Genomic DNA, 72,089 nt, shown 5'->3' with positions numbered 1-72,089 from the left:
ACATAAAAAAGTGTAACAAGAGGAAACTTATAATTGAAAATATAAACTAATGAGTAAATCAATTTTCAAACAATTATAAAAACAAAGATTTACAGAAATTTCATTATCTGAACTAATAACCATTTCAAATAACAATTAACATGCATAAACAAACCATAAAAGGATTAAGAAACTTAGAGAATATTCAATTTTTCATTTTTTGGAGCTCAGAATCAATTGAGATAATGAATAATTACAGAGATGAACATACATCATTTGATAATATCAATTTAGAATTTTTTTTATTGCAGCACTATTCACCATAATATGCTTAAAACCTCAATTACCCGATGAAATTAAATTGAACTAACTAATACTCATAAAATACGCCTATAAAATATATGTATTTTTAAATAAAAAAACATAACCTAGATCATTTTTAAATAGAGAGTTGTTGAATTATCTACCAAATATAACATAATATACAGTCGCACGCATCGCGTGCATATAGTGCTAGTGTTGCATAAAATGGTCTATGGCAACAGTTTTTGATCACTTGTTGACAAACTTAAAAACTGTTGCTATAGAAATTTTAAGGCAACACTTTTTTATAAAGTACAATTATAGCAACACTTTTTATAGAAGAGAAAAAAAAATTTAAAAATTTATATATGTAATGTTTTGGTTTTTCATAAGCGCTAAACTTCCCCAAAAATTTAAAACCTTTCTTTTCATTTCTACTAAGCGGAAAACTTCTGCCTAATATTTTAACCTCTTTTTTTTTGGGTAATTAATCTCAATTCTAGAATCTACACTCAACTTACTCTAAAAAATTAACAAGCCTTTCAAAAAATAAAGGGAAATTTCCTCAAGTACCCCTGAGATTTGGTGTAATTCCCAAATTACCCCCCACATTTGGGGAATTCCTCAAAGCTCAAAATACCCTTACTATGGATGGAAAGCTAACGCCGTTAGGTTTTCCTCTCCTTCTCCCCAATTTTCTTTTTCTCTCTCCATCCATCATCCTCCATTGATGAACATGGAAGCTTTCTCTCTCCTCCCACCCCCTCAAAGCCCTAACCACCCAACCCCCACCACCTCCCTTCCCCCCACCCCGCGTCGCGCTCAGTCGCAACCTCTGCCTCGGCCGCCGCCGCTCGCCGGAGCTTCGCCGGCCACTAGTATCCTCGTACTCTCTCTCCTTCGTCGCACTCTCTCTCTCGCTCCTCTCCTTCGTCGATTTGAACGGGTTGGGGTGGGGGCAGCGGGGGAAGACCACGAGTGAGGCGAGAGAGAGTTGCGAGCTCCGACGAACGGCAAGCGAGCAGCAGCGGTGGTCTCCGACGGTGTGGCGTGCGCGGGTCGCTGGTGGTGTTGTACGTACAACAGCTCGACGAAAGAGAGGAGCGAGAGAGAGTGCGACGAAGGAGAGAGAGTACGAGGATGCTGGTGGCCGGCGAAGCTCCGGCGAGCGGCGGCCGAGGCAAGGGCTGCGAGAAAATTAGGGAAAGTTTGGAGGATGGTGGGGGATGGTGGGAGGAGAGAGAAAGCTTGGAGATTCATCCATGGAGGAGGGTGGGAGGAAGGAGAGAAACTGAAGAAAGAGAGAGAAAAAAAGTTAACGGCGTTAGGGTTCCGTCAAGAGTAAGGGTATTTTAGACCCAAACACAAACCTCGGGGGTATCTGAGGAATTCCCCAAATGTGAGGGGTAATTTGGAAATTACGTCAAACCTCAGGGGTACCTGAGGAAATTTTCCAAAAATAAAACTAAACTGAACTGAATTGAATTGAACTGAATAGTGATATGTAAGAGTAAAAGTGTTGTCTAGAGCTGAACTGAACTGAAAATAAGCCGGGGAGAACAGACCCTAAATTGAAAAAAAAAAACTGTAAAATAGCAAATCCTCACTATTCAACGCAACTCTTCTTCTCTCGCTGTTCAATTCGCATCTCAATTATCTTCTCGACAATTCGAAACTCTTCTTCTCAACAATTCGCATCTCAACTTCTCGACTATTCGCTTCTCCTTCTCAAAGGTATGTCCACAATTTCAAAATATTTGCTATGGAGTTTCTTTGATTTTTTTTCTTCTTTTTTGCTAATAGAATTGCAAATCCAATTTCTACATGCTGGAAAATTTCAAGTACCATTTTGTCGAATAATTATGATAATAATTGAATTTTGACATGATAATAGTTGTCAAAGGGCTATTGCAACATTATAGGGACTCTAACAACACTTTCTTGCCGTTGACATACCCCTATTTTCTTGTAGTGTTAGGCCCAAACCTGCAAATGATATAAACTCAATAAAATTGGTACCAATAGAGTTGAAAATTATTATAATCTGAACAACTTTACTCTTTTTATTACCACGAAGAGTACCAATTAAACTAAATTTAAACCAATTTGATAATAAGTAATCGAAAAGAAAATAGTTACTTGTGTAAATATATAATGGACTCTAACTGTATGTGATTGGGGCTTTCAACAAATATTATGCATGTAATTCTTTAGTTTGGAAAGCATTTGCAATGCCTTCCAAATTCAAGGTCTGGTGGAGGAAGATACGGTCAATTTTCTTTTTTCATTCAAATAAGTAAATAATTTTCCATGGATGTTCACACTTGAAACTATCAAGAGGTGCAGGATGATGATGAAAGAGTGTTGTTGGGCCGAATACAAAGCAATGCTACAATCTTCGTTGATATGTTGTGACTTACAATCACAAATATAACCTGCTTAGGGGTTTTTCAGATAAACCCACTCCAACGTCTAAATCAAATTTTTGTTCTAAGTTTGATGAACGGTAGTCTTTTGGGAGTGCTTGGATGGATTGTATTTACATACCTTGCATGAAACTGGCATAAAGGTATTCATAACCAAGAAGGTCAACCAAGGCGGAGTTGGGCTGCCTTCAATAGGTCAGATTTCTTCTTATTACGCTTGGCCTTTTCCTTGGCCTAAGAGAGGTAAACCTTCTCCCTAGGGGACTTTTGAGGTTGAGGTAGGACGATAGTGACTTTTCACAATTTGGCCTAGGTTCATTTCTAAGCCCAACAATGAATATTGGTACGATTTAGAGTAGTTTCTTACTTTATTATGCAATTTTTTTTAAAAAAAACTGAGTTTTAAATTTTAACTTATTTTACCGGACAAATTTGCAATTTATGATGCACTTGCTGATGAAGAAATACATGCTAAGAATAATTGTTGGCCTATAGGTATTAGTGGTGGTACATGCTTTTAAAATATAAAAAATTCAAACGAACTTCAGGACTAAATTATATGCTCAATCTGTATTGTCTTTTATGATGCAATACCTAACTTCGACCATTGTATTAAAAAAAATTGCTTTATTTGTTGATTTTGTTATTTTTATGGTTGTTTAATATTCTTATTGAAACTATTAAGTATAAAGGAAAGCTTTTAAATGATACTTTTATTATATTTTTAAAAGCTAAAAAGTTAAACTTTTGGTTAGTGTAATTGTAACACCCAAGAACACGCAGTAGAAATTTCTAGTGTATTTTTTCATAAACTAATATTTCTAGTTAAATATTTGCATCGCATGTGGCGTGTCATGCTGGCCAAAAATCAGCAATTATGGAGTGGAGGATGAAGAGTTTTGGTGCTCATTAAGCTAACCTTTGGATCTCTTGTAACCCTCATTTAATCCCTCATTAACACTCTCTTAAACCCTTTATTTTTCCTTGCCAATAAAGTTTGATTTTTAATCAGAGAAATTCAGCATCATTCTTCATTTAACCCACGTCATTTTTAAGGAGAAGAGAGAAATAAAAGAGAAGAGAGAAGAGGAAGAGAAAAGTTCATTTCGGTTTTTCTTGTCATACCTTCACGAAATTGATCGTATCCGGAGATCAAATGTTAGACCGTTCTAAAATTTTGATAGTATGTTGAGGACATCTTGTTATTCACTTTGACTGGATCGATTTTGAATCCGAGCTTTCTGTTAGCCAGAAATCATGGTCGAAATAGAACAGTACGAAATGAGATTTTTCAAAGTTCAAGAATAAGGCTTGGGCCACACACACACATATTTTTGAATCTTTTTAGACTCAATTTTCCTCCCAACGTTCCAGGTAGCTAGTAGTTATCTTAGAACGCTAGAGATTAGAGTAATTTCGGTAGATTAATTCGTTAGAAAATTATTCTAATTATATTTTTACATGAATTATTGAATAAAAACTATGAGAACGTTCATTATATGTAATATGAGTATATTATGTGAAGCAAGATAATTTTTGCTTGAATTTTTCTATTTAAATAATTAAATTGGTTATTTGTGTGTTTATGGATTAATTATAAAATAATTTTTGTATGATTTTGATAATTATCAAAATTATTTTACTGAGGAATATTATGTGTGTAGTGTTTTTTTATGTCTTAAAATAAATTTTTCTCACTTTTTTTATGTTTAATTAATTAAATTCTTGTTTTTTTGCATTTTTGTGATTGTTAGTAAATAATTCATGAATATTATAATATAAGGCCGAAAAATTTATTTATTTACATAATCAGTTGTACCGTGAGTTTATTCATGTTTTGTGAAAATTTGATAATTTTTTTCGCATTTATTTCTAATTTTACGTATTTTATTTGCTTTATTGAGTAATCTGGAAATTACTGTCAAAAGTTACTTTTGAGGTCCGAAAAATAAAAATAATATTATTACTATGGAAGTAAAGCTATGAAGGTATCATGTTAATTTTTTTTAAGAATTTAGGGTTTGGTTTTAATTGTTAATTAATTTTTGTTGTGGTTTTTGCTAAAGAATTAAGTTTATTCATTTAATTAACTTGAGAATAATAATCTGGTTAAAATGATTCTTTTCATATTATTTTGATGGTTGATGGTTATTTTGTTATTTTCATGATTATTTGTCATTCTTTTTATGTTTGGTTATTGTAACAAATGGTTAATTATATACGTTTTAATTGAGTTAATGAGATTCCGGTTAATTTAAGAATATTCATTTAGTGGCGCCAGATGTAACAAGATGCGTCATATGCAAGGGGGTCTGTGCATTAGACACACAAGATGGTGTGGAGCGCAAGCTCCTGCACTGAGCACATGATATTCTGTCCTGATGTGTTGTGCGTATTATGTTGTGGTATTATTCGAACGAATTCAAATGTATGCATAACGTTTATGTTTGCTGGTGATTATTATTGTTTGAGAATTAATTTTGTTTAATAATATTTAGTGTTGTAGAACTCTTCACATGTCATCACTTGTGCTTAAAATGTGTACAAAGGTATTTGTTGTTTCAAGTGATCATTGTAAAGCTTATGAGTTATTTCTTTGAGAAAGCGTGGAGTAATTTTGAAGAGATATTGATATCTACTCGTGAATTGCGGGTATAAGACCGTGTGACATCCCTTTTAATGAATATTATTGAGATGAATGATACCTTTATGTTGTTTATGATTTTTATCTGAGAAAAGAACCTCTGGTGGGATAGACATAGTCCCCGGTGAAGAACATGTCAACCACCTAGGTTGCGATCTAGGGTTAAACCTGGGTTAATTGTTGTCGTCCGAGATGACGGGGGTATTAGGGGTGTTCATGGGTGGTTAACCGTCCCGAAATAATATTTCGGTTCGAAAATCGAAAGTTTCGGTTCACTCTTTTGGCGACCCGTTACCATTTAGACCGGTTACCGCTTAAGTGGTTAACCGTTTTTTCAATACGTTTTTTCGGTTAACCATTAACCATTATTTAAGTTATACTATTATGTTTTACTTAATATACTATATATTCTTAATTTTTTGTGCATATATCTAATATTATATATACTCCAATATAAAATGTATTATAAAGTGGATAATGAATTCATTGTAAAATATAACTAACACTAATAATTCACTTCATTTCCTAATTATATTGTTCATATATAAGTACTAGAGTTTCCAACTAATTACATACTCGCCTAATTGTTATAACTTAGCAACAAATATTAGAATTAATATAATTGTTTGAAAATGTTTTACAACAATTAAATAGAGAAAATAAATCGGTATTTCGGTTAAAATCCAAAGGTTAATCGTACTCTGGCAACTTTATGTAAGGCAGAGTTTGGTTTTTTGGGGGTGATAGTGGAAAAGTTGACAGATAAGTCACCCATACTACCACTTTACAGAACCGTACATGAGATTTTCACCTCATACGACTGTGTTAAGTATCCTGCCTGTGGAGTACATTCCCAAGAATGAAACTCAAAGGAATTGACGCGGGGCGCACAAGCGGTGGAGCATGTGGTTCATTTCGATGCAAAGCAAAGAACCTTAAGACCACAATAGATCTATGATAAAATCATTTATTTATAACGGAATGGTATACAAAGTCAACAGATCTCAATGCATATAATCAAATTTATGGCTACATAAACCGTTGAGGGTAGTTCTAGATCTCGTTCAAAACCTACTACCGTAGGGGATTTATTGAAACCGTTGAATTCGGAATATGGTAAAGTAGCTCTCCTGGGTGGGGAACTACTCTTTTGATGGGAGTTGCAATGGGTTAACTGTTCGATTACGATAAATTGGATCGAATTTTGCAGTTTTTTCTTCTACAATACCTTGACGTCACATGAGCGTAAAAGGGGTTCAAGAATCAGTTTTCTTTTTATAAGTGCTAAAATCACTTATTTTGGCTTTTTGACCCCATACCATGAAAATGGCTGCATGCGCAGCAACACCAACTATGAGAAATCCACCAATCCACATGTGATGTGTAAACGATGAAAGTTGGGTACCATAGTCAGTAGCTTGATATGGATAAGGGGGTATCGAATACATATGGTGAGCTACAACAATGGATGCTGCATTCGGGAAGGATGATACGCTTCCGAAAAGGAATCTATTGATTCTCTCCAAATTGGTAAAGGAAATGGATCTTTTGAATAGAAAACAAATGGAAGTGTTTTTTGACAAACAATATTTCTTTTTCTTTTTCATCTTTTGCATTTATTTGTAAATTGAAAGAACAGATAAAAACAATATATGATTCAACCTCGGACCCATTTGAATGTAGCAGACAACAACGGGGATCGAGAATTGATGTGTATTCGAATCATAGGAGCTAGCAATCGTTGATATGCTCGTATTGGTGATGTTATTGTTGCTGTGATCAAAGAAGCAATACTCAATACGCCACATTTCACTCAAAGGGTTGAAGGGAGATAGTGCATCAAGCTGTTCGCAAGGGCCAACTTGATCCTTGGACTAGCCATCCTTTAGAAAGTATTGTTAAAAGATCATCAATTCCTAATGAAAATGGATGTAGCACTGGCTTGCTGGAAACCCAAAGTCTTTGGTCGATTTCAATTATTCTAAGGTTTGATTACCTATAAAAAAACTTTTTGAATTCCCGATAAAAAGGGATTTTGCTAACAAAAAGGCTTTTAACGCCTCCCAATACCCCTTTTTTCCAAATATTTTTATTAACATGCTTTTTGTAAATTGAAGTATGTTTCTTTTAAACTGCCATTTAAAATTGAATTGATTATTCATTGTTATGTTCACTCAAAAATCGTAAGTGTAACCATACAGTTTAACTATTAATTTTATCGGTTCGGTAACCGTACCGTTAAAACTTTTTTTTATCGTTATGGTAATGATAAGAGGTTTTTAGTATGTCGTTAAGACACCAAAAATCACTTTGCAAAAAATGTTTATAAAACCTAACAAGCAATTACTAAGAACGTAGCAAAGGCAAGTCAAAGGTCGATTCACAGGGAAAATGGGACTAATTAAAATCTATCAAGTCTAAATTACTTAATTGAAGGGTTTTTTTGGGGGGGGGGGTTAAAAGAATCGGTAACAACTATGACTAGCTAATAACAAGGACTAACAAATAACACGAGTTAAAATATCAAATAGGAAGACACTAGAGTTAAGGTTACTAGTATGAATAAGAATGGACAATGATAGTTAATGCGATTGTGAAGCAAAGAAGATGATTATGCAAGGTTTGATTTCCTCTAAAATACTCGAGTCCTCTTCGAATGTCCTCAAGAATAATCGCTTAATCAATCAACTAAATCTTCTATCGAATGGTCTTTAGTCAATTGATTAACAGATTCAATGTATTCGGAAAACCCCTAATAAGGATCCCCTTAATTTCTACCCAATATCTTGGCCTAGAAATTAAGTTGATTCTTGGGGATGATAAAAGAGTTCAAAATTCGATTTAAGAACATTTGAATCCAAAATACCAAAGCATAAATGTGATCAATATCTATCCTAAGGTCTCAAAACACCAAGATCAATGCATAAACTTCTTTAAAACATCACAATCACATCAACAAAACATTTAAACCCTAATCCATACTTTCACCCTAACCCTAGATAAGAAACTACTCACTAATCATGGAATCTAAGCAATTAAATATGAAATCTATGACTAATCCAACGCTAAACATGATTAAGAGACAATTAAAACTAATAGAAATAACAATTATGAGACTATAAGAATGTAGAACTAATAATAACGAAGAACAAGAACAACCACCAAAAGATGAAATAAAAACTTAAACTTTAAATTGAATCGAATAAAAAGTACATTTTACTGTTGTAAGAAATCACAAACTAAGATAAATGAATCTCAAATCTAGCAACAAACTTGAAGTTTTTCTCTTTAATGCAAACCCTAGAATAACTCTCTAAACTAGAATAATAACCTAAGTTAAAACTAAAACAAAATTATCGTTTTTTAATGAAGGCTTGAATTTTTCTTTTCCGGAAACGAAGGGTGCGGGCGCACCTCAACCTTCTGCCTCAAAACCATAAACTCTCCTCAAATTGTGCGGGCGCACCATTGTGAGGGTACAGGTGCACCATGCCTTGCTGTTTTTTGTCTATGAATCCACTGCTGGTGCGGGCGCACCAATGTGTGCGGGCGCCTCAAGCTCAATGCAGGAGCACATCAAGCTCCCTCGGTCTCTCTAGCTCATCCCTTAAGTCATATCTCCCAGTTCTCGGCCCCAAAAAGGGTCATACCTGCAATGAAAACACGAAAAAACATGGTGAAATTAAGCATATGTACTAGAAATTTGATCAAAATTGATTGAAAATCTAGGAAAATGTCACTATGATCAATCAATGATCAAGTGAAGAAGTAGAAAGGGAAATGAGGAGAAAATAGGGGAGAAAACAGAATAAAGAGGACTAAACCAAACCAAAAGGAGGTCATAAAGCGCGTTAGAAACGCACTTATTAGGTAACCACCCATTTAGACCGGTTTTTTGGTATTTTGGTACGGTTTTTCGATTTTGGTTTTTTATGAACACCCCTAGGGAGTGTTGCATGTACTACCCGGCCTGCATTGGGAGTTTGACCATTCTTAGACACAGGCAGCGGGAAACATAAGCCCATAGTCTGACTTGGAAGTTGCGATTTGACAAACCTTAGGAAGTGGGTTGTGATCCACTAGCCATTAGTAGAATAATTGCTTATTGTTGCGGTGATATTGATGCGGTTTTACCCATACGCAGCAATGTATCACTTAAAAAGAAAAGGAAAAATATAAAATAACCATATTGTTGCGGTTTCGGCTGAAAATCACAGCAATATGGTTGCAATGAAATTTTTTTTGATTTTTTTTTTGACTATTTGACCAAACATATTGCTGCAGATCAGGCAAAAACTGCAATAATATATAAAATAATATAAAAATATTATTTTAATATATTGTTGCGGTTCTTTCCAGAAACCGCAAAAATATGTTTGCGCCTGATCTAAGAAAAACACGGGTTTCTTTTTTTGCGTTTACTGTTTCTCTCTTTACTCGCTCTCTCTCTCTCCACTCTCACACTTACTCTTTCTACTCTCACACTCTCTCACTCCCTCACTCTCTTACACTTTCTGGCGAAAAGATTTAAGTTTCCGGCAAAAAGGTTCATGTTTCCGGCGATAAGGGTTTCAAATTTGGGTTTGGTTTTGCGTAAAATGCTTAGTATATATAAAGTATATATATGATTAGTTATAAGATTTGAGGATTAAAAAATAATATTATGATGATTTTGCTTAAGTTTTTGTATTCCCTAAAATGTTATACGGGATTGTTTTTGCTTAAGTTATTGTAATGTTTTTGCAATACTTTATTTCAAGTGATATGCAATGCCTTCATATTGATAGACTTACCAATGGGAGCGGAAGGAAAATCTAAGGAATGGTTTGGTACTTGTTGTCTGGTGATAACTTGAAATCGCTTGAATGCGATTGCTGTTGGTGATGACTTGGAATCGCTTGAATGCGATTGTTTTTATGTCTCTGAATTCCGCTAGCTGACACAAGGAGCGGAAGTTAAAGATTAGAACGCCTATGATAACGTAAGTTGATCGGTTTGATATATTTTAAATGAATTGAAATTATATAATACAACAAATAAAGTGTAAATCATTTGATATTGTGTTATGTAGTGCTTTTAGGAGGTTTCGGTTGAGCGACAACAAAGTTCGTCGGGACAAGCTTCTTTGGAAGCGTGTGGAGGTATAATAGACTTATTTTATTCAATTAAAAGCCTATGTTATTCTCATTATACGATAAATTTCCTCATTTTCTTAAAACTTTTGATAAAGTACCCACAACAACAAGGAGGCACGGAGTGCGGTTATTTTGTCATGCAACATTTTTGACGTACTCACTTTATTTCTGGTTCAGAGGATTTCGATTAAGTAAGTTTTTGTTCACTTATAATTCATTTAATATTTTATATATTTAACTATTTGAGGCTAACTTTGATGAATTATTTTCAGGTTTGATCCTTATACAGAAGATCAAATCAATGAGGTGAAAAATAAGTGGGCAAGTTACTTTATTGATAATTGCATTGCATAAGTTAGTAAATGTTAATTTTTTGTTTCTCTATATTTACAACGAAGATAATTTAGTGCAACTTGTACCAACCAACATTATCGTATTGACTTGGATTTCATGATAATGAGAATGAATTTTACGCGCTATAACTCTTATAAATAAGTGATGTAACTCTAATGAAAAAGTGATGTAAAAAAAAAGAATATTAGAGAAAAATAAAACTAAAAAAAAAAAAATCGGGATCAAAATTTTTTAGGGGGGTATAACTCTAATGAACAAGTTTATTGAACTTGGAATTTGGATAGTGTATGTTGGAGAAAATTGGTTCTTAGACAATGATGGATGTTGGATATTGGATGAATTTTGGATAGATGTTGGTTGTTGGGTGAGTTTTGGACGATGGATGTTGGTTGTTGCATATAATATTGTACAGGTTAATTCCGAATTATGGGTTTATCCAATTTATAAATGGAGCTCTACCGAAATTTATGCAGAAAATATTATTGCAGTTGTTGCATTCTGCTTACTGCATGAGGAGGTTGGATGGATCATACGTGCATAAAAATATTTATAAAAAAAAAAATTCAGTAATTGTTGCGGTTTTCTACTACAAACCGCAGCAATATGACAACGTATTGTTGCGGTTTCTAGAAAAAACCGCAACAATATGATTATTTTTTATTAAAAAATACAACATATTGCTGCGGTTTGCGCCAGAAACCGCAACAATATGTTGTATTTTTCTAATAAAGAATAACCATATTGCTGCAATTTTCGCTAGAAACCGCAACAATACGTTGTAATATTGCTGCGGTTAAAAACCGCGGCAATAGTTTAATTACCTACTGTTGCGCCCTTAATTGCTGCGCGGCCAAAATCGTCGCAATAAGCCACTTAATAAACGCAACAATAAGCATTTATTCTACTAGTGTGACGTTCGATTTCTAACTCAAAACTTGCGTTATCTATATCTTTATTTTCATTTAAGTATTATTGAGATGATTTATTTATTAATTAAATTTACTTGTTATTAACTATTCATTTGTGTTACTTGTAAAGATGTTGTTGCATGATGAATATTATAGTTGACCTGATCTTCTTTATTCCTTTCTTATTAATCTATATCTGAAATATATTGTGATTTATTTTTTCAAGGAGAACTGCTAGTTACTCCCCACTGATTGTGGATGTTTGTTGATATATTTTGCAGGTATTTATGAGGCGTGATTATTTTAGTTTATTTTATTTAGGATAGCAAGACAGTTTAATCAATTATCGTTTTAGGTATTCTAATTTTGGATTTTGAGATTGTTCTGCCTTTTTATGGATATTTTGGGATATTTCATTTGGGTTTTATTTTCTTTAGTTTATATAATTTAACCATTATTTAGAGCGACATTTCCATCAGACGATATTTTCGCTATCATCATTTCTTTAGTAAAATGATCTATTTTGTTTAAATATCAAAAAAAAAGATGAAGAGAGAGAAAGTTAGAGAGAGAAAGAGAAAGAGTAAGCGAAAAAGGCGAAAAAAAAAGCCCCTTAGGTTTTCTCCAGAAACCCTAGATTTTCAGCCAAATTCTCTGCAAATTGTGTCCTTTAAAGTTAATTTTTGCAATTCCAGCACAATTTCTCAAAGTAAATCCTTCTCTTGTCGAATCAGTTGTACTAAGAAGGAGGCGTGTGGTTTATCATGTCTAGTGATTCAGTTTAGGGCTTCTAAAGTAAGTAAGCTTAATTTCGATAATTCATCTCTTCCCTATATCCATAGGGCTAGTTCTCAATTAAAGCTATGGTTTCTAGCTACTAATGATGTTATCCAGGCTGGAATTCTGATTGCTTTTCTGATTTGGCTTAATTTAGGGTTTCTCTTTAGAATTGGGGCTGTTTATTGGGTGTGGTTTTTCAGTGCATTTATTGTTTGGCAGAGGAGTGGAGAGTTTTGTGAGATTAGGGTGTCCTTTAAGGTGTTGTCATTCATTGCAATTGGTGGTGTTCTCATAAATCTTCTTGATTTTTGGCGTGCTGTTCATCAAGATATCAGAAGTTTACTTCAGTGTGGCAATTTCGCATTTATGGTGATGGTAAGTGACTTAAGTTCGTTTGTTGAGAGGCTGTTAACTAATGATGCTTCCGGTATTTACTACTATATAAACCCTTCGATGGTAAGTAAATTACTCGTATCTCTCCCTCATCTCTTTCTTTCTTGCTGGTTTTCTTGGTTTCTCTTCATTTGGTGTTACAAAGTTCACTTCAATTTTTTTACTTTTGCATTGGCTATGAACTTTAAGGCAGCAATGCTTGAGCCTGGGGACTCGAAGGCAAATGAGACTCAGTCTCAGGAGTCATTTCGAGGCCCTGAGTCTTTTCCTCCTGTTAAAGATGTTCTTAATTCTAGTCTGAGTGATGATGCTGCTCCTGATCCCCCATTTGATGCTGCCTATCCTGAGCCAGTTGTAGTTGATGAACTGGCTCAGGTACAAGAAGATATCAAAGAACTGTCTAAGTCTTGTCTAATAGGTAAGATGTTGGGTGAGCCATTAGATGCGCGCACTATTATCTCTCGTTCTAAGTCTGAGTGGAAGTTTGTTAAAGGTGACATTGATTTCTTAGAAATGGGTAATCATTGGATCTTGTTAAAATTTGCTAACCCTAATGATTTGGCTATGGTATGGTCTGAGAGACCTTGGCATGTCCAAGGTGATCTCTTTGTGCTTCAGGCTTGGAGGCCTAATTTTGATCCTTTCCTTGAAGAGATTAAATGGGTTGATTTGTGGGTCCGCATTCCTAGGTTTCCTACGGAATTGCTTAACTATGAATCTCTAGCTAATCTGTTTGCTTCTAACAATGTGGGTGTGTTAGTGAAGTTGGAATCTAATTCTTTGTTAAGGAACAAGATAAGATTTGCTAGAGCTTGTATTAGAGTAGATATTACTGAACCTTTGCTTGAGTTTGCTGAATTAACTCGTGCTGGTGGAAAAAAGTGTGGCTATGTAATTTGGTATGAGGATTTCAGTGCTGGTTGTTCATTTTGTGGTTTAGAAGATCATTCTATAGATGTTTGTTCTTTGTTGCATGCCCCAAAGAAAGAGGTTACTGTTTCTCTATTGAAAAGCCCTAAACAAAAGAATCTTGTTGAAGTCCTTTCTCTGGCAAATAGGCAAGTTCACCTTGCTACCAGGGCTGTGGAAGCCAATGTGGTACAAGCTAAGCCTAAGTCAGTGCATAGGCATACTAGAGCTTCTGCTTATGTTAAGTCTGGTGGGTTCAGTTCTTCTGGTCATAATTTTGTTAAGAAAAAGGAAGTTGGAGTTGTCTTTAAAGAATCTGTTACTATGAATGTTGCTTCTGCTACTCCCTCTATGCATGGGAAAGGGAAAGGTAAGGCTTTAGTGTTTGCCTCTGCTCCTCAGTATGGTTGCTTGAGTGATTCTGATGATGATACTGATCATGAGGTTCTCCCTCCTATATTACCTTCTTCTGACGCTTTTCAAGCAGCTTTAATAAATGTCTCCTCTAAGGATGCTGGTGAGGGTGTAGGATGTGGCTTTGCTCCATCTTTGGGCACTGATATTGAGCTGTCTCCTGTCCCTCTCCAAACTGTTTACCCAGGTGAGTTCTTTCATGGTAACCAATTTGGTCCTCTGGTCCACTTGGCTGAGCAACAATATGGGAGTTATTCCATTTTTGAATCTGATGTGGAAAATGATACCATGATCCTTCATGATGATGATAAGGCTTGTGAAGCATTTCCCGTTAATCATGAGTCTTCATTTCATTCTATTGACTCAGCTAGCTCAATAGTGAGGCATATCAGTGCCTTGGGTGTCGAGCAGGACCCTCCTATGGAACCCACCTCTCTTTCTAGTGCTGCTAAGAGAAGGAAAGGTAATAGTGAGGATGACTCAGCCTCTTCAGGTCTGAAGAGATCCAAAGCATGATTGTTTTATGGTAAATGATAAAATGTTTTTTGGGATGTCAGTAAGTAGAAAGGGTTGTTTTTGCTTGAATGTTTGGTTTAGAAGGGGGACTGCTATTCAAAAATCATTAGACTTGGTCACTTTTTTGTGGATTGTAAATATTTTTGCTGTTATAATGCTCTGGGAAACTGTTTCTCTTGATTCTTCCCGATGTTTGTGGAGATGGAGGTTCAGTTTCTCTCATTTTGTTTCTCTCCCCAGTGTAGTGAAGGCTACTGACATCCAGTTTGTTGGTTATTTCACCTGGTGTATTTGGTATTGGGCCAGGACTGTTATAAAATTTTTGTTTATTGCCTATGGGCTGATTGTAGTAGTTAATTTTATAAGCCTTTTTATTGTATTGCAGCTGTTTGCTTTAATGATTTATGGTTATTATGATGAAGATAATTTATGTTATGGTTTTGTTTTGAAGTGGTTCTGCTTTGAGCCCAGTCAATTAGCTCCTACTTCTCTTGTTGTATTTCTTGTAATTGGTACAGTTGTCTGCTTCAGTTTTGGTAACTCACTTTGCATGGATTATTCTAAGAGTTTTTGTAGTTGGTTAAGCACGAGGCTGGTACTTTGTAGTTTCTTGAGGAATGTCTCCTCAGCAACTTTTGTTAGGACATGGTTTGTGAATGGTAGAAGTGTTTATAAATGAATATAACTTTTTGGAATATTAGGGGCTGTAGAAGACACCTTGCCATGGAAGAAGTAAAAGATTTTAGTATTAATAACAAAGTACAAATAATGATGCTATGTGAAACAAAAGCACAATTACCTCCAGGGGAGGGATGTATTAGAAGATGTGGGTTTCAACATTTCGATTATATCCCTTCTTTGGGTTTGGCGGGTGGTATTTGGCTTTTTTGGAAAGATAATGCCAGTAACCCATTTACGTTGTCTGTAATCCATAAGAGTGATAGGTTTCTAGCTTGTAATATTAATCTCTTGTCCATGGATTGTAAATTTGTGGTGATCTTTATTTATGCCCCACCAAATCATGCACTTAAACTCGATTTCTGGAACGAATTAATCGAATATATTAAGACGTTTTCTGATCCCTTTCTTATTTTGGGAGATTTCAATGAGCTTAGTTCACAGCATGATAAACAAGGGGGTGCGGTCTTTCAGTTCTCACGATTATCGTTTATGAATTTGTTGTTTGATTCCATAGAATGTACTGAGCTACCTTTTACAGGCAGTAAATTTACATGGAGGAAAAAATTAAATGGGCCTAATAATATTCTAGAAAGGTTGGATAAAGGGGTAGTTAGTATTGATTGGCTCTCTATGTTCCCGGATGCAAAATTATTTAATCATAATTTCTCGTCTTCTGATCATTGCCAAGTTTCGCTTTCCATCAAAGTAAGACAATGTAGAAAGGCTCCCCCTTTTAAGTTCAATAAATTATGGACTACTCGTAAAGATTTTGACTGTTTAGTTAAAAAAACTTGGTGTACCCATTTTCAAGGCTCATTTATGTATTGCTTAACAAAGAAGTGTAAATTACTTAAAGAACGTGCAAAAAACTGGTCTACTACCAGATTTGGAAATATCTTTAGACAACTTAGGACGGTGGAAGCTAGGCTGAAGACTATTCAGAGTGAACTAATTCATAGGGAGGATTGTCCCTATCTAATTTCACTCCAGAGTAAATTTCTCTTGAAACAAGCTAAGTTACTTCATTTTCAGGATATTCATTGGAAGGTCAATGCAAAGTCTAATCACATTAAGCTAAGTGATGCTAATACTAAGTATTACCATGCATGCGCGACTATTAGGCGAAATAGGAATCTTCTTAATTCTGTTAGGGACCCTCAAGGTGTAGAGGTTACTCATCCTTCAAGGATTGAAGAGTGTTTTACTGAGGCTTTTAAATTACGTTTTACTTCTAATGCTCAGTGTGGGTTTGATGCCACTAAAGATTTTGATCTCCTAACGAGTAATTTCTGAGGAAGATAACGTGTTTTTGTGTAGTGATGTTACTTTTGAAGAGGTCAAAGCAGCTACTTTTGATTTGGCTCCTGATAAGGCGCCAAGGCCTGATGGATTCCCACCTTTCTTTTTTCAAAAATATTGGTCCCTTGTCGGGAACTCGGTTTTTGAGCAGTTAAAGCTTTCTTTCATTCAGGAAAAATCCTTAAAGAAATTAATCATACATTTATTACTTTGATCCCAAAAGTGGATAATCCCTCTAATCCTAATCATTTTAGACCTATTAGTCTGTGTTCGACTATTTATAAGATCATTGCAAAAATTTTAGCTAATCGCTTGAAAGTTGTTTTAGGTAAAATAATCCATCCTCTTCAAGGAGCCTTTGTTCCTGAGAGACTGATCCAAGATAATGTCCTGTTAGCACATGAAGTTTTTCATTCCTTTAAAAATAAGAAAGGAACTTCAGGATGGTTAGCCATTAAACTCGATATGGAAAAAGCCTATGATAGGTTAGAGTGGAATTATATATTCACCACTCTAGAGAAACTCGGTTTCTGTGATCGTGGATAGAATGGTTGAGACAGTGTATATCAACGGTCTCATTTTCGGTCCTGGTTAATGGTATCCCAGGTGAAACTTTTGTACCTCAAAGAGGAATTCGTCAAGGTGACCCTTTGTCTCCATATATTTTCATCTTGGGTGCGGAAATGTTGGCTAGGCAGTTGCAGAATGCTAGTTTGGCTGGAACAAGATCGTTAGGAGTTACGTTAGGACATTCAAGAGTTAAAATTCCTTTTCTAACTTTTGCTGATGATACTATGATTTTCGCTAAAGCGTCGGAGGAAAGCTGTTATACCATAAAATCAATTCTAGATAAGTATTGTACAATGTCAGGGCAATTAATAAATTTTCATAAGTCAGCTTTCCAATGTACGCAAAATGTGGATGATAGTGTATCCGCAAATTTTGCGGATATTCTTCAGATGGATAAATCTTTCTCGCTGGGAAAGTATCTGGGTTGTCCCATTATTGATTCAAAAGTTACCAATGCTACTTTTGCTGATCTACAGGAGAAAGTTTCGTCCCAGCTTACTAAATGGAAGGCTAATTCTCTTTCTCAAGCAGGAAGGACTATACTAGTCCAATCTAATTTAGCTACAAAAGCTAATTACCAAATGCAAAGTTTCTCTTTGCCCCCCTCTATCCTCTTTTCCCTGGATAAATGTTATAGGAATTTCTTTTGGAATAAAGCAAATGAAGCTAAATCCCCTAATCTAATAGGGTGGGATAAGATCTGTAGTCCGAAAAAATTTGGCGGCTTAGGCCTTCGGAAAGCTAAAACTACTAACAATGCTCTACAATTTAAACTTTTGTGGAAAATATTGGAATCTCCGGATAATCTTTGGGTCCAGTTAGTCAAACGAAAGTATCTGAAGAATAGTGATTTATTCTCTTATAAAGTTAAAGCTAATGTCTCTTGGCAGTGGAGAAGGTTGATGAGTCTACGCAGTGCTTTTAAGAAGGGTCTACGTTGGATTGTGGGGAATGGAGAGCAAATTTCTTTTTGGTTTGATAATTGGGTATTTAAGACTGTGTTGGTAGAACATTGCACTATTCCTAGGGGTTCGGAGGACCTAAAAGTTAGCCATTTTATTAATCAGGATGGTCAGTGGAATGTTTCGTTGTTAAGGCAGTGTGTCCCAGAGGCAATTTCTATTAAAATTGCGAGATACTATCTTCCGAGTAATGCGTGTGATGACAAAAGGGTGTGGGGCCTGGCTGCTGATGGTAAGTACTCAGTTAAGTCAGGTGTGGAGTTGCTCCAAGGGTTTAGTCATCAGCAGGTTGTTCCTTCCCCATTTGTCTGGATTTGGAAGCTGTCTATTCCCCCAAAGATAAAGTTTTTTTTATGGAAATTATGTCATAATGGGCTCCCTACAAAGAAAAGATTGGAGATCAGTCATGTTTTCCTCCCCTTGGAATGTGTTTTTTGTAACCATCACTCGGAGGATACAGATCATTTGTTTTCTAAGTGCCCGTTCACGAGGGACGTTTTTGAGGAACTCTACTCATCTTTAAATTGGGTTTCTCCGCCGGAAATTGAGAATGGTGCTTCTTTTAATAGCTTTTTGTTAAAACTTAAATCTTCTTTTTCGGTGTGCCAGGTGGAGTGTATGGCTATAGTGTGGTGGTTTGTGTGGTATGCGCGGAATGCGATTATTTTTCGTCAAGAGTCGTCTTCTCCGTTAAAGGTTAGTTCGATGGTCAAAGCCTTAGTGTTAAAGCTTAATATTTTAGGGGCTGTTATTGTCGGCATGGATCCTTCGACTCCGCCTTTGGTCAGAAGGAGGTCTAAGGTGGCAGCTCGGGTTAATGTTTCGTGGTTTCCCCCTCCGAGGGACTATCTTAAAATCAATTTTGATGGTTCTAAGTTAGAGAATGGTCAAGCAGCTTTTGGTTTTGTTATTCGAGATTCAGAAGGTAGTGTTAAGTTGTGTGGTGCGGGGTCTTTGGATAATTTTGTTTCTATTTTGGAGGCTGAGGCTAGGGGTCTTCGGGAAGGCATTAGAGGGGCAATCTCTATTGGGGCTGATAAGATTATTGTGGAAGGTGGCAATTTGGCGGTTATTAATGCTATTAAGCAAAATTGGAAAATTCCGTGGATAATCCAGTCTAGTATTCTAGATACTAGTAGAGATTTGAGTCAGTTTATGGATGTCCAAATTCGTCATGTTTTTAGGGAAGCTAATGCGGCAGCTGATTGGACGGCTCACCGTGGTCACTCTACGGAAACCACCACTTACTGGTTTGATGTTCCTGATTTATCGTTTGCTGTAATCATCCGTAAGGATGCTTTAGGGTGGCCCATCTCCTGGGATCCCCCCTAGTTCTTTCTTTCCTTATTAAAAATAAAAAAAAAATCTATTTTGTTTAAATTATGTTTATAAAAGGACGGAGTGTTACAATAATGGAAACTAAGTTTAATTTGGTCCTAAAACGTGACGAGAAAAAAGTTAGTCTTAAATGGTGAAAAATTCAAAAGATTGGGGCCCAAATGCAACTTTTTTCTTTTGAAACGAAAAGTCATTCAATGATTTGAAAGCATACGACATCTAAAACTAACAAATACATATCAAATTGAAATAAAAATAATTCTAATATGGCAAAATCACAGTCGTTGAGTAGATTTAGCACTAAAGAAAACCCTCGTCTTTCCATCGCTGTCTAATGCAGCCTTCTATGAGGGGGTCTATCGATCTAATGATGTAGTTTTGAAGTAGATACGGATTTGATAATACCGAATGCAAATGAAGAACTGGCGGAATTTGTTACATCCTCGCGCAACTTTCGATTCACAAAACAACCTTCAACTTGATACTTTGAATCTTGGATCTTGGATCTTTATCCAAACACATAAAAACACCTAACATAAAAAACCAACATGATAAACATGGGGATAACATATCCCAATAAAGAGGGACAAACTAATCCCATACAAGGGTCAAAAGCCATCGAAAAGGATGGGAGAGAAACTCTCATAAAGAGAGACTAATTTATTGAATAAACTAAGAAAACAAACTAAAAATTAAAAATAAGAGAGGAAAAAAGGGGCTTACCATGGATAAAAGTATCCATGGACAACTCCTAAGATGATTTACCTTGAAGAGGAAAAAAGAGAAAGACAAAGGGGAGGAAACGGTTAGGGTTTTTTTGAGGAAGTATCGTTTAATTTATTTTTCCAAATGTATACTTAACTCTAGATAATTGTGTCAATTTTTAACGAATAATAAATTTGGAAAAATGATTTATTTTAGTTGTCAAAGTTTCTTAATTGACTCTCCTTTCATTTTATGTAATAAGTGCCCAATTAAAACAAGCTTTTTTGCCAAGAAATAATGTATTTTTTATTTTTTAGGGGAAACTTTTTGATACTTTGAATCTTGTATAGAATTATCAATTGTATTTTTTTTTTTTTGCAAATATGATACTCCCTTAGGCACACCCTATTTTAGGAGATACGTAAGAACATGAGTTATATACTTTTATTTGAACATAAATAGTTAATTAGCACAAAACAAGACTATGGGCTACTCAAGGACTGCAAGTGGCAGACCTCAACAAAACAATGAAAAGTTCTAACAAACTACTCCCTCCGTTTCAAATTAATCTACACACTTTGACATTTTACACTATTCACAAATTTCACTTTGACCACCATACGTGATTTATACGCGGATGAAAATATAATCGGATCTTGTTAGATTCATCATAACATGTATTTTATTAATATGTACTTTTTATAATTTTTACAACTACAAAACTAAAAATATATGTCCTCAATATTTTGCATTGACATGCGTGAAAAGTATAAGTGTGTAGATTAAAATGAAACGGATGGAGTGTATAACTTCATAACCAGAGGCCCAATTGAGTCATGCGACATATCAATGGAGATGTGAAGTATGTACTTTCCAAAGCAACTAGAACACTTCATTATCATGAGTATATTACAAGATATGATCAAAATAGTAGATAAGACTCTTTTTTCCTATTTATTATATTGATATATGGTTTGATTTAAATCGAACTCAAACTGAAATATCTACATATCTATCCTTATGCAATTTAGCTTCCTTTCAAATTTTCATTATGATTAAGCTTGTCTCCATACTTCAAATATGTCCTCGATACTTGAAATTTAACAAAAACACGTAAACACACCAAATAAGTGAACGATGGCATAACTTGAGTGAATAATGCATGAATAAACCCAATAATGAATCTAAATACTCAAAAACACAACCTTAGTGTACCTCAAAACTATATGGAGATGTGACGCATCACCATGGTATTCCAATTATTTACAGCTGATATACAGATTTGATCTGAGATCTTAAAATTTATTTGCTCATTCTAAGCTATCTAAATGAGCAAGATGCATATCATAAATACTCATCAAACCACATATTAGTGTAACCTGTTATTTCTCATTAGATAAAAATGACTAAGGTTTGATATACAATAATTTCTAGTTATTTAAAAAATCCATCAAAAAAACAAGTAATTCATTACTATTGACAATTGTAGTGGCGTATCTAGGAATTGACCCACGTGGGTTCGAAATCATTCAAAGAAAAAAAAAATCAAAATAAATTAGTTAAATTGCAATACACTAGTCCAAATTTTATACTACAACCAAAAATTACATTTAAAAAGTAGTAAAATCATTTATGGCTTACTATAATTTGTTTATCATTCATTCTTTAAATGTTAAAATTATCCCATGCAATATCTAGTATTTAACACTAACCCACCTTCTCATCTTTCAATCACCTTTTGAAAATAATCCCAACTTGGTATTATTCAGGAACTTTCTCAAGTTTTAGAGGGCTTTCTCAAAATAATCCATGCCCTTACTTTTCTTGCATTTTTTAACCAGTTTGGATATGTTCTATATAGAACAATAAAGGAGGAATATCACATTTCTAACTCTTATAACTTAAAAGAAGAGCGTAAGAAATGTAGAAGTTACTTATAGCACTTAGAAATATTACTTAGCACTTAGAAATATTACTTAGCACTTAGAAATAGTAAGTTTTAAAAAATAAAGAGTCCAAATTATTTAATAAGATAACACTCAATCTTTTTAGAATTTCTCATAACAATTCAAAGCCAAAATTATTTTCAAATGATAGGTAAAAGTTGAGATTGTTTAGATAGACAAAATAAAATGAACAGAATGAGAATCACATATTCCCTAAGACTTTAAAGGGAAAAAAAAAAGTTGAACTCACATAAAAAACGAAACAAAAAAAAAGGAAAGCAGTGAGGCAGGAGCCTGCAAGTAAAACAAGAAAAGAGAAATAAGAAAGAGGAGAAGCAAAACGCTCTTGAAGTCTTCATAGGAATCGATCCCGCGTCCAACATTTGGGGAAAACTTCATCTTGCTCAGCTAACCACTGAGCCAAATGTTTTCAATAAAATAAATAGCGCACGGAAGATTAATATACAAATTTTCATTTTTCGTTATTTCCGTCAATTTTCTCTTTTTTTCAGGATTTTGCGTGGGTTCAGTTGAACCCACGCTAGATCCGCCCCTGGACAATTGAGAAGCTAATCAAAATCGCGAGCTATTTTCGTCTATTTTTGAGGATCTTTTATTGTCAGATTCTCTTAGGAGAATAGCATGGTACTTAACAACGTTAGTGTTTTAAAATTAGTCTTAGTTTCCCCCCCCCCTCCTTTCGTATTTTTGTTTCAACATATTTTTTTTTTGATATATCTTATTAGGACCTAATTCCATGATTGATACATAAATAAGATACTCTATTTATTATTACAAAATAATCTACACCTAGCATCTACTCAAATTTGGGTTAGAAGGAATGTTAGCCAATCTTCCTTGTTTGTTAAAATCAAACTCTAGAAAAACCAAAACTCTACTCCCATCATGTAGGACCATTTTAGAAAAACAACAAAGATATTCCTAAACATCTCATGAAAAAAATGACCACAACCAAACAACCTACCAAAATAATAAAGAAAAATCAAACTTGCACATTGAAGTATTGAACACAACAACTAGAGAAAGGTGTACAAGTTAAGTTTATCAAGCAAGATAAGCATTGTAAATTTGTAATTATGTAAAAGTTGCACATATGATATTTTAAGTGTACACACCGCCCCAATTATCATAGACCACAATATATTATCCACTTCTCTTTCTCTATTTTCACATTTCTTCCTTGCGCAACCTCATCTCAGCCGTTCCTTCCTCTCAGCTGGTGGAAGGAAGAAAAATTTATACACTCTCTCTCTCTCTTTCTTTCCTTCTTACCCTTTTCCTTCTCTCACCCACCCACCCTTCTTCACTTTCTCTCTCCTCCATTTTTCTTCTTCAGGTAAAGCTTTATCTGTTACTTCTAAAGTTGCTTACTTCTTTTTCTGCAAGTTTCTTTCTCAATTACTTGAGCTTTTTAGGTTAGGGTTTTTTTTTGTTTCTTTGTTTTTACCGGTTTATTTCTTTGTATTATGGTGTTTTTGGTTACTTGTTATTGGGATCTTTTCTGGGTCAATGCTTTTTTGCTTGGGGATTTTTTGTTATGGCATTTTCAGATGAAATTCATGCTCTTCTGGGGTGTTAGGATTCAATTGAAGATGTGGGTTTTTAATTTTTTTAAATATTTTTTGTGGGGGGGTGTTTCTTTTGGCATTTTGTATTCTGGGTTTCTTTGAAGTAATTTCATTTTAATTCCCATTTCCCAGAATTACTTATGTCAAATTTTTGCTGGAAAGATTTTTATATCTTGGTTGTGATTGAGCATTATGTTTCTGTGGAATGGAGGATGATTGTGAGAAAGATAACCTGTAAATATTATTTTGATACTGGTATTAAGGTTGTTTAGCTAATTTGCAGTAGAACTAAACATGAAGTTTAAGTTAAATGCAGGATGGATTGGTATTAGATTGTTTAGCTATTTCTGTAAGATAGATTTATTGGTGCTGGTTGTATATTTGTGTGAACCAAAGATATCTATCCAATTGTACTTTCGGCATCCAGCTTTATGATATGTGTTTAGTTTTGGTACGAATTAGCTCGAATAAGGTGAGGTCGAGTGTTGTAAATTGTAATGTTCAGAGCTTGTCTTGTAAATTATTAGTTTGGGGAAGTTGTAAATTTATATGCTGATTTGTTGATTGATTGATTGAGTTCTGTAATTTTTTGATTAAGCATCATATAGCGTGCCCCTAGTTTTAGGGTGTGGGTGTTTTCTTGTTCGACTCTTTATCTTAAAACCAAGTGGCTATTTATTCTTCATCCTATTGTGATTACAGTGGTTTAAAAATTCTGTTATGGGTTTATTGGACTAGTTCTTCATTACCCAAGGCTGTCTTGGTTTATGGCTTTTATCTAGGCTATGACAAACCGCTTCTCCTTTTAAGACATATTCAGGACTTCTGGTCTCCTTTTAAAACATATTCGGAACCTTTTGTCTCCTTTCATCTACTGAAACTCTGCAAATCTTCCATTATCTTGATATGCTGCAATATTGCCACTATTTTTAGTTTTTTTTATACGCAACACAATTTCATGAAAAGCAGGGCCTACGTCCTCAGGGCTTGTACTTGTGAATGTTTATTGATTTTGTCTTTCCGCAAAGATTCATGATTTCGAAATAAGTATTTCGAAATAAGTCTCTGTTTCTTCTCTTGACTCCAGGATGTGTGTGCTAGAAGTAACTTTCTTTCAGATTCCCAAGCTTTATGTATGTCTTATGCTTACCGTGTATTCTCATCAAATGCAGATTTTCTGGTGTGAGTCATGGCTGGGGCATTAATTCAGTCAACCACCATCCCTGCATCATTTGCCTATCAAAGAAATGGCCAATTCCAAAGGTCTGGTAAGGGTAAACAGGGTGTAAAGATGATGGCCAGTCTTCAAGCACCTGGATACAGAATGCGAAATTTCTCGGGATTGCGTGGAGGAAATGCTTTGGATACTTTGGGATCTACCAGTGAATGTTTCTATTCCAAGATGAGGGCTGTGCTTTCTGTACGTAAAGGGACAGCTAGCCGAGGTGTTGTTAGAGCAATGTTTGAGCGTTTTACTGAGAAAGCTATTAAAGTTATAATGCTTGCTCAAGAAGAGGCCAGACGCCTAGGCCATAATTTTGTGGGCACAGAGCAGATTTTGCTGGGTCTTATTGGGGAAGGAACAGGAATTGCTGCCAAGGTATTGAAATCCATGGGTATTAATTTGAAAGATGCTCGTGTAGAAGTTGAGAAGATAATTGGGAGGGGTAGTGGCTTCGTTGCTGTTGAAATTCCATTTACTCCTCGCGCCAAACGTGTTCTGGAACTTTCGTTGGAGGAAGCCCGTCAACTTGGTAAGTTATTGTGAGGTTTTTGGCTTGTAAATGTAGAATTTGAACCTCTCCTTTTTTCGGTTAAGAAGATTTTGAACTTTTAATCAATGCAAAATGAATTGGTCATTTTTCATGACAGTCTACTTGTTTAGTTAGCTAATTTTACTCCCTTTGACCAATTTCACACAAATCAGATGGAGTTTATATCCTTGTCCAGTGTAGGATATTCATGTTTGCAAGGAATTAATCATTGTAATATTTCCAAAGTATCATATTTTTGCTCCTTAATTGTAATGAATCTCTGCATATTATGTAATTACATGAAAACCGAGCACAATATCTTTTATCTGTTAGTGGCGGATCTTTGCTGGATGGAGAACGACCACATTATTGATGATCTGAAGATTCTAAATTTTGCAGTCAAAGCCCACTGTTAATGTTACATCGTGTGCACACCGTCTTTCTAGTTTTTTCAGCTCCCATCTTCCCTTCAAGCCTCAATGACTTGTGCATGTTTCTCTCTCTGAAAAGGCCATCTAAACAATATAAAATGTTTATGAGCACAGTTACCCTTCTCGCACAGTTGGAGGGGATCCTTAAGGATTTCGTGTCTTAGCGTCAGGCATGATGTTCTTTTGTGTTTCGATTCTTACATGGTTGCATGATTGCTGTAGGCCACAACTACATCGGATCTGAGCACTTGCTTCTGGGTCTTCTTCGTGAGGGTGAAGGTGTAGCTGCTCGTGTTTTGGAGAACTTGGGGGCTGATCCTAGTAACATTCGCACGCAGGTGAGAAGTGCAGTTCTTTTTTTGGCGACTTTTTTTGCTGCCTATACTAGCATATCTAACACTGTAAAACCTTTTGTTTGTAATAAATAGGTTATACGTATGGTGGGTGAAAACACTGAAGCTGTTGGTGCTGGTGTTGGAGGGGGTACTACAGGAAATAAGATGCCAACCTTGGAGGAGTATGGGACAAATTTGACAAAGTTGGCAGAAGAGGTAGGTGTCGAACTATTTCCTTTGCCTGTTGAATCATGTTTTATTAAGGACATAATACTGCTCTGTCTCTCTGTTTAGCTGACAAGCACCAAAGCTCACTTGATTTATTTTCACCTTTAAGGGAAAATTGGATCCTGTTGTTGGAAGGCAGCCTCAGATTGAGCGTGTTACCCAAATTTTGGGTAGAAGGACCAAAAATAATCCTTGTCTTATTGGAGAGCCCGGTGTTGGTAAAACAGCAATTGCAGAGGGCCTTGCTCAAAGAATAGCTACTGGTGATGTCCCAGAAACTATCGAGGGAAAGAAGGTATAGCCTTTTTTGCATTATGCAGAATAATGAACAACTTTGTGTTATGCACTTTTAAATGTTTGAGGCTGATAGAAACATGACTTGTCTTCTGCATTTGATTTGGCTGTGAAATAAAAGTGGTTATGGATGTTCGAGGACATGTTATTTTTGCGAAGTGGCTCACAAAAATGAAAAGATGCACCCCCTTTGTCCCTAAAATATTGCTCTGACTTTTCCTTTTAGTTTGTCCCTAAAATATTGCTCCATTTTCTTTTTTTCTCCAACTTTTGGGTGATGTGGTTCCGACAATCTCCATCTTCCTTTTCTTCTATGCCACACACAAAAATACAAAACTACCTACCAACTCAATACAACTTTAAAAGAAGTAACCAACAGAAAATGTGTCAAACATGAAGGGATGGAGGGAGTATTAATTTGCTTTACATTCCAAAAGAAAAAGGTGTTATTTTGACTGTCTTTGGGGTACAACGGTGTAACCCTCCATTAATTCCAATGAAGGAACATGGGCCGACTTACATCTTTGTGTATGCATGTTTACATATCTGCTCAAAGGTGGAAAAGTGCTGTATGAGTGGTAGTTAGGACCTTGGATCTCTTGGAGCTGGAATCTTGCTTGTTTGTTGTGGATTTTATTTTTTAGTTGAAATTTCAGTACAAGTTCTTAATATACTATAATGCAAAGGAATCTTATTTCAAAATACGTCTAGTTTATAGAGCCATCTCGACATGCTTGTTTGGAAGAATTGACTGGGCTACAAAGCAGTGGGTGGAATAAGGATCACTTAATGGTTAATATGTGCTACTATTATATGTGCATATCTACTATAATGTGTTGGTACTCATTATCTTCACTTACCAGATTCTCAACTGATTATTATCGAATTATTAATTTTTTGCTACAAAAATGATTTTCAGGTTATAACTCTTGATATGGGTCTTCTGGTTGCTGGAACTAAATACCGTGGAGAGTTTGAGGAAAGACTGAAGAAGTTGATGGAGGAAATTAAACAGAGTGACGAGATAATTCTGTTTATTGATGAAGTACATACTTTGATTGGAGCAGGTGCAGCAGAAGGAGCTATTGATGCTGCAAACATCTTAAAACCAGCTCTTGCAAGGGGTGAATTGCAGGTAAATTAAAGATTTTCAGTTTCCTCTGTTTCTGGGTGAAAGAGCTGGTTCAGTTTTGTTTTGACATTCTAACTGCATCTTAGATTTTTTGTGTATGCAAAGCATATGGAAGTTGTGGATTCTCAAATTTATTTTGTATATTTGCTTTTAGTGTATTGGAGCCACCACCCTTGACGAGTACAGAAAACACATTGAGAAAGATCCAGCACTTGAGAGAAGGTTTCAGCCTGTTAAAGTTCCTGAGCCAACTGTAGATGAGACTATACAGATCTTGAAAGGGCTTCGTGAACGTTATGAGATTCATCACAAACTTCGGTACACCGATGAAGCACTAGTGGCTGCAGCACAACTCTCTTACCAGTATATCAGGTTTGTCACCTGGTGTTTCTGCTATTAAGTTTCATGAATCATGGTGTGAACTGTGTGTAATTAGATATACACTGTTTTTTCTCTAAGTCTCTTATCAAGCAAATAAGTATCTTTTAGAGAAGGCAGAGCCTGTGAAACTTTTTGCTAGTTTTGGAGCTTGTAATCAATTGTGGTGTGGAAAGGTTCTGTGTGTTCCACCTTTCCTCTAATTATACTCTGGAAATTGGATTGAGTTCTGTAAGATGTCGGTCAATTATCCATTTATCATTTACGAGGTGCACTTGTGCCCTCAAGTTAGGATTAAATATATGGACTCTAGCTAGGATCTGGCTGCAAAGGGCTATATCGTTAAGTGACCAACCTGTTGAATGTCACAACAAGGAATCACATTTGTAGTTGCCTATTCCTTCTCTCTGTTGTTGCATGTTGGATGTAAAACACCAGCAATGGGAACGGCATGGGGACTGTCATGAAAATTGAGCATGGGTCCAGTGGCACCTCATTCATGGAATATATTTATGATTCTAGTGGACTTCTGCGCATCTTTCATGTTAACTTGTTTTCAAAGACATGCATCAATATTTGTGGTTGACCTGCTGCCCAATCCCTCTGCTAGAATTCTGATGTGAAACCCATATGATAGCAGATTTCACATGACTCTTCCTCCGTTCCTTTCTCCACAATTTTCCTCAACAATTTGTGGTTCAAGATAATGAGATTTCAAATAAACCTTAAATTGGGTACATGTTGAATTTTTTAGCATAACACATGGGTATGTGAGCTAGCATCACTTGCATGCTTTATCATCATTAAGCGATTGTTTAAATTTTTCATCATCTTAAATTTTTATATTGTCTGTTATTCTTTCAATGGTTTTCAAGATTCTGAGCGGATTGTGATTTATCCTTGCCCTGCTCTGAAAAGTGTGTTGCTTTTAGAGTGGCACTTTTTGTATTAACTTTACGGTCTGGAGTTCGGAGTAGTATGTTCTTTTTGTTTAAACGACTGTTTACCTCAAAAGTGCATGGATATTGTTATCTGCGAGTTCATCTACTTCTCTCGTTCCTCTCTAAGCAATACACCTTCTATTTAGAACTCTTTCCACTTTTGATGTGATAGCTGTGGATGGCACCAATATACAGCATAAAACCTTTTTATTTCTATTTTATTTCATTTCGTTATGTGAGGGAATTTTGTATCTCATGTAATCATATTCTTATCATCTTATGCGTGAATCTTCTGTCCTGTTGCTCATATGTTCCGATATGTTGCAGTGACCGTTTCTTGCCCGATAAAGCTATTGATCTCATTGATGAAGCAGGTTCCAGGGTTCGATTGCAACATGCTCAGGTAAATAATTTGTTAACTGGAATTTGCATTTACCTGTTTCATGGGTATTGTTCAATTCTCAAGCTTTCTGAATTCTGCAGCTCCCTGAAGAAGCTAGAGAGCTTGAAAAAGAACTTAGGCAGCTCACAAAAGAGAAAAATGAATCTGTTCGCAGCCAAGACTTTGAAAAGGTATGCTGCTTTCATTTAAGTTTGGATCATGTTCCTGTGAAAAGGTTTATGTGATTTTATCAAGTATGGAATCAGATTCTTGGGGAAGGGAAAATCTCATAAAGGAAACAAAAAACAGTTCTTGATTTATTTGTAATAGGTCTCTTTTTATTAAGTATGACTTGCTTAAAGTTTATTATACAAGCTATATCATATGACTTTTAGCAGTAATATGGGACGGCCTCTAGTTGTTAACTTGAGGAAAAATTAAAGAAATATTTGTGTTGAAAAAGAAAATCAGGGAACATAGTATAACTTACTCTAGTACTAATATACTGGAAAAAACTTTTTGGAATATAAACCCAAGGAGGTAACATTTATTAATGGAGGGAAGGAGAAGAGAGAAAGTATAGTGAAACTAGCCAATAAGATGACAGGATTCCGACTTCTATGCAATTTTTTCTTATAATTTCCAACCGAAATGTGCTAAATTCAGCAGCCTTTCTTATAGAAATTCGCTTTCCCCCCCTGTTGGGTAAGGAGACAAGAGAACACCTAACTTTATGGCAAAAAGCCTTCATCTCAGCTGGGACAGCTCGGATGAGAAGGCATCTATCCTGGCCATGTTTTAGAGCTATTTTTCCATTCATTGTAGAATTCATCTTCAGCCTTAGTTCTCATAGATTGTAGGGTTCCAGATTAGTGTTTCAGTTGTCTTGCCCTTCTTTGTGACATTTTTTGCTTCAAAACATTTACTGTACTTGAATTAGAATGCCTTTCTCGTTGCCTCTTGGAAACTTTTGTTTCAGAGTTTTGAGCACCTAGAGAGCTTTGCAAGTTATCCAGTCATTACTGAAGTGTGTTATTTGTTTCTTCTTGGGTTTTATGGCTTCCAGATCAGACATGCTGAAACATATATGTTGGGCATTCCTGTACTTTGGTGGTGTATAATGCTTATAGCACATTCTACTACACGTCTTCTTAACATAAAGTTGAAGATTGATGAAAAGTATTATTTTCATTTCTGAATCAAAGCCACTTAGAATTATATAGTCAGAATTGAAACTTAGCTATTGACAGAAGCTTATGTTCTTCCCTTCTGTGCATCCCAATTTACTGATTTACATGCCTTATTATTTTTTTGAAGAAAGATTTACATGGCTTTTAATTGTGTACAATTGTTATTTGCAGGCTGGTGAGTTGCGTGACAGAGAAATGGACCTCAAGGCCCAAATCAGTGCTCTTATAGAAAAGAACAAGGAAATGAGCAAGGCAGAGACAGAAGCTGGGGATGTCGGTCCTATTGTCACAGAAACAGATATTCAGCACATAGTGTCATCTTGGACTGGTATTCCAGTTGAGAAAGTGTCTACAGATGAATCTGACCGTCTTCTCAAAATGGAGGAAACACTTCATACGAGAGTTATTGGTCAAGATGAAGCTGTTAAAGCCATTAGCCGTGCCATCCGTCGTGCTCGTGTTGGCCTCAAGAACCCCAACCGTCCAATTGCAAGCTTCATCTTTTCAGGTCCAACTGGTGTTGGAAAGTCTGAACTTGCAAAAGCTTTGGCTGCGTACTACTTTGGATCTGAAGAAGCCATGATCCGTCTTGATATGAGTGAGTTCATGGAAAGACACACTGTATCCAAGCTTATTGGTTCACCCCCAGGTTATGTGGGTTACACTGAGGGTGGCCAGCTTACAGAGGCTGTAAGGCGTCGCCCTTACACGGTTGTTCTTTTTGATGAAATTGAGAAGGCTCATCCTGATGTCTTCAACATGATGCTTCAAATTCTCGAAGATGGAAGGTTGACTGACAGCAAGGGCAGGACTGTTGATTTCAAGAATACGCTTCTTATTATGACATCAAACGTTGGAAGCAGTGTAATCGAGAAAGGTGGGCGTAGGATAGGATTTGACCTAGACTATGACGAGAAGGACAGCAGTTACAACCGAATTAAGAGCCTCGTGACGGAGGAGCTGAAGCAGTACTTCAGGCCTGAGTTCTTGAACAGATTAGATGAGATGATTGTGTTTAGGCAGCTAACCAAGCTGGAGGTCAAGGAAATTGCCGATATTATGTTGAAGGAAGTGTTTGAGAGGCTGAAGAACAAGGATATTGAACTTCAAGTAACAGAGAGGTTCAGAGATAGGGTGGTGGATGAAGGCTACAACCCAAGTTATGGTGCTAGGCCATTGAGAAGAGCTATTATGAGACTTCTGGAAGACAGCATGGCTGAGAAGATGCTTGCAAGGGAAATCAAAGAGGGCGACTCAGTAATTGTGGATGTTGATTCTGAAGGAAATGTCATCGTCCTCAATGGTAGCAGTGGTGCACCTCCCGAGACGTTACCAGAGGTTATCACTGTGTAGACGAACACGCCTGCTACTGGTGAAGTTTGAATTCCATAGTATGTTTGTTTGTACTTGGATTTGTCATCTGAATTTTATATAGATATGGTCTGTGCTAAAAATGTAGAAATTCAAAGCAGGACCAATTGGTTCGTAGTGTGGCCATTTGTGACTTTAATCATAACAGATTCAGAAAGTTGTAGTATTAATTTTTCCAAGGAGTCCGATAATAGGGGAACTTTTGGATTTGGTAGGGATTAGGATGTTATAGCTCAAGGATAATGAAACGCTCCTTATTGCTGTAGATTTGTTTTCTTTTTGTATCCTGTAAGTGTAATAATGGTTCTTCCTTGGTTAAAGTTTTGCATGCTGATTGCTGCTATGCTTCTCCATGGTTCGAAAGAGGGGTTTCCGGTTTACATGATTCGACTAAGAGGAGGTCTGTAGGAGGGTGCTTCCTTGGTGCGTGGCTTTTGGAGAAGATTGTAGATGAGATGAAGGTTGAATATGTTCCAATATGTACATAAATAAGTTTTAGTAAGCTATCAAAAGTTCCATCAATTTCCATCTAATTTTAGATTAGTTAAAAGTTCAACAAAATTTGCAGAGGAAAATGTGCCCTAATATGGGCTTCCAGCCCAGGTAACTACATGGAGAAGAAAAGGGCATAATGGAGGTAAGAAGTTGTAGGAAATGGTCGATCATAAAATGCATTATGGGCATTATGAAGTTAACAAGTAAGTTTACTAGCTATACAGGAAATGTTCTCTGAACTCTAAAGTGGTTAAAGAGAGTGAAAAGGAAAAAAAAAAGGAATAAACAATTGAAAAAAAAGTCAAAAGTAAATTGTTTAGGGTTCTTTCTCTAGCTAGTGATTCTATGGGTAAATTAGATAATAACTTGTATTATCCGGGAGTTGTGACTAGGGATGGCAATCCAGTCCGAATCCGACCCTAGTCCGCTCCGATCCGAAGGAAAAAAATCCGAGTTGACTCCGACAAAAAAGTAGTCCGACTCCGAGTCGGAGGAGGGTCGGAGTCGGATCTCATAAAATAAACCGACATCCGAATCCGGCTCCGACTTTGAGTCCTTTTTTCTTATTTATGTAATGTATTATTTATGTATAATCTGACTTCGACTTTCAGCCAATTGTATTATATAGGATTTTCCCATAGAAAAAATGATTGTTAAAAATAATAGTAATAATTAGATTATTTTTACCATAAAAGATTTCTATATGATGATTAGAATAAATTGTAATGATTAAATTATTGTACTATAGAAGACTATTCTATTATAAAAAATTGGAAGAAAAATAATTCAGATCAGGTTCGGAGTCGGATGTTCGGATTTTAAGTCGGATGTCCGGATTTTAAGTCAGGTCGGATCTTGGAGTCGGATGTTCGAATTTTAAGTCGGGTCGGATTCAGATTTTCAAAGTCGGATGTCGGATTCGGATTTTCAAAGTCGGATGTCGGAGTCGGACTCGGATTTAAAATCCGACTTTTTGTAGGGTCGGAGTCGGACTCAGATTTAAAATCCGACTTTCTGTAGGGTCGGAGTCGGAGTCGGATTATGCATAATCCGGTCCAAGTCCGACCCGTTGCCATTCCTAGTTGTGACACTATATATATGAAAAATATATATATATACGTAGTATAATAACACTCATAGGTATCATTATTAGGTACTAATGATATTTTATTGTATTTTGTCCGGTAATTTATCGGTGATTTCCTATTACAATCATTGCATCTTCTTCGACAAAAAAATATAAAATAAAAAAGTACCGGAATCTCTTAATTTTCATGTGTATTTTTCCCTTCCACTGCTCGATGAAGAAGCAATAGAAGATAGGGCCAAAAATATCAATTCAATATTTAGCTTCATTGCTAATTTCTGGCATTAATTGTGAAAGTTACTACCCACAGACACGCGAATACTGAAAATTGATGCTCTCTATCGTCGCTACTACTACCAAATATACGACTATTTCTCTCTCTCTCCCCCTCTTTTATGTTCATATTCGAAGTTGAAGCTCTACCATAGTACTTTATTTGCCATGGTTTTGTATGTGATTATATTATATTATAAATTGCAATTAGATTAATTCATGATGTTGTTTTAAAGAGTTTCACCCAATTATATAATTATATTCTATGTGTTGACCTGGTGGCGGAGCTAGGATTTCAGATCGGTGGTGGCGTAAATTTTGTGATACTATCGAACACAAAAATAATAACTAAATTTAATATGTTATGAAATCCAAATACAACCTCCATTTCTGCATTAACTTGATTTTCGAGATTCTTGCCATAATAATTATAGATTATCATTATTGTGTAAAAGATTCTTGATTTTCATGAAATATCCTGGAAAAAGCTTGAGATATCTCTCGGTTGTTTTCTCTTCGAAATTATGAAAAAAGCTAGTACACATAACACATTTTCTTATTCCTATTATATATCAACATATTAGCACTAAAAATAAAAACTCTCAACACACATTACAAACTCACAACATCATAGTTACTTTATTATTAGTTACATAACTCAAAAAATATGATCAACTGACAATTCACATACCATACATTTATAAATTCACACAATTCATAAATCATAAATATATAAATTTGTACAATTCACAATTAACCAAAAAAAAAAAACCAAACTTTTCCTTACATAAAGTTGCCAAAGTACAATTATCCTCTCGATTTGAATCTTCTATTACATCCGTTTCGTTTTAAACGCAACAATTGAAGTGGCACAGACTCCTAGTTTAAATTTCTTAAGGGGTGATTAACAAAAGGGTTGATTAACACGGAATCCTACTGACACCACCTAATCCACCGAGGCAGCACCATCACCGAGACTATCACAGCCTAATCCACCAAGACACTATCTCCATCGATACTACCACCACCACCACCGAGGCACTGCCACCACCACCACCACCGCTTAGGCACTGCCACCACTGAAATGCCACCACCGTCAAAACAATACCAACACCACCAAAATCCACCACCAAACACCAATTTCACCAATAACCCCACCAAAACTCACCAAACCCCAATTTACCAACACCACCAAAATCCCAGTTTACCAACACCACCAAACAGCACATGTCAACACCACCGAATCCACCGAAACCCACCCCCAAAACCCACCAAACCTCAATTTACCAACACAACCAAAATCCTAGTTTACCAACACCACCAAACTGCACAATGCCAACACCATCAAAATCCACCACTGAAACCCACCAAACCCCAATTTACCAACACCATCGAAATCCCAAAGATCGGATAGAGCTAGTTTCTCAATTATTTCAAAGAGAGAGAGAGAGAGAGAGAGGGAGATGGTGGGGACGAATTCCGGCGGGTGGTTTGGACGAATTCCGACAGAGGGAGATGGTGGGGACTAACTCCGACGGGTGGGCGTGTGGAGAGAAAGAGTGGTGGTAGGTGGGGAGTGAGGAAAGAGAAACCTAAGGTGGTGGACGTAAGGAGAGAGAAACTTAAGGGGGATGATGATGGAGGTTTAGATGATCATTAGGTATGATTAAGTGTGGTTTAATTTTTTACTAAGGGTACTCTTGTAAATTCACACCTAAAAAGCTTACTAAAAATAGAAAGTTTGGAATTGTTGCATTTAATTTGAAACTTTCCAAAATAGAAATTGTTGCGTTTAAAATGAAACGGAGGTAGTATAATCTATAAATCAAATAATAAAATAAGATGAAAAAGAAGTGTTGGAAATGATAACAAAGAAAGGAAAACTAAACACAATTCCACAAGTCCACAACACCCGGGTTGTGACTCCGCCCGTCTACAACACCAGCCACCACTCTTCGACCACCTACCGGCTAGTCCGCTGACCGCAGGAGTCCATAGCCAACTCTGAATTTCGTTAAGCTAATTTGTAACCTAAATGCTCAATTCCTAATGTTAATATCTTGTTGCTCAGTTCTTATTTGTGTTAATTGCTTTCTACTTTGTTATCTGTGTTTAATTTATTAAGTTTCAACAATTGATAATTTACTTGTACATGTTAAGGTTTCCAAATCAAATTATTTTTCAATTGAGAATTGATGCTTTAATTGGACTATTGACAATAATTAGTGTATTATTTTATGTAAGAGGTTGAATTGTTTGACAAAATTAGGAACATGCAGTTTGATGTGCTGAAATATGTGTAGTTGCATTAAAACGACAATATTTCGGCATTATAGGACATGGGTACGCGTATCCCCATAGGAAACGACCGAGAAGAAGTAGCCGTGTTAGAGAGGACTTGCATTAAGGACTAAGATAGAGATTGGCTTTTCTTAGGCTATCTAAGTGAAAGAATTGCATCTGTTTTAGTATCTAAAAAGAAACCGGTGTTGTTGGTAGTGAGCGGGCTTGTGAGTAGCACGGATACGGATACGGGTACAGTGACGGGTACGGATACGGAAAACTGTAAAATCAAAATTCTAAAAACGGGTACGGCTCGGATTCGGCAATAAATAAATAATATAATACATTTAATGAATAATATTACTTAAATTTGAATTTTCATAAATTAAATGGAAAGTATAAACTTATTAATTTACAGTATTTCAGTCATAATAAAAATTAGATTATTAAAAAATAATATTTCGTACTTATAACTGAACGCATTATACTCTTAAATAGACTAGAGTAGAGTTTCCTTTTTAAAATAAAGACTAGGGAGATGACAAATTGACAAATGTATTCCCCAAAGTAAAAAAAACAGAAGAAAAGAAACAAGGTGGATGACAACGGTAAAGTGTAAACAACATACTTCCTTTTCCTTATTTCTGTTCTATATGTCAAGATGGGTAGGACACCAAAAAATAGAAAAATAGAAAAAATAGAAAAAAAGAAAAAAAGAAAAAAAAGGGGTAACTATCTACTTTACTTAAGAAAAATAGAAAAAAAAACAAAATAAAAAGAAAACTACCTAATTAATTAAAAGAAATAGAAAGATAAAAAAGACACTACAAAAAGAAAACACTGAATATTTACAACACATTCAGTTATTTCTCTTTTAATTATTATTTTTTAAAAATTTAAATATTCCTAATTTAGTGGGATAAACTAATTAAAAATTCAAGATTTCTAATGTATGAGATATAATTAGCAATTATACATATAAGTATTAAATACATTTCTTTAAATGAAAACAGTTTAAGAATTCAAGAGACTTTAACTGAGGTAATAAATGCTTGATTCAATATTTTATATATCATTTTCCTTATTTTAATTTTTTACATGTACATAAAACTAGTACAGTATACTTCAGGTTACACAAGGGAGGAAAGCCGTTAAAACAGAAAATAAATATTACTCACTAGGCTAGTTCAGGTGAGAGAAGAAATCCGGCGAGGGTGGAGATAACCGGCGAGAAGAAGTCGAGGCTTGCTTCGAACTCAGAGAAGTCGAGGCTTGCTTCGAAGTTCGAACTCAAAGAAGTCGAACTTGCTTCGAAGGAGGTTGAGAGGACGATCGGCGAAGCCACCAGTGACCGGCGAGAAGAATTTCAGGTGACTTCGCACTTTTGAAGTTCAGTGAATTGAAAATTTCGAACCCTAAAACCCTAGAATCTGAATTTGGGGATTTCGAATTTCACTAAAACAGGTTGGGTACGTGGCTTTCCCCTCAAAAACGTACCCAGAGTCGGCCCATCCGTCCCCGACCCACTAGATTCGTTTTGGGTACGAATCTCAGGCGAATCCGTACCGTACCCAAGACGTACCCGGTACGGGAAACGGTGCCTAAGGTTTAAATTAAAAATCGCTCGTTCCTAATTTTCTTTTGGGTAGTTTTATATACAGCAAAAAAAAAGGCTAAATACAGCAAACCCACTAAAAGACTAACCTACCCTTTTTAAAATTTAACCCATTAAAAGACCCACCGGTGACCGGCGAGAAGAATTTCAGGTGACTTCGCACTTTTGAAGTTCAGTAAATACAGTTTGTTTGGTAGAAAGAATTTGGAAGGAAAAGAAAGGAAGTGGAAGGAAATTTATTACTTTCCAATGTTTGGTTCATCAAAAAAAATTAAGTGAAAGGAAATGGAAGGAATTGGAAGGAAAGACTCTTTAATAAAATTTCACTTTCTTTTCCTCCCAAAAGCGGAAGAATTCGAAAAGAAAGAGAAAATTTATACCAAACATAGAAAATTAAGGTTTTTTTCCTTTCTCTTCTATTCTTTTCTTTTCTCTTCCCTTCCTTTCTCTTCCCTTTCTTTCCTCCTTTTACTAGAAATGAACCAAAGTAAAACAAATTACCCACCCTCACCGTTACCCTCACCGTTACCCTCACCCTCACCCCACCCTCACCTTCACGCCAAGACCTCCACCACTCCTCATCACCTGCGAATCTGCAGCAGCGTTCGCGAGACTATAGTGGTGCCGCGCTGACCCACGCGACGACCCACCCTCCTCTTCGTGCGACGCGACGACCACGACGTTTTTGGTCGTTTATTTTGTCGGCAACTGCTCATCGGCGGGAGCATCCACCACCTCAGGTTAGTTTTCTTGAAATAACCTTTAATTATTTTGTTCTTGTAGATTTGATTTGATTCTTCAATTGGGTGTTCTTTGATTGAGATTTTTGGTGGTTGTTTGTTTGAAGAGAACTTATACTATTGAATTAGAGTATTTTTTGCTGAATTACCTGAGCATGTTTTATTGTTTGTTTGCTGAATTAAATGGCACCATTTATTTGCATTTACAGCAACTACAAACTTCTGAATTCTGAAACTTGCAATTTACCAATGTTACTGAATTCTGAAACTTGAAAGTTGGAGTTGGTATTCACGAGTACCAGGAAGCTCTTTGCAAAGGTGGGTAGGAGTTGAATCAGACCTGATTAGATTAAACTCAAAATTGATTGCATTGGATCAGCTCTTGAGATTAACTCAGTGGTGATCAGATCATGATAAGTACTATTCATTCCAAATTTTGATTTAGACATGAGTTTAACAGCCTATCTACAAAACTTAATTGGTTAGGTTTTAGGGTACCCACATTTAGACCTCCCAAAATCCCATCATAGGCAGGATAATACATGATGCTACACTACTTGTATACATTTTACACTACTTGTATGTGTCTTCTGAACTTGTAATCTGAACTTTCAATTTGCCCAGTTCATATTTTTCTTGGTCTTTTTGAAGTTTTCTTGCTCTGAACTTCCATGTGTTTGTTTTTAATTATTAAAACAATATTATAATTAACCATAGTTAAGTTAGATATAATATTAGATGCTGTATTTAGCCTTTTTTTTGCTGTATATAGCACTTATGTTTCTTTTTAGTATGGTTTATTATCCGAATTCTGGAAACCACATTTTCTTTTTGCATTGTCCAAACAGGACCTTAATTCTGTAGCAAGTTTCCTGGCTAGAATGATTCAGGAATATGCTTGATATTTTTTTTAATTACACTTATTTTCATTCATGAGCCAACTTGGTAATTGTGTAGATCTCTCTGATATGTTGAAGCTCTTGTGGCCTGCAGTTTTGTAAGAGTTGATGGAAGCTCAAAGATTGCTTTCAAGACTCTCCACTAATGGATCTGTACCATTTATCAAGGAAAAAGGAATGTTGTTTGATATATCGACTCCTTGCTTCCTTCAACCCACCAAATGGAATTCTACATTTGGTTTAGCTCCTTGTAGAATAAGGAGCAATAGAAGACAATACTTATGTGCAGTCAGCTCCTCCAAAATTCAAGATATTCCTGCTGATTTGGGACATCATAATTTGAAGCCTATGCGGAAAAGATTGGCAGTTTTTGTGTCTGGAGGAGGTTCCAATTTCAAGGCAATTCATGCAGGAACACTTAATGGATCAGTACTTGGAGATGTAGTTGTGTTGGTCACCAACAAAGGAGGTAAAATTTTTAGAGCTTTTACTTTTGCATATACAAGAACTATATCAATCTCAGAACTCTAAAAGAAACTCATTTTTTATTTACCAGAGCCTCATGATAACTATTCACTCCTCTTTTGTTGATCTACACTTTTTGTGTATGTTACATTTAGATTTTATATATCACTTGAGATTTGAGATGCTTCAAGCTCTGTGCTAATATTCTATAGTGTTCGTGCTTTCATTTAGTGTGTATCATATTTTCCAGGTTTAGCTTGTTATAACTTACTCATCTGTTAGTTATTCATTCAGGAAGCATTCAAACTGAAAATTATTCATATGCAAAAACTATAGTTGACTTAGGCATGCACCGTGTGTGAATGGCAGGCTGTGGAGGTGCAGCTTATGCAAAAGAACATGGTATACCAGTCGTTTTGTTTCCACAAACAAAAGAACCACATCAATTTTCACCTGGTGACCTTGTCACTACTCTTAGGTTAGTTTCTTCAACATGCTTTTCTTTCTTACTTTCTGGGTTCAGTATATTATTCTTCGTGAGCTCAAATAATGGCTGGTGTAACTCTTCAACCACAAGTTGGTTGAGAATCACTTATGTTGCCTGAATCTTCTTCTTTGTGCAGTTCTTTTAATAAACATGTACTATTATAACTCTTACTGGCTGCGGAAGCTTCTATTTATTGCATCTTAGGCATTGGAACTTATTGAATGACAATGTTGGTTCATCTAAGTAATAAATTTCATCTACTGGGACAAAGCAACATCAAGTGTGCAGCCTGCAAAATATGTGATTGCAGATTGCCTTTATAATTTCTAAGTCAGCTCTTCTTCTCTGAAAAGATTACTGCACTAGATATTGGCATGTCCTCTATGAAGAACGAAATCTTTGACCTCTTGGATTTCTGTCAATAGGACTTCAAATGCATCTTTTGGAGAATATGATTCAAAAAGTAGGTACTGACTTGGGTGACCGTATGCTGTAGGCCATTGTGACACACTATGACATGTTGATATGCATTAGTGCATATGATATCCTCCAAACTCTATTGTTAGGGCATACATGAAGCTTTTTTAGAGACATAAGAATTTTCTCATTGGAGATGTAATGTTGCATATGGGTGGTGTTCTTGTGATAGGGCTGCAAAAGTCCTTTGTGGCCTGGTCAGTTCTGGCTTTGGTTGGTCTCTCTGCAGTCTGCATCGTATGATTTGAGAGATCTAAGCAATGGACTTCTTAGATGACACTTATGGTGCTTGGGTGATTTAAACCCCCCCCCCCCCCCCCCCTCTCCTTTTCTTTATTGTAACCACAGTTGCTTGCTTATTTTCCAATATGCAGCCAGTGATGTAACTCCTTGGGTGGTGGGTTTCTTTGATCTTGCACTTTAAGGTCAATATGTCTTTCTTGGTATTAATTGACCAGGAAGAGGATTTCTTAACTATTTTTGGCATTTAGAAACGTTTAGAATGCATCTTACATCGGACCACAATTTTTATTGTAAGAGACTAAGAGTATAATATAATTTAAAAGATGATGTCTGGATAAGCTAACCTCTGGTTTCTGAAGTTTCATGTTCTTCCAAATGGTTCATGCTCATGTTACAGTTATTCTGGCAATCTGACTCGTAATTTAGATCTTTGAAGTGCCACTTCCATGATTCTGAGGCAGTTACGGCAGTTTTAATCTGACAACAATTTTCTTTAAGCATATTGTTTCCTTTCTCATTAAGCAAGTAATTGGTGATATACATTTGATTTCTGCGCAGGGAATTAGATGTGGACTTCATACTTCTTGCTGGATATTTAAAGCTTATACCTGTTGAGTTGGTTCAACATTTTCCTAAGCGGATACTAAATATACATCCTTCACTTCTACCAGCTTTTGGGGGCAAAGGATACTACGGGCTAAAGGTTCATAAGGCAGTTATTGCTTCTGGAGCAAGGTATTATAACAATTAGGAATTATCTCCCAGTTACCCTTGATGTATATTTTATTTGTTCTGCAAAAGTAGTAGATTTTATCTGTGTGTTTTTTGCACCTGTATGTCACATCACACTGTAGATTATTGTGAGAAAAAAGATAATGTTCGAGTAAATGCATCTCAACTTATCTGTGATTATTTCCTTATGGTTGCCTGGAATGTCCAACAGTGCATGCTGCACCTACTTGATTACTTGCGCTTAACAAAATTTCTAATTTGTGCAGATACTCTGGTCCTACAATTCATTTTGTTGACGAGGAATATGACACTGGCCGGATCCTTGCTCAGCGAACAGTGCCTGTGTGTGCTTTTGACACTCCAGAGGAGCTGGCAGCCAGGGTTCTTCATGAGGTAACTTGAACACTTTGTTATGCAAATTTCTCTGAGTATTATTTTCCCTCACATAAGCTACACCAGTATTTACATGTCCAACAAGGAACTGTAGATTCAATTGGCAACGAGCCTCTTGTTTCCTTGCGCTTAATGAGTTTCCTAATCTCTCTAACTTTTGTTACAGGAGCATCAGTTATATGTGGATGCAGTGGCAGCATTGTGTGAAGATCGGTTAATCTGGAGGGATGATGGTGTTCCGCTCATCCGTAGTAAAGCAGACCCACAACAATACAATTAGCTTAGGTTTGGCTTTTAGGATTTATACCTCAGGCCATCTCACATATTGTTCTCTCATATTATTTTTTTGCTTTTTTTGGCGGGGGAGGTCATAGATCCCTGTTTGGGTTCTATCAGATAGATTGGAACTCATATATCTCTTCCAATTGTTACCATCAAAAGCTACAAAATGGTACTAACATGCATGATAGCATGAGTACCAAATGGATCTTGGAAGGGCTTTGGGCACCAATTATTATTTACTTTTTTCTGGGTGCTGCAATAGATCTATCAGATAGAGACTAGCACTTCTTGGGGGAGGGTGTTGTTCAGTACATTGACTGACACAAGAGTATGGTGCCCTCTGTTAAGATAACAAGGTTTCAAGGATTTGATTAACAGGAAATTACATTCACTGAATTCCCTGACCATTTGGAGATTGGACAATCAAAGTTATACACTTGAATCATTAAAGTATATTATGAAGCTGTATTATCTGTCAGTAGCTCAGTAAGCAAGGATGGTGAGCAGTGTCGGTACAATAAGATTATACTTCCTCCGTTCCATAATAAGTGAAACACTTCTCTCTTTTATGCGAGAGCTTTTCTAAAGAAGTGTTTCACTTAGTATGGAACGGAGGAATTAACTAGCTAGATAGAGATCCAACGATCTTTCCACAAATATCCAGTGGTAGAACAATCTTGCTATTAAGAAACATGTACAAGTAAAGTGGAGCTTTAAGTTGTAGCCAGAATGTCAAGGTGTTTCATGAGTGAGATATAGTCCCACAATGAAGACTGGTGAGAAACTAGTAAAATACTATAATGCTTCTTTCGTATTGTAAATTTGTAATACTTGCATTATGCGAGTTAGGAAGTGCAACTGAAAAAAGAGATTAGAGCAAGCAAATGTAAAAGTTCATCAAAATTAACTAAATACCAGTGAGAGGAAAGGCCTTATACGCCCCCAGTTGTCATTTTGCTACTTTTCACCTAAAAAAGAGCTACAAATATAGTATGCTGATTAAATGCGAAAAATATCTCAGCAGTATTTCAAGACTAGTAAAAAAATCTACCCATGTCAATTCTAAATCAATAGAAGTGACTGTTACATATCTCAGATCGGGAAACCAGTAAAACCTACGTTTTGTACGTGAAACTTTGAGACCATATATTACAATTTCTTGCTGGATGCTTTCTATTTGGTAGTTGGTACATGGATTCAAAATAAGCTTTTAATGAATTGAGGTGAGTGAATGGTACAATAGTTGGCACTCATTGCTGTAAAACTATCTCTTATTTATACAACAACAACAGAAAAAGAGTGCCAAATAACTTATTCCAGCATTGATGGTGATTCTCTCTGAGTCGGACTAACACTACCTCCTCGGCTGATATTAAGTGCTCTTATTGCTTTTTGTATTTCCATTGTCATTGCACTGTCTACACTACCTGATGATAGCTTCTTATGTGATTTTTGCAAATGAAGTTTTAGTGAGCTACTGCTCAATCCGACGTTTTTCCCACATATCGGGCAAACTTTCATGGAAGGCTTCCTCTGTTGCCACTCCATTGAAACCTTCCCATGCAATCTTTTATCAACGTCTTGCAAAATCTTAGCAAACCCATCATTGGGTTGGGCTCGCCGGTGGACTTTCTTTAGGATGTTCCATGCCTCTAACAAAGTTGAGTTCCTGTACCCAAATAAACTTGTTAATTACATCTCAGAATCCTATAACCAGACGAGTGTCTATATAGGTATTGTTTCCCTTTTGATGAGGTTGCGGAGGCATAAATCTATGTAAATCTATTAAAAGGTGTTCCTAACAAGGAACGGTGCCACATAACGCTCTCTCTAAGGGCGTTCTACTTCATGTAATCCATGTACAATAAAAAAATATTAGAAATTGCATAGTATAAGCTTTGATCTTGTGACATCAAGTTCTTATACTAAAGTTTTAACCACTAGAGCAAGTGGTATTTAGTGTTATTATTTTAAAGTAAAATATTAGTAAATGAAAATTTCTTTGGCTCTCTAATATGCACATGAAAACATAAGATAAAAAAAACTAGTTTATATTATAAGTTGTTATTAGCTAGGCTCTCTGATATGCACATCAAAACTTAAGATCAAAAATACCAATGAAGATCAACACTCAGAGAGAGTAGTCAATTAAGTGCCATGACAAGCATTTGAGTCATAACTTTGTAAATGTACTCCCTTTTGTTTTTTTTTTTTTTCCTGAATGGAGTAATTATGACCAACATATAACAAAAAAATATTTACTGTGGATCTTGTTGTATTCGTGAGTGTATTTTCAGAAACAGCAAGCTCTTCTTATTGTTATGGATAAGTAATCAAAGATATTTATGGTTATACGTCGCATTGGAAATTGTTAAAAAGCAACCAGAGATAAAAGAGAGTATGGTAGGAACACAGAGAATTTCTGGTTTGACTTACTTCTTGAGCATGAGATAGGCAAGAACCAGTGTTGCGCTTCTACTTCTTCCTTCAAAGCAATGAACCAACACCTTCCCATTAGCTCTCTCAACACCATCTATGAAGTCGCAAGCTTCATTGAAAATTGTACTGATGTTTGAATCTTCCTCGTCACTAATCTGTCCCATAAAGTAATACTATATGATAAAAGGGGAATCCTCAAATATAAAACTAGCATAGCTTATAATATTATTGTAAAGGAAGCACATATGCAACATGAACAAATTTTGATCCAAATGCGACGTCACAGAGAACGCAGTTACCCATTAAAAGATATTCACTGCTAATTAGTACTGCAGCAAATATTTTCATGTTTGAATTTGTCTTTTTACTAATGCTCAGAAGCTTGTGTCGACTAAGATGATACCTTCACATTTTCATATATTACTTTTTTCAACTGAGAAACAACGAAGAATCTCTCTCTCCCACCCAGAAAGGGAAAAAAATTAGAAAGAAACAAGCAAAACAAGAGGGAAAAGATTCGACCCTTGTATATGTATAAAGAAAAAAAAGAAAGATCTATCAATCAATATGCTACTTAGGCCGATTGAAAAGATAGACAAGTTAAATAACAAAGTGTGGAACACAAAGGCGACTCTATACAAAAGCGCATAATTCGTTGAGGGAGGGAGACTGGGAGGTCACTTACAGAAAAGTTCCGATATTCAAACAAGTCAGGGAACTGTGAGTCTGACTGTCCAATTTCGTTTGAACAAAGGCAGAGAACATGTGTGATTCCTAGATGCTGGAGAGTGTATACAGATCTAGCAGCCAGTGCTCCACTTATGAACAAATGATTTGTAATTAAAGATGGCTTCTCTGTGTTAGCAGCATCAGAGATAAGCGATATCCTCTCAAGGATATGCTCCAGCCTGACCTGCAATTTTCACATATATACAAAAGTGTGAGATTCAGAAGTTGGCTACTCTTATAGGCTGGAAAGATATGTATACAAGTGGTTCAAACCTTCAACTCATAAGCATCAACCACAGTGTTGTGATCACTTCCTTCAAAAAAACCAGGATTAAAATTATTTTCCTGGCATAGTCTGACTACATCACTTCGCAGAATTTCATTCCATTGTTCCAGTTCTTTGCTCAATTCAGCATCAACCTAATTACAGAAACCTTTCAAAATTGCATGAATGCAAACCCTACATTTCTTAAGCTTAACTGGACTTTGCAAGAAATTTTTCTGAAAGATTTCACATAATATTGATTGAAGTAAAATAAAACCATATCACTAACTTGCAGTGAAGTGAGGTCAGTTCAAAAGAAAGCTATTGGTAGTACTCCTATTCTCACAGAACATATTCTGAAATAGTGAAAGGGAATTGTGAATTCCAATTCTTTCTGCTAGAAGTTCAAAAATTTAACGTGGCTGCACCAGACTCTCATTTCAAAGAAATAGCATGCAATAAGTTGCATAACTCTTTGTACATATTTTCTGAACTTGTAAACACCTATCCAGAAATAACCCCCACACATTTTAGAGAACTTGAAACTACAAAAGGGGATTTTACTGAACTCAAACAAATCACTGACGCAGAAGTTACCAATTTGGTCACCAGAACAAACCAATAACTCTCTTGAGCAGGTCAGTTAATTCTTCTGAACTAATATGTAAGTTGCTTAGCAGTCACTACTAATAATAGCTTGACACTAACCTTGGCGTATTTATGGAAGTCCCGGAGTTTTGTTGTCAAACGCAAGCAACGAAGAGGCTCACCACTCCATTTTGCATGCTTTCCTTGGTAGCTTTCTCGTGCACTAGGAGAAGTAGAGTCGGGAGAATCTTTAAATCCTGAAGAACATTGCTTATATGCAGTTCTCTGCATATCAGTGTCATTTAAGACAGGAGTATTATCATTTGCTGTGTGATCCTTGGTATGTGAAGCGGGAGAAGGGCAATGGACTCCAATAGACATTGGTGTCTCAGGGACCATGAAATCCTCTTTATCTGATTCCCCCGAGGAATTTCGGTTAACTATACTCATAAAAGTGCGCAAAACTGAATCAAGTTTTTGGTTCAGTGTAAGCAGGAACATATGAAAACCCTGCAGGTCTCGCAGAGCAGCACGAAACCCACTCCGAAATGCTTGGACAATGGACCTCATGTCAGTAGAGCATGAATCCTTCAGCTTATCAGCTTCGGGATACCCAAATTTTCCTCCAGTTATTTCATGTAGTAAAGTTGAAGAATATGCGGAGCTATTCAGAAGCAGCTCCACCAGCCTTGGATAATTTGTTTGGTCATTTGCACGTTTCCCAGCTGGAGGTCGGCGAGGAACACCAGAGTCAATTGCCACAATATTAAAATCATGATCACCCATTTCATGCATATGTTGATCATCCACAGGTACTCTACTGGGTCTTGGAGATTCCATCACATCAGAAAGATCAGATTTCATCGAGTTCATTCCAGCATTTTGGGAGTCCAATCTACTATCAACAGAATTTGCCCTTCTCTCCTTCTGCAGAGCCCTGACCACTCTTGGTCTGTACCTTCTCATTGCAGAATCATATGCATCCTCCAACAAGTCCCTATTTGCAGAGGCATTTTTGTCAGCAAACAATAAATTAGCACAGTTGCCGCGCCAGCCTAACTGCTTACAAGGTAATCTGTCTTCGTTTCTAATAACAAGGTCTAGCATCAAAATCCTCCCAAGAGCTGATGCTACCTTCGCTGCCGAATCTGGGGAATTGAATGCATTTTGGTTCTCCAACAAAGGAGAGCCATGTACATAACTGCAAAACAACAGTTGCCTTTGAGAAGATAGCATTTAAAGCTTCTAATGAGAAGACAAAAGACTTGCAGTGTGTATTATTTACTTTCCTAGTTCCCATCCAATAGTCTCCGGAGATTGTGAGAAGAGATAGACTGTGAAAATAGAATAGCCTATATTCATTTGAGTTCATTGGCTTCAGTAGCTGGGGTAGACTGACAAAAAGCTAGAATAAATTATCAGAAACTTCCTGCTTTAGAAGTTGCTGACAGTATCAAGCCATCTAGTTCGGAATGATTATGGATAGGGTCTTGGACTCTTATGTATACTCTACCGTAATCAATAGGTAACCCTTACCAAGAGTCCAAAACCCATTAAGTCTAGTGGGTCTTGGGTCTAAAATGGTCATGTACTTAACATGTTCAAGTTTTCGTATTGCCTATTTTGATGTATATAATGTGCAGCGAACCAACGATTCAACATTGATAAGAAAATTCAATTAAAAGGCCTAGTAAGCAATAACCACCCAAAACATCCTAGTCCATACTTGTATTACAATCTAGGTCTCGTAGATGCATACATCTAAATTCGCAATAGTTTAGTGCCCACCGCGTGCTAATGTTGGAGTCTGAAGAGCCGCCTTGGTGATGAGTTGTAAAGACTTGAGACTGAAAAGTAATAAAGAGAGAGAAATGAGGCGAGGTCTGATTTGGGTGAATACTTAGACGATGGCGATTTTGTTTATGTTGTACATAGGCCTGAGGATAGGATAAGCTTGAGTTTTCTTGTATCATATGTCAATATTAGGCTTAAGCGGGTCTACGAGTAGGGTTTCAAATGGCTGTTGGGGTCTAGAACATCAACCATAACCTAAAAGAGAACACTTAAACCCAGATCCTACTTAGATCCATAGGGAATTCAAAATTTCAACAGTGTTACCCTAAATGTAGTTTAGGGATAGGGCCAAGCTTGTTCGTGTAGGGTCATGGACTCATAGCCTTCTATACTTATGACTATTGATTTGGGTGAATACTTAAACGACGGCGATTTTGTTTATGTTGTACATAGGCCTGAGGATAGGATAAGCTTGAGTTTTCTTCTATGTTAATATTAGGCTTAAGCGGGTCTATGAGTAGGGTTTCAAATGGCTGTTGGGGTCTAGAACATCAGATGCTGAACCATAACCTAAAAGAGAACACTTAAACCCAGATCCTACTTAGATCCATAGGGAATTCAAATTTTCAACAGCCTTACCCTAAATGTAGTGTAGGGATAGGGCCAAGCAAGTTCGCATAGGGTCATGGACTCATAGCCTTCTATACTTATGATTATTGATTTGACTCCCCCCCCCTTCTTGTTAGTTGTTAGATGTACTAGTAAGATTTTCATAAGCAAACTTTTCAAAGGATGATATTTCTGGACATGCCATGTCCACAAACGCATTATAAGGAGGGCATACTTCATTAAGAGAAGGCATCGGCTCAGTTCAAGAGCTTCAAGAAGTTCAGAGCATGTCATTTCACCAACTTCATCTCTTTCCAAAACAGCTCCAGATCTAGCTTTTTCAGCAGCCTCCTTTATCCGCAGCCATTCTGAGCTTGTATTATGGATGACTCTTGCCTACAATGAAAAAAAATTCAAAAACAATTCATTCAGCCACCAATCTAATATAGACAAATGTAACAGAAGACAACCTGAGGAATTCGAACTCCTAGCCATTTTGCAAATTCATAGCCAAGGCGTTCTGATTGTGTCGCCATTCTTGAAGATGAAAACTTGACCACAGCAGCAGCTTCTCTAACTTTGCAATCATCTTTGACAGGTTGATTGAAAAAAGCAAAGAAGACAACTCCTCCAGAATTGACAGTTACCTAAATCAATGAAATTGTAGAACATAAATGGCTAAAATAAATAAATAATAACTTAAGGCAAAATTATAAATGCTGATGGATCATCCGTTTCTCAATATAAGGCGTAAATATTACAGTATCAAAGCTACTCTGACCTCCCGCAACCAAAAGAGAGAGAGAGAGAGTGAGAAGGAAAACGTACAAGGAATAAATAACAGAATACAAACAACACATATGATCAACTAAAGGAACTAACTATTTAGATGATTTAAATGTATGCAGATCCTGAAAAATAACATATCTTGATAATAAGACATAAGTGCCAATCATTCAAGCAGCAGATGAGTTATATAACAATCTCCAAAATCAATACTCTTTCCTAATAGAAAGAGGGGCTTACTCTTCTCTGTAGGAGACATATTAGAGGCTATCAGACACAAGTAAAACAATTTGGAACAGTTATGATTGTGAATTTGAACCAGAGATAGACATAAGAGAAAATAGGAAGTTACACATAAAAAAGAGATATAGAAAAAATGATAGTAACATTCTTTCAGTTCAATAATACCATTCCTAAAACATGCATCACTAACATTTCTTATAAGTTTACCTCTAGTGCTTTACTCATATCGTCATCAGAATGTTCAGTGCTGCCACTGTGCTCTGTGTGATGAAGTGAGAAGAGGTTGTCCCAGCAGAAGGAGCTTGATTCAATGTCCAACATAGCAGCTTTACCAAGCTTTTCCCACAAATTGATTTCAGTAGCTTGCTCAGATTCCGAATTATCTTTTGAGCCAATATCTAATTCCCCTGCTCTGTGTCGTCAATTACAACATTAAACATGCTTCCTAAGTTAAGATTAATTTGTCACAAAGTTTACCTCATCAATGAATTCAACTACACTCCTACACCGTTACAAAAGAGTGAAGAAAGAACAGAATTTAAATTATAATATCATAGCACAATACCAGCATGTCATACAAAAGCAACTCCTTTACTCAAACTTAATTCTATCAAAATCAGTTTTACAGGTCCAAAATATGGTTCCTCAAACGACTAAAGAGTGAACAGTAAATGTGTTCCCGCATTTGTCCGAAAAGGCTATAAAATATCATTTACAAAGTGAATAGGACAGCAAGCCCCACATATAAGAATAAATATGACAGGTCACTGAATCCTCCTTTATCATGAAACAACATCATGATGTTTCCATTTTCCAGCATCACAAGAAGCTATTAACTAACCCAAAACATGTTGATTATCCTCAAAGCCGAAAAAAGATATTAGCATTTAGCACAATTAGGTGTTCATTGTCTGTTCAGCAATCCCGAACAGCATCATAATAATATTATGACCATTATTTTTCATAGGTGTAGCTCAGAACATGATACCTCTGCACTACAGTTTTATTGGACTGACAAACTGAGTTAAGATTAACCAGCCATCTCCACCACATAACTGAATCAGCTTTCTCTATGCATATAAAGAGCCTTCAAAAGGATCCCCCTCATTGCTACCAGGAGATAATGTAATGGAAAAACCACTATTTATTAAACTTGCAACTTGACTTAAAAAAACCTCCTTAAGTAAATCTAGAAAAAATAGAACACATAATCTAGTGGAAGATTGAGAGAATTTCAGAGAAAGCTATTGATCTTCGGCGCCAATTCCATTAGATCTGCATCACTACTACTTTCAAACATTTGAAATTCAAAAAATCGAATCGAAGATGCAAGAACAATTGTTATCTTTCAGCATTGCTTGTAAGTTAAACAAATCTATCATTTGGAGTGATTAAAAAGATATGTATCTCCTTATCATTGCCACCTTTGCAATGACTTCCTTCTTTTTATTTCCTTAGTATCACTAGCTCCATAGTCAATATGAGTTTGTACCATTTTCCTAGAAGTTGATCAATGCTTAGTAAAATCCGAAACAGTTTAGGCACATAAATTGCGTATGAAATAGAAATATTGTACTCTCTTCAATTAGATATCAGTATTATGATTACCCGACACAGGATTTAAGACCTATTTTATATTAAAAAATTCTTCTCCTTAAATTGTCTCATCCAAGCTTGAAAATGTCTCCCTCAAGTGATTATTGCATCCTTATCAAGTTATCAAACAGAAATGCTCCATATGCAACTTGTTAACAAACAAGCAATAAGTGTTTCTCCGGTTCCACTGCATTTGTGCTTTCCTTGTAACTTGGTTCGACATTCTGAACCCTAATAACCAAACTACTTATATATGTGAAATTACATGTTGGACCAGCACATTTAAGGTCATTTTCCCACCTTTTCCCAATATTGTCCCAGTTGGAATCTTGGAGAGCAAATATTTTCTCTTCCTCAACTGCAACCAAGTCCACAACCTCACCACGTTCATTTCCACCATGGTTGGTTAAAAAAATTTCAGCTTAGCAAACCATGTGGAGAGTTAAAAAGGTTGGTGTAATTATTCATTTGCTGTTCATGTATAAGTCTGAAATTCCTATGAGGCCGTCACAACAGGTCCCAACTTTCACATCAAGGATCACATGGATATTTATATTCTCCATTGATCATTTACAACCTCTCCATCAACCCGCATTTGGTTAAATTATGTATTGAACAAGATCAGAATATGTAGTGAAATATTATGAATTACCTGTACATAAACTCTAAAAATCACTTCCAAAAGTTGTAATCTTGTACACAGTGCTAAACATGTCTAACTCTATCATCACCATTGTACAACTTCTGCAAAATATACCATTTTGCACATGATAATCCTGTTCTTTATTAAGAGACGCAAACATAATTGAGTCAGTAACATCTTCGAAACACTTCCTCACCAATTCCTGAAGATATTGAATTCAAAACTATACATTTAGCCAAATCATCACAACTTTGTACCCTCAACCATGGAAGTGGTAGCTGCCATGATCTTCATGAAAATGTTTTTGAGGTTCTAGATTGTCTTTTTCATTTTGTATATTTTCCATAATACTTATACGTTTTGATCATTAATCTCCCACAATATATAGACCTTGAGTTAAAGTGATAAACATATAGTACATTTCCATCTCCATCAATCTAATCACTAAAAGCAACTATTATTCAAGTTACAAAATAAGGGGTAAAGTCATTGGCACTACTAAATGATCCAACTAACGACCAAATGTAATTTCGCACACAAGATCATCAAATAATCATTGACAACACAAAGACGAATAAATTTAGTAATATGGAATTGGAAAGAGAAAGTACCTTAAGGGCATAGCAAGACTTAAACTCGGGGGGCGATGAGGGAAGCCAGAGGACCGATACTGAGAGGTTCGCTTACGAACCAATTCCAACCATTGTGTAAACCTGTAAGCTGGACCTGCAGTCAAGTCCCCCAGCATATACAGCACCTGTATTAAGTTCAATCATTCAACAAATCTCATTTTTTCCATTCAAATATCCAATTTCCCCAATCAACAAATCAAACCCATTAAACAAAACCCAAATCAAGAAGATGGACGAGAAAAACACACAAACCCTAGAAGTGACAGTAAGAGGCAAAGGGGTTTCAGGCTCATCAAATCCCAGGTCAAATTCTTTGCTTTCTCTTTGATCTTCGTCTTCTCTCTCCTGCAATTTCGGCATATATACGTCTCAAGATACCAATTACCCAATTCAAATCTAAATAAGATAAGTTGAAATCTAGCAAATTTCAGTAAAATAGACCTTAATTTGCCAGAAAAATTGTTACTTTATATGCGAAAAATGGGGAAAAAATAAATAACAAATTTATACTCATTAGATAAAGCGAGAATTTTTAGGGAAGAGGAAAAGAAACCTGGAGCATGGGAATGATGATTGACTCGTGATTTTGCTCTTCAACCGTCATTTTTTGGTTTTTTTGAAAATGATTGATTAAAAAAAAAAGAGCAACTGAAATTCAGACAACTGTCAGTTGCTCTTCAACGATGTGTTTTGGAGAAAATGGAAGAAAGTCATTAGTTCCCGCTTATTTTGGGGAAAAACGATGATCCAGTAGACTAGTAGTACTATGAGATTTTGAGTTGTGAGTGAGAGAAAGAGGAAGAGAGGATTACCAGATTTTTAGATCTCCTACATACAAGTTTACAAGACCACAACCAGAAATGGCGGGGTAATGCACTCTTTTTTAAATAAAAAATATATATGTACTCACTTCTTTTACTATTTGATCCGTTTTAAAGGAAATATGGGGTGAAATGATACAATTTATTAATTAATTTTAACTTCAATTTATCGCTATTATATAAAGAAAAATATAGTCAATTGTGATCTTGTTAGATTCGTCTCGATGCATATTATCAAATTATAATTTTTTTTAAAATTGTTTTGTGTGTGTACAACTAAAGATATTAATGACTAAAGAAGCACATTGGATTGGTGCGTGAAAAAACAGACATTTCATTTAAAACAGAACAGAGGAAGTATATATTTTTCTTACCAAGTGATTGATAGTAATCCGATCTTTTTAAAAAGGAAAAAACTTAAATGGATCGATGCATACTACTATGTTATTAGTGTGTACCAGATTTGTAATTGATATTAGGATAACTTCATATAGTGAGTTTTTTTTTATAGAGATATAGTGTACTTAAAAACAATATAGTGATATTATATGTAATATAATAGAGGATTTAATTTTAATATAATGTTTAACATGCTGGAGGACGATGTAGGTTGTGTAGTATATATCGTGACACATGCTTTAATAAACATATAGAAAGATGTAATTTATGCATGATAGAGTAAGTGTCTAAATGATATAGTGAGTGTCTAAATAATAAAGCGAGTTTCTGCATGATGTATATATATATATATATATATATATATATATATATATATATATATATTGATAAGGAGAGAAAATTAGGGGGTGTCGACACAAGAGACACCCCCTAAAGCACCCCTAAGGGTGGTTACAATAAGCTTCAAGTACAGAAATAACGAAGAAAAAAGGAGCACTAAGGAACTCGAGTAAATGCTCTGCTGCAGCATCACGCCATCTCCCCAGGCCCAAATCGACTTCGAACCCTTCACGAGGGGCAAGACAAGCACCACCGAAAATGAATAAGCTCCCAATCTTCACAAGAGAAGCACAATTACTTGAGGCCACAAGATCAACCAAAAACTAACCAACTAAAAAAACAAGAACTAAATAAAAGAGAAAATACATAAAAACATAAAAAGAAATAAAGCCCAGAAACCAACTACAATGCGAACACGATCACCGCCAATGAGACACCGGTGACCACGAACCACCGCGAGAACAAAACCAGAGATCTACCACTCGCCGGATCCACCGCAAACACGACCACCACGAATGAAACTATGGCAACACGACCACCAGAGACCAGCCAAAATGGGCGAAAAAGATTATGCATGATATATTGAGTGTCTAAATAACATAGTGTATTATTTAGAAATGATGTAAATTCTGAATGATATAGTGAGTTTCTTCATAATATCCAGCCAAAATGGGCGAAAAAGATTCTGCATGATATATTGAGTGTCTAAATAACAGTGTATTATTTAGAAATGATGTAAATTCTGAATGATATAGTGAGTTTCTTCATAATATAGTGGGTTTTTGAATTATACAATGGATGGCTTTGAAATATTGTAGTTTTTGCATGATATAGTATATTTCTGAATGATATGATGAGTTTATGTATGATATAGTGGGTTTTTGCATGATATAATAGGTTTTTGAATGATATAGTGGATTATTTAGAAAAGATACATGCTTCTGGCTTGGTGCACACTAATGTTAACGTGAACCGGGTCCAGTGGTGTCAGATTATTTTAATAAATATGAAATTGAATATACTAGTCCTTGTAGTTTTTAAGTAGATGTTTCACTTTGATTTTAAAAATATTCATAGATTCAACAAAAATCATATTTTTTTTTTACAAATGTAAATAAACCAATGTATGCATACAAGAGAATTTATTTAACATATATTTTCAAATTTTGATAATCTTTTTTACTAATGAATAATTAGGGATACAAAGAGTACTGGATGATGTGGGTTTCAATTAATGACACTTTTGTATCAGATATATTTATCTATTTAACCATATTTTTTATTAGTTTATGTGTATTTTTCAGTTTATGGCATAGAGTGAACTTTTCAGTTGATGTCACAAACTAAACTTATCAGATGTCATAAATTAAGCTTCCTAGATTACGGGGTGAGCCGTCGTGGTTACTGAGATGAATCATCCACGACTTTTCATTAGAGATATTAATAGTCAAATTTGTACATTAACAAATGCGCAAGTCAAAATGAAGCATGTATGTAAAAAAAAAAGAGTATTAAACAAAATAAATCTCCCCTTATTTGATATGCTAAAGTGTGCTACCTCTGTCTAAAACCATGACCCTCAACATTTCAAGGGGCCGTTACTTTTTTTAAAAAAATTCGTTTGATTTGTACTAAATTTTTTCTTCAAACAATTTGGTTTAGTTTTTATTCAAAAAAAAAATGGAAAAAAAACATAACCAAATCGAATTTTACATATGCTACATGAGTCTTGGATATTTTAAAGGATATTAAGCCCATTTTCTTACAAACCCATTTTCTAACTCTCCTAATAAAACATAACACGTTCACACACCAAAATCCCTCACTCTATGTAACACTCGATGCTTTTGGAGTCGAGTCTATCGTCATCAATGCGCATCCGGGACCAACAACTATTCACAATAACCAACACAAATTCTTTTTTCGCATTTTTTCCTCACTATGCATTCCGAGAAACTTCCTATGAGGTCGCCAATTCCTAGACTACTCGTAGCCAAGCTCACTCAACTTTAGAGTAACTAATTAAAGATGAGCTCCTTAAAGAAAGATGCATCTTGTTGGAATGAGTAGCCTACTCAATCACTTTGAAACAATCATGAGGGGTATTATATACACCCCCATCTGACTATTTGAGGACAACAACACAACTGTTGCAACTAGGGCTGTGCACTTTTGGATCGGGACTGGAATTCGGATCGAAAAATTCCATCCGGTCCAAAATCGGTCCGGATCGAATTTTTTTTTTGTAAAAATAGCTTTGAAGGTTAAAAAAAAAGTTTAAAATTTAGAAAAGTTAAAACATCTTCTTTATTTCTTTTGATTATTCATTTTAGAATTATTAGTTTTTAATCTATTAAATTTATAAACATGTTTAAACCTAAGCAAAAAAAGTTTTTTTTGAATAAAAAAATACAAATTCCGATCCGGTCCCGGTTCAAAAAAATTCAAATTCCGGTCAAGGTCCACCGCTCTGATCCTGGACCGGTGCACACCCTTAGTAATTGGAACCGAAGACTCCACATATTCAGCCACAATGACCTTTGGATTACCCTAGCCAGGAAACTAATCATATATTCGGCCGAAGCCGGTGATATAACCCCGTAATCCTCACCCACTAGGCACCTGACCTTTGACGATCAGCACGTAGTAGCAGGGTTACTTTGGTACCATTTGTAACACCCGACTCTTATAGCCGAGTCTATCGTCTCCAATGCGCATCTACAGCCAACAATCGTCCTCAATAGCCAATACTATCAAGTTGTTGTAGAGGTGATTTTTGGTGCAACTGTTTTGGAACATAAGGAAAGAAATAACCCTTTAACTCATCCATATTCATACCCTTCAACACCTCTAACTCCTTTAAAACCTCCTCCTACATATCCATAACTTTCAAGCCTAGATCAATCACAATCGAAAACCAAAATTAAAGGTAATATAATATATAATGATAATACACACATAAATGTAAACTAAGAATTGATTTTACAAGAAATGCTTAAATCATAATATTTAGAACATTAATGGTAGTATATTTATATTAAAAAAATAGTACTTAAAAACCCTAACATATGATTTGATTAAAAGCATATTATAATAGTGTTTTTTTATTTCAATATCCTACAACATTGATACATGTACTATTTTTTTCCCTAGATATAAAATTGTAATATGAAACGATTCTATATTTGACAAAGCTCGTGATTTTACCCAAAATATAATGAAAGGTAAGGATTGTTTTAAATTGAAACTAAAACTACTAACAATAATCACCAAAAGATGCATGAGTTTATACACAATTATACATAGGAGTGTACACAAACCGGTACGGACCGTAATTTGGACCGAACCGGACCGGAGATTTAGGTCCGGTTGTCGGTCAACCGAATATCGAGATTCTGGTCCAGCGGTCCGGTCTGGTCCAAACCCGAAAAATTCCAGTCTAGATCGGTTGGACCGAAATTTCTATTATCTTAGTAAAAAAAGTTTATATGTTAAAAAAAATTAAAAGGTAGAAAGTTAGAAACTTAAAAGCCTACTATTTATTCTTTTAGGATTATTGTTATTAAAATTATTAATTTTTAATGTATAATTTATAAATATATTTAAATAAAATTAAAAAATTTAAATTTCGATCCAAGAGGCCCAAGACCGGACCGGAAAAATTCCGGTCTCGGTCCAAGATAATTCCGGATTTCGATCCTGCGGTCCGACCGGTTCCGATTCCTGTCCTGAACTGATGCACACCTCTAATTATACACACATGATTGTAAACTAAGAATTGATTTTACCCAAAAACTTATGAAAGTTAAGAATTGTTTGAAATTGAAGCTGTAATTAACAATAATTACCCGAAGCAAGCGGCGAGTTTCATCAAATCTGACAAAACCTAGGTTTTGTCAGTCTACGTCTTCTATAGTCCTAGGTCCCTTGATATGCTAGGGGTAAATTGCTTTTGTGAAGAGCCAACAAACTTATAAATATCACAAATTCTTAAGTGTAGCTGTTGCAACATAATTTATTGTGTAACAACGCATGAGCCACCGCTTCTTTTATAAAAAACACAAATAACATTTACATCAAATTCATGTTATTTATTTGAGGGCAAAATGTTTTTGAAGATTTTTTTTTTCAAAGGGATGTATTAGGTAGATCATAATTAACATAATCAAGTACCTTATTTTCAATATGATAAAAAAATATAGTCATGTGGGATCTTGTTGGATTCGTATCAATGAGTGCTTTATTAATATTTAATTATTATAATTTTACTAATACACAATGAAAGATATTAAGTTCAAAGACGTACATTGGCAAACGTGCAAGTCAAAATAGGAAGACAAAAAGAAACAGAGAGAGTAATCTCTTAATAGGAATTTACAATAAGTAATTTCTTTACAATAAGAATTTACGATACCGACATAAGAATTTACAATAAATAATTTCCTTACAATACCAAAATAAAAATTTTCAATAAACAATTTACCATAAGTGATTCCTTTACAATAGTAATTTACAAGATCAATTTAAAAGTTTACAATAAATAAGAATTCACAATAAAAGATAATCAAATTTTGTATAAAGTTTTCATAACTAAATTAATAAATTGTTGAAAAATATTCGACCACCCCCTTTTATGGAGGGGGGCATGGACTTACATTTGAGAATCACTACAAGAATGAATGGCAATTGCGACCAACCTTAACGACCGTGCGGAAATCTGGTCGTAAAAAGGTACCAATTACGTCGAGTTTTGAAAGCCGTCGTAGATATTAAGGTTATTTTGCAACCAGTCTTAAATTTGGTGGTAAACATTCAAACCTGGTCGTAAAAAGTATGAAATTGTGCGAAAAAACTTGAGCGGGAGCTTTCCCGGTTCCTTAAAAAAATATCATTAGATTGTTCATCCCCAAAAATTAAAAGAACCCTACGCTGTTCCATTGCGGTTCCTTCTGAGCTTCTTCACTCGCGAACTCCTCTGTTCATCCTAATTCCTCCAATTGGTGATCGTTTGTTCAGATTATCTGGTAAGTTTCTCCATCCTTCATGCTATAAAGCCAAAATCAGATGTTCTCTTTTGTTTTTGTTCGCCTAAATTGACGGTCTTCATGTTTTTGTTGTTCTCGAACTGGATTCCTCCCATTGGCGAGAAGAGTGAGGTTTCTTGGACTGGATTCAGGGCATCAATTTCAGGGAAATTAGGTATTATTCTTCCAGTTTCAAGGCATAATTTTGATTTAAATATTTTCATAATCTTGGCTGGTATTATGTTTGTTTAAGATTTTATTAGAATTTGGCTGGTATTATGTTCGTTTGGTTTTATTAGAATTTCATTAAACGAACATAATGTTAAATCATAATGTTAAATCTTAAACTGGAAGAACAATTGTTGAATTTGGCTGGTATTATGTTAGTTTGGTTTGATTTTATTAGAATGTGAGTATGATTAAACGCAAGATGATAATCTGTTAAATCATTTACTCTTCTTCTGTTGCTGATTTTGATGAATCTGTTAAATCATCAAGAGTAATCAGCAGCTTCTGTTAAATCTGCTGATTACCTTTTAACAGATTGTCAAGATCCTTTTGTTAAATCATTTCCAAGCTTCTGTTTACTCTTCTTATGTTACAGATTTTGATGAAGAATTACAAGATATTGCTCCTTCATTGTTAATGATACAGTAAATGACATTTATAATCTAAATTTAAAACAGGCATACGCTAATACAAGCAAAACAAAGTTAAACTTATAAATAAAGGCAATCCGAGTCTGAACTCTGAAATTATTTTCCTTTCAGTTCGTGAACATGTATGCTTGTTTGTCAGTTCATGTCTCATCTCCCTACTACTCCCTGCCCCCAAAGAAAAAGGTGGTCACCTCAAGCAACTGATAAGGGATAAAGATGCAACACATCATTTGATGTTGGGCTTAAATAGAATTAACATAAGAATGACATACCAACGCCAATGTTCTTGTTGGAGAAAAAATAACTTTGTCAAGACTCCCAAATTTGCCTAACATTTTAGAGAGTTCACCTTCGCTTGAACTGAAAGGCAAATTCTTGACTAGTATGACATGGTTGCTTCTCTTGGAACCTTCTAATTTCCTAGAAGCAAAATCTTCCAAGGAAGACACATTCATGCCAGCCTTTGTTAGAGCCTTCTTAGTTTCTGCGATTATTTTAATTTCTCTAAGAGCAATGTGTATATCAACATCATTTTAATTTTTGTTACAAGATTCTTTAATGATGGAACCTAAGTGCAGGGATATTTTAAAAGGGAAGGTGTTTACAAAAGCTACTAAATTATATTTCCATTTGTGTTGTGTCTTTTTTCTAGTTGGCAATATTTAATATCTTATATACCAAGCTATAGAGGGGGTGTGTGTGCAGGGGCTGTAGGAGGGGGGGTGTGCAGGGGATGTAGAGGGGGTGTGTGTGCAGGGGCAGTAGGAGGGTGTGGGTGTGCAGGGGTTGTAGGAAGGGGTTGTAGGAGGGGGTGTGTGTGCAGGGCTGTAGGAGGGGGTGTGTGTGTGCAGGGCTGTAGGAGGGTGTGTGTGTGTGCAGGGGCTGCGGGAAAGGTTAGTTTATATCCAGCTACATCTATAAATTTCAAGCCCGTTTTGTCAAGCAACTGAACATTCAATTATCATGTCAGACTTTCGTGCTGCCAAGTACGCATCTGCACTCATATAATAAAAGGAGTCATGCTACTGAGGATGCTAGATTTGATGTGTTAGATAATAAAAGGAGTTCATGTTACAGAATTATACCTTCACCTACGTTCTTTCATCAGGAACCTATAAATTACAGTCTAAAACTGAAATTCTAAGAGCTAATGTCCTTAATCCATGTTAATCAAAGATCAGAAAATCACTGCTAAATAGTTTTCCAGATTACAACTACAATGACTACACCAAAAGTCTCATATTTACATAGCTTATAAGACATGTGGAATTATCAGCAATAATGCACTTATTATGAACAGATCTACCTGACATAAGTTTCTTTTGATCTCTAACCGACGTGGGACTTACATCGCATTTCTATGCTATACGTTCCTTTCTTGGTTTACGACTAAGATTAGTTGAAGAACAGATATGAATCCATTATTTTTTATTTATATAACTGCTATTGTCTCTCTTTATTATAACATGATATTGGTTAATTTATCATTTAAGGTATCCAATACAATCTTTGCTCCCTACTTCTGGAAAATGTGGTCTCTTGCAGTTCAATTAGTCAAAAAGTATGCCATTGTACGATGAATCATGTATCAGTTTGCTTGTTATGGATCATAGATTGCAGGAGGGTTAGCGAAATAGGTATAGTTGCTATTATGAGAAAGATTTATGATAGTGCAATACAAATCTAATAATTTCAAAGAGCTCTTTGTCATGCGTAAAAGCTGTCATTGGGCTTATTATGCATACAAACTTGAGTTCTTATTAACAAAAGACATGCTTACAAAAACTTGAAGTCTTGAACACCGAAAGTTATATAATTTGACTGCTCTTCTTATACTGTTTTCAGGCATGCTTCTTCTACTGTTCTACATTTTTCTGCTCTTCTTATACTGTTTTCAGGCATGCTCTTCTTATACTGTTTTAGGTGGGATAATATTCTATGAGTAATATGCTTAGTATAGTTCTCCGGGGTTGGGGTGGAGCCACAAAATGATGGCTCGGTAGAAGTATAGAACTTGTGTAGATGTGTTTGTGATTATAATTTCTTGACAGGAGTGCACATCAGTACTAAAAATGTTAAGGTATCATGAGCAATTATAGCAATATAAGGCTGGTTAACATGTTAGAAAAAATTACAACTTAGGGATAGTTCCATCTAGTGTTAAGAGTCATTTCAGTATTCAGATTGGAATGCATAATAATTGTACTCAACAAACACAAAAGAAAACATGCATCCTCATGAAAAAAAAGGCAAAAGAATTCACAATGTTAAAAGTTACAAAAGCAAAAATTACACATATATGATATATATACCAGTGATCTGGATCACGTAGAAACCAATTTCTCATGGAAGACCTATGACTTGTTGGGTTTTAGTATCAGCTTGTTGGTGACTAATTTACTCATTATGTTAATATAGCAGCAAATCAGAGAGAAGGATGAACAAGTTTCCTTGAAGAAGAAGGATAACAGACGATTTCCAGGTTTGTTTTTCTTTTTCAATTAACTAAGCTCCTTCATTCCCATTCCCATAAACCATCATCTTCTAAATCTAAGCTCCTCCATTCCCATTCCCATTCCCCTCTCGTTGTTAGAATGATTGCTTCTGTTGATGAGAAGAAGAAAACATACACTATTTAAAAATCTGAAGAAGCTTTCAGGCCAAGGTATATTAATCTACTTTTTTTTGTGATAAACCTTCTTCCCTACCTCTGGGTACTTACAAATCCAATGTATATGTATTATCACCATACATGTAGTTTCCAAACTAATTGGCTTTGACTGAATGTGAAGTGAATAGGTTCCAGTTCCATGACATGAAATTATACCTGAGTTAGACTTTTGATTTTTGAATGAGAGAGAAAAGGGGAGTTAGTTTAAAAAACATAGGGCCACTAATAGTAATAATGTTGCTTTAATTGACTTTGCTGGTCTAAACTTTGCTTAAACTACATGATATTCGTGCTTTTAGGTTTGGACAGGTTTGTTCCTTTTCTTGCTTGGCTTGCCCATGTCTTTGTCAACCTTGATTACTTCCTTCCATTTCTTTAATCTCCCACTTTAGCTTGGGGGGGATGCCTTTTTCATTTTTTAATAAAATATGAGAGTTGAATCTTTAGTCTCAAATGGCAAAAGGCTTGTGAGAGTTGGGAATCACGAGGCACTACACAGATTGTTGCTTACAGTCCAAGCTGAGAAAAGTAATATGTCAATAGTTAATTTGTTTTATTAGAGTTATGTTCTATGTAAAGGTTAAAGTATACTCACTTTATTGTGGCTGGATAAAACTTGAACATGGTCATTTGTCTCAGCACCAACCTGCCTCTGTGAGCTGTAGTTATCGGATGATAATGCTTTGATCTTGATATTGCTAAATTCCTCCAGGTTCTACATGCTTGCTATACAAAAGTTTCACCCTCGGTAGAGGTGGATAACCCACAACTTGTTGCATGGTCTGAATCAGTTGCTGAATATGGAGGAATAAAATATGGAAGAATTTAGCATTATTCCAAGTCTTTGAAAAAGGGCTCATGCTATTTTATTTAGTTGGAGAAGGCCTCTAGATATTCATTTTCATAGTTTACACTAATTTTTGTTCTCATTGTTTAGTTATACTTCTACTTTGTCTGTTATGTGTTAAAAATTTATACATTGTAATTTATAATTTGTTACCTTTTGTTTTAGGGGCTTAGCAGCGAGGCGACTCGTGATTGGGCAAAACTAATAGTAGCAATGATATGTGGAGGAGATCCTTACGTGAAGCTTGAGTTGGAATGATATGGACTAACATTGCGGGTTATGACATTTTCTACAATGTGGAAGAACTACAATAGTTATGGTTTTTTTTAGCTTGTGAAACTTTTGACATATTCTCTAGACTTTTTTATCGTATTGAACCGTTAGCTAAGATTTTAGATACTTTTGTTATTGGTACTTGTGTTTGGACATCTATGTACTTATGAATTATGTTTTATCACGATATTCGGAGTGAGTGGTATATGGTTTACAGGTAAATATAGTGAATGCAAAGCAAGAATGGTCGCAAAATGTAACAATTTGGTCCGGCAAAAAACGAAACAAATGCATTCGTAAAAAGGTGCTATAGAAATCATATAATAAAAGAACACTGACAAGAATTATGGTCGTAAGATGTGTTGTAAGAAATGCATGAAAAAGAATTGCGACAAGAAATATGGTCGTTAGTGGTGTAATGAAATAATTCCAAGAGTATAATTGCGACCGGAAATTAGTCGTAGTAAGGTCAACAATTACTTTCAAAAAAGAGATTTACGACGAGAAAATCTGGTTGTAAAAAGAATCATTTGAATTTTCAAAAACTCAATTGCGACGGGTAATCTCGTCGTAGATACAAACTTTTTGCGACGAGTTTTTCACCTCGTCGTAAAATATCAATGACGACGGCTCATCCAAACTTGTCGTAATGTTTTTTGCGACGGAGCCTTTTGTGACCGCGGACGACGGTACGGAACTCTCGTCGTAAAAGGCTTTTGCGACGAGAAACTGTTCATTAGCAACAACATTTCCCGTCGTTGATGAGGGTTATTCTTGTAGTGAATTATATTATAATCATAATTTGGCCTCTCCCATGACACATTTTTGGTGCCCTGAGGCTGTAAGCCACCAGCTTCGTCATCGTCGTTGCCCTTTTCGGTTTCACCAACTTCATCTACAAATTTAAGTAAATAAATCTCAGTCATTGTCAATAGTCATAATTACAATCGATTATAGTTAAGTAATAGTTGATTTACATAATTATTACGGGTAAAACAAAATTAATTTAACATAATCATAATTAATTACAGTCATTGATGATTAACATAATCGCAATTATCAGCTTGGTGATAGTTGATTTAAATAATTATTAATTCTAAAACAATATTTATTTAACATAATGAAAATTTATTTATATTAGTCCCTGTCTCTTTACATAATTACATACTAGCCTTATATGCACGCTATGCGTGCGAAATTATTATAGAAGTTAAATCAATTATATAATACATGCATTTGTTTAAGAAATTAAATCATAATAGATTTGATTATTTACAAAGTTCTATTAAGGAAAAAAATATTCATAGTGCAACAAATGTAATTACAAATAAAGTAACTGATGTAGTTAAGTAGCAAAAGAAAGTAATTGATCATTTGAATCTGTGTTTTTTCACTTGTTTAAGTTGTGTTCATGCTACTTGCTTAGATATTTGCACTCCTCCGCCCAATTGACATGCAATATAAATAACTTTATATGAATGTTGTGGATTGAATCCTCATATTGATAGAGGTAAGATCCAAGAAAGAGCTACCTATGCAATCCTCCCTCATTTGTATTCTCCATTTGGATTTCCTACATTCCAAGAAAGAGCTACTTAAGAAAACAACATCAAATTAATAAAAAAAATACAATACTCCCGCATTTGAAATGTTTAAATTATATCAATAAGTGTTTGATTCTCTAAAAGCCTCAGCTATAGGGTGGCATTTACAAATCTGAAGGGTACGGTGTAAATATAAAAATGTGAATAGTTAACAATAAAAGTCTTAGTTACATTATTTCTAACAAAAATTATTCATTGAAAGGTTTTCTCTTTGCTAAAGTGTTATAAACTCATATATAGATGTTAATAATTTTATTCGTAAGGGTTAATAACTTTATTTTTAAAGATTAATATCAAAATTTTCATTATTTTACTTTTAACTTACTTCACCAAATATAGAAAAAATTAGATTGTGAAGTATTACCCACACTTTTGAATAAGGGTTAAAATGACATTTAGTAAGTGAAGAATATTTAAACTAAAATAATGTAAGTGAAGTTAAGTGAATCTAATATGGCCTTAATGCATAGAGAAACTATGTCAGTTGTCGCCTTTGCTGGCTTGTCGTTTTCATATCAGTTATACATAAACCTTACTACAATTTTGCTTTGTTCAAAGTATTTTCGGTCTGTGTCAGAAAAATTATATTAAAATAGATTCAAATACGTTTAGTTCAGCAAAAATTAGGTTCAACATACTTACAAAAGATGTCAACTAAGTTCAAATAAGGGTTAATAAGATCGAATAAATTTAAATAAAATCTAATAAATTTTGATTAAGTATAATTAAATTCAGATAAGCAAAAATAAAATATGTATAACATCCCTATATTAAATCCTACTTTACCAACGTATCAACATTACCACCACCCCACCCTCAATTTCCTCTTTTAATTAACCTCACCCCACCCCTTAATTTCCTACTATTTATTTTTAGCATTTTGTGTTTTCATACTGCACAACATCTAATTCCATCCCCAATTTCTCTTTCTTGAAGACAACCCTCACTACCCCTACCACCACCTGCGCCACTAACGATCCCTTTTTCTTCTTTGGGGTTTCATCATTCGCCACTAAATTAAAGATTCAATCTTTAAGGTATGCTGAATTCACTCACATATATTTACATCAAATGGCTAGTATGGGAAGTAAGAATTACCTTTGACTTTGATTTCCCCTTGATTTTGGGTTTTGCTCCTCTTGATTTTGTTAGCTACGTTGAATTGCATGTACACCAATAAATATAGGATGACAATAATTAGATGAAAAACAAAGAATGATATAAATGTTAATCATTTTAGTGTTGACATTCAATTACAATATGAATTACCTGATTATTGGCCTTTCAAAAGGGAATTCTAGTTGATAATACTGTTGTATTTTTACTTTTTTTTGCAGAGAATATAGGGTAGAAGATGTAGTAAAAACTGTAGGGAAGAAGATAAAGAACTGAAAATAATTATAGGGCGTTGATTAAAAATGGAGATGAAAGATATTAGGAGATGTCAGTTAATCATGTATTATTTATGCCACTTAATAACAGGAAGTTGAGTTAATAATTTTGAATATTACGGTTATCCTTATTTGTTTCCCCCTTTTTTATGTTAATTTTTTTGCCCTTATTTCATTTTTTTTGTTGTAATTAGACTAATTACCTTAATTATTTGAGGGGTATAATAGGGGTTTCTAATATGTGGTTGCAGTTAGAGTTTTCCTATGTAATTAGGGATTGTGTTGGGTAGTTACATTACCTACACGTACTATTTTTTTTTTCTGAGTTTTTTTAAAATTTTTGTTTCTTAGAGGATATGTTGTAATTTGGAGAGATTAGTGAGGGTAAAATGGGTGTTTTGAAATTTTGGTGTCCTACCCCTCTTCCCATATAGAATAGAGATAACTACCACTAGTGGAAAAATAAAGAAGGGTTGTGCTAAAAAAGGCCCTTAGGGCTGCGCTTTTTGACAGCAGCCCTTTCAATAGCAGCCCTTCACTTTTTAAGTAGGACTGTGCTTGAAAAGCACAGCCCTTCACAACGAAGGGCTGCATTTTTACCTAAAAACGCAGCCCTTCTACAAGTGAAGGGCTGCGCTTTTTACCTAAAAACGCAGCCCTTCTACAGTGAAGGGTTGCGTTTTTAGGTAAAAAGCGCAACCCTTTTAGACAAAAAAAAACAAAAAAATTGAAATAATATATAATTTGATAAAGCAGCAGCAACAACCAAAGGCGTGATGAATATCATAACAACCAAAATAATGTAATATACAACTGAAATTAAATAACAGATATAACAAAACAATAATTATTCCAGAAATGTTAGTGTTGAAATGAAAAAAAAAACGAACGGAAATAGAAGAAAAAGGAACGAAAATAAAAACAGAAATTAACAAAAATGAATAAAAAATGAAATAAATAACCCTAAAATTATAAATCTGAAAATGAACTAATCTAAACATCAACGAAAATGAAAAAAATAACCCTAAAAAAATAAACTAATCTGAAAATGAACAAAAAATGAAAAAAAACCCTAAAATTATAGATCTGAAGTTGAAATCTCTAGCAAGACCACCGCCAAACTCGTCGGAGGCGACGAACAAAGGACGAATATTGCGTCTCTTCGTGCTCACCGGAAATAAGCCTTAGACGCTCACCGGAAGTTCGAATATTGTCGTTTCAGCAGTTGCAGGCATCCTTGGCTCCCGACGAGGCGGCGACTTCAGGACTTTCACGGCAGGAGTAAAGAACGCCGTGAAACACCTAGTCACTTTCTGATGAATGAGGAGACGATAGAGTTTGAGATTGTGAGAGACGAGAGAGATTGAGAGAATGAGGAGAATGAGGGAGGGTTTAGAGAATTTCTGATGAAGAAGAACGCCGTTGTGAGAGATGAGAGAGAGAATGAGATTTTGTGAGAGACGAGCGAGAGAGATTGAAGGGAGGAGAGAGAGGCAGGCGAATGTGAGCGAGGAGAGAGAGAATGAGAGTGTGAGAGACGAGAGAGACTCAGAGAATAAACCCTAACGCTTCTTTTAAAAAAAAAAGCCCATGAAGGGTTTCGCTTGTCCCAAAAAAACGCAGCCCTTCATTTAAAAGGGCTGCGTTTGACTAAAAAGCACAAACCTACTTAGTCAGAAGGGCTGCGCCTTTTTAACAAGCGCAACCCTTCACTTAGTAGGGCTGCGCTTGTAGAAAAAGCGCAACCCTTCTGAATGTAAGAAGGGCTGCGCTTTTCTTCAAAAGCGCAGCCCTTCTGTTATGTAGGGTTGTGCTTTTCTACAAAAGCGCAGCCCTTCATGCGCAGCCCTTTCTTTTTTTCCCCTAGTGTACTTAAGTGATAGTTGATTTACATAATTATTATACATAATTATTGTTGCTAAAACAACATTAATTTCACACAATTATGATTAATTATCTATTTACATAATCACAAATAACTAGCTAAATGATAGGCTATTTACATAATTATTATTGCTAAAATAACATTGATATAACATAATCATGATTAATTATCTTAGTCATTATCTATTTATATAATCACAAATAACTAGCTAAGTTATAGTTGATTTACATAATTATTACACATAATTATTATTGCTAAATCAACGTTAATTTAGCATAATCATGATTAATTATCTTGGTCATTGTGTGTCAATATAATCACAAGTTAGTAGCTAATTGATAATTTATTTACATGATTTTTAAGCATTAACCTGTTTGTTGCATGTTTGATGTTGGTTGTTGTCGGTTTGGTGGCTGCACAAATTTTTCTGCTTCATATAACAACTTTGTTCAGATTCTTCAATGAAACTACTATTGTCGATGGACGGTGAATTTGAAGAACCATCGCTACGACCACTTGAACCACCACTCTTACCACTTCTAGTTATTTTTTAAAAAAATTTAGGCAGTTTTTTTTTGAAGATGAAAGTATTACAAGAATATGATATTATTAAAACAAATAATTAAAGTAATAAAGTAGTAGAACAATACATTAAGAATTAAAAGTTTGTGAAGTAGACAATAGAAAGTCAAACAAGGTTCATGGTAGTTCATGCAGTTCATCACACGGTTTAGGCACGGTTAGCAAACTGTTCAAGGAGGTTCACGCACGGTTCATGGGAAGAGTCCATCCTCTTTTAGCAAGCGGTCTAACCCATAGTTTTTTTTTTTTTTTGCTTTTCACGGTCCGATTTACCGGTTGGATCGTGCCAGTTTTGTCAAATAACAAATAAACCTGGTTTCCTATAATGCCTATGGGGATGCGTGCTACTTAATGGATGGAGAAGATGCGTAAGCTCTTGGTTATCCTATATTGGAAGTTGAAGAAAACAAATCCTTTAATTTTTTATATAGAGGTGGACACCTCAGCCTAGTAGAGGCCTTTTGGGTAGGACTTCGTTCCTGCACCAAAGCAAATCCTTGCGGGCTAAGACCCAAAGGGGACAATATCTACTAGTCGGTTCCTGAACACCTACGGGTGTTACAGATGGTATCAGAGTCACGGTCCATTCCGGTGTCTTGTAGTGCGTATGGGGACACAAACTCCTTAAAGGAGGGGAGAAGGTGCCTAAGATCTTGGCTATCCCACATCGAAGTTAAGGCGAATCAAGCCTTATTTATATAAGGGTGTACATCTCAACCTAGTAGAGGCATTTTGGGTAGTAATACGGTCTTGCACAAAAGCAAAACCTTGCGGGCTAGGGCCCAAAGAGAACAATAACTACTAGTGGGCCCATGGAGTGTTACAGACGGTATCAGAGCCAAGGCGCATTCTGGTATCTTGTATTGCCTACAGGGACTCAAGATTTGGTATGGCCGTATGGTAATGTGAAGAGAAGGAGAGAAATCATTATTTAAGTTTTTTCGATGCTAATTTTTTCTTAATGTATTCTAATAATTTAATCATCCACTTGTTATTTGTTTGTATATGGCTGATATGTCTATTTTATATAGAGTATTTACCCCCGTTCCTCATGAATTATTGGTCTTAATTGCGCTCTTCGGAGCCATTTTTAGTACTAATGTGCTCCTTGTAGTGTGTTTGTAGTCTCAGGTTGATTATTGTAGGAATTAGCATGTTTTGGTGCATTTTCTATTCTTTTATACTACTACAAGAGATGATGTATTTTTGAGAGCACGATCATTTCGCATGAGTTGGATTCTATGGTTCAAGAGCTTCCCAAGGAGTGGTCATTTGCTTAATCCCGACAAATAACACAGAAGTTGTGATACTTTGAAGATTGGATTTTGAGCGTCAAAGAGCTGATGACCGCCCGACCGGGTGACATTCGCCCGGGTTGGTCGGGCGACTTGACTTAGCCATATTTTGAGATTGAAAGAAGAGAGCAAATTTACTTGCGGGCCTGACCGGGCGAAATCCGCCCAGGTTTGTCGGGCAAGACGAGAGCACAAGAAACGAGGAGCTGGAATCCGCCCGGTTGGGCGTGACGAAGCGATTAGAAGACCTGATGACCGCCCGGGTAGGTCGGGCGGGCTCTTTTAAGGTGTTTTTAAGCGCGTGTTACACTAGTTTTTGACTTTAATATAAATACTTATCCTTTTAGGATTGAAAGACCACATTTTTTATTATAGTTTGAGCTTTTAGTTTTCTTAGCACTCTTTAATTACTTAAGAACCCTAACATTACTTTTTCTCATTTTTATATTGAAATTTCAATAGAAGCGTTGATTTTACAAGATTGATTATAGAATTGGTATTCCTTCTTTTCTCTTATTATTCTTATTTAGCTCTTGATTATTTATTCATCATGTTTACTTGTTTCATCATGAGTATGTTTGCTTTAATTATGATTGAGTAGTCTATTTCTTGGATTAAGGGGATCCATGATCATTTATGAAGGGATGTTTATAAAGTATTGATGCTTGATGATGTATGTTGATTCCTATTGAATGTATTATCATTATCTCTATTCAATCTAATTTGGCCAGATTTGATTGTATGTTCTAGTATTGCAATATTAGATTGTGCGCCAAGAGATATAAACTTGATATCAAGCAAGGCTAGTTTCAATAGGTAGATTTGGTATTAATAAGAGCATGTTAATATCATTCTATGGTTGATTTCGATTCGAGAGAACAAACCAACTTGTTTAACTGCGTTATTGATTATTGATTACTGTGTTTGATCTTGGAATATTGTTAATTGGCGAACCCATACCCTAGACTCTTTATTATTGATACTCTTGATATAGCTATAGTTTGGTTTAGCATAATCACCAACAACACTCGTTCCCTGTAATTTAACGCCGTTGCCGGGGACTAACTATTTTGTTCCATTTTCTTTAATTGTTTTAGAGTCTAGATTATATATTCTCGTCTTAGAGAACACTTGTTCTTTAGGACAAAATCTCTTAACTGTTTGTTCTTTAGTTCATCTATGCGCAGGAGCTTAAGTTTGGGTGGTCTCCCATTTGA

At 35.5% G+C, this 72,089-nt stretch overlaps 3 protein-coding genes and 1 long non-coding RNA gene across 11 annotated transcripts; 3 read left to right on the top strand and 1 right to left on the bottom strand.

Annotated features, from left to right (window-relative positions):
* Positions 1-23,357: 23,357 nt before the first annotated feature.
* Positions 23,358-32,571, top strand: LOC104893908 (ATP-dependent Clp protease ATP-binding subunit ClpA homolog CD4B, chloroplastic). The gene is made up of 10 exons (XM_010680043.4): positions 23,358-23,619; positions 25,024-25,605; positions 26,259-26,374; positions 26,465-26,587; positions 26,709-26,894; positions 27,813-28,028; positions 28,180-28,397; positions 29,672-29,747; positions 29,828-29,917; positions 31,088-32,571. Exons 2-10 carry the CDS (start codon positions 25,041-25,043, stop codon positions 32,267-32,269), a joined length of 2,772 nt encoding a protein of 923 aa, XP_010678345.1. The 5' UTR covers positions 23,358-23,619; positions 25,024-25,040; the 3' UTR covers positions 32,270-32,571.
* A 5,972-nt stretch (positions 32,572-38,543) lies between these two features.
* Positions 38,544-43,154, top strand: LOC104893907 (phosphoribosylglycinamide formyltransferase, chloroplastic). Of its 2 annotated transcripts, none has more exons than XM_010680042.4 (6): positions 38,544-38,780; positions 39,774-40,148; positions 40,514-40,622; positions 41,910-42,086; positions 42,350-42,476; positions 42,643-43,154. In XM_010680042.4, the coding sequence occupies exons 2-6, from the start codon at positions 39,788-39,790 to the stop codon at positions 42,754-42,756; spliced, it is 888 nt and encodes a 295-aa protein (XP_010678344.1). In that variant the 5' UTR covers positions 38,544-38,780; positions 39,774-39,787; the 3' UTR covers positions 42,757-43,154. The 2 variants fall into 2 exon arrangements, with proteins under 2 accessions (XP_010678344.1, XP_048500433.1); XM_048644476.2 differs by having other exon boundaries at positions 39,738-40,148.
* A 739-nt stretch (positions 43,155-43,893) lies between these two features.
* Positions 43,894-53,958, bottom strand: LOC104893905 (dual specificity protein phosphatase PHS1). Of its 7 annotated transcripts, none has more exons than XM_048644471.2 (11): positions 53,636-53,957; positions 53,335-53,427; positions 53,062-53,207; positions 50,419-50,623; positions 49,653-49,829; positions 49,418-49,578; positions 46,900-47,980; positions 46,200-46,346; positions 45,883-46,110; positions 45,195-45,370; positions 43,894-44,427 (listed from the first exon to the last, which is right to left on the bottom strand). In XM_048644471.2, exons 1-11 carry the CDS (start codon positions 53,684-53,686, stop codon positions 44,070-44,072), a joined length of 2,823 nt encoding a protein of 940 aa, XP_048500428.1. In that variant the 5' UTR covers positions 53,687-53,957; the 3' UTR covers positions 43,894-44,069. The 7 variants fall into 7 exon arrangements, with proteins under 7 accessions (XP_048500428.1, XP_010678343.1, XP_048500430.1 ...); XM_010680041.4 differs by having other exon boundaries at positions 45,195-45,352; positions 53,636-53,956; XM_048644473.2 differs by lacking the exon at positions 53,636-53,957 and adding an exon at positions 52,460-52,583 and having other exon boundaries at positions 53,062-53,176.
* Positions 53,959-59,488: 5,530 nt separating this feature from the next.
* Positions 59,489-64,337, top strand: LOC104893904 (uncharacterized). Its single transcript, XR_790163.4, has 4 exons — positions 59,489-59,665; positions 59,792-59,840; positions 62,743-62,806; positions 64,008-64,337. It is a non-coding gene; the product is annotated as an uncharacterized LOC104893904 (long non-coding RNA).
* Positions 64,338-72,089: the final 7,752 nt, after the last annotated feature.

This window comes from Beta vulgaris, chromosome 5 (genome assembly GCF_026745355.1).
Source record: "Beta vulgaris subsp. vulgaris cultivar EL10 chromosome 5, EL10.2, whole genome shotgun sequence".
Lineage (NCBI taxonomy): Eukaryota > Viridiplantae > Streptophyta > Magnoliopsida > Caryophyllales > Amaranthaceae > Beta > Beta vulgaris.
This window is presented reverse-complemented; position numbering and strand designations above follow the sequence as displayed.

Coding starts and splice junctions, on each gene's coding strand:
- LOC104893908 (XM_010680043.4), top strand. CDS start 25,041: ATGGCTGGGGCATTAATTCAGTCAACCACCATCCCTGCATCATTTGCC. Junction 25,606..26,258: donor GGAGGAAGCCCGTCAACTTG/GTAAGTTATTGT, acceptor TGATTGCTGTAG/GCCACAACTACATCGGATCT. Junction 26,895..27,812: donor AAACTATCGAGGGAAAGAAG/GTATAGCCTTTT, acceptor AATGATTTTCAG/GTTATAACTCTTGATATGGG.
- LOC104893907 (XM_010680042.4), top strand. CDS start 39,788: ATGGAAGCTCAAAGATTGCTTTCAAGACTCTCCACTAATGGATCTGTA. Junction 42,087..42,349: donor GTTATTGCTTCTGGAGCAAG/GTATTATAACAA, acceptor TAATTTGTGCAG/ATACTCTGGTCCTACAATTC. Junction 42,477..42,642: donor CAGCCAGGGTTCTTCATGAG/GTAACTTGAACA, acceptor CTTTTGTTACAG/GAGCATCAGTTATATGTGGA.
- LOC104893905 (XM_048644471.2), bottom strand. CDS start 53,686: ATGACGGTTGAAGAGCAAAATCACGAGTCAATCATCATTCCCATGCTC. Junction 53,208..53,334: donor CTCTTACTGTCACTTCTAGG/GTTTGTGTGTTT, acceptor AACTTAATACAG/GTGCTGTATATGCTGGGGGA. Junction 49,579..49,652: donor TAGGAGTTCGAATTCCTCAG/GTTGTCTTCTGT, acceptor TTTTCATTGTAG/GCAAGAGTCATCCATAATAC.